The sequence below is a fragment of the Arachis ipaensis genome, chromosome B4, assembly GCF_059453495.1.
Source record: "Arachis ipaensis isolate K30076 ecotype BB chromosome B4, ASM5945349v1, whole genome shotgun sequence".
Lineage (NCBI taxonomy): Eukaryota > Viridiplantae > Streptophyta > Magnoliopsida > Fabales > Fabaceae > Arachis > Arachis ipaensis.
The window spans coordinates 17,216,631-17,286,973 of record NC_142439.1 but is presented as its reverse complement, the minus strand read 5'-3'; the positions used below and the strand labels follow the sequence as shown (position 1 = coordinate 17,286,973).

Genomic DNA, 70,343 nt, shown 5'->3' with positions numbered 1-70,343 from the left:
CTGCGTAAAAGCGCGCAGTGGAATTTTGACCGGCAGTACCGGCTGAGATCTGTCTGGTACTACAGCTGAGGAAATTGATTATGGGTAAACAAGATTAAGAAATGAGGAATTATAATTGGGGAAGGTAGAAATATTTAAAGTGCAATTTAGAGCGCTAATCTTAAAGGTTTTGGCCCAAAATTGGGCTAATGGGCAAAAATAAGTGAATCGGGCCTAAGTGGGCCCAAGACCCAACATATATAAACACTAGTTGTGAGCATTTCAGCTCATTTCAGCTCATTTCAACATATATAAACACTACTTTGTTGGGCGCTGATTTGAGAAGAGAGAAGAGAAGAGAGAAAACCTAACTCTCTTTGATCTTCAAACCACCATAACTTGAGCTACGGAGCTCCGATTGATGAGCCGTTTGCGGCCACGCGTCGCTCTTCTCATCCTCTACAATTCTATCTAAGTTTTGTGGTGAGTATTCCATTCATCTCTTCCCAGTTTTCGAAATTCTCTACTGTTACACGTTTTTGGGTAGTTGGTGTTGAAATCTTGTGGTTTTGGGTGTTTAGGGATACTCCAACATGGATTCTAAGTGGGTTCCATCCCTACTTCATATGGGCTGAGGTAAGATGTGCTCAAACCCTTGTGATTTGTCATTTTTATGAGCCCTAGGTTGATGTATGTATGTGATATTGGTTATGTTAGTGTATTTGGTGATGTTGGTGCACAATTGGGAGATTGGTATTGCTTGAGGAGCTTTGGTGAGGCTTGGAGCTAAGGTTGGTGAAGACTTCCAAAGAAGAGGCTCAATTGGTTTGGCTACAAGAGGTACGGTTTAAGTTTCATTTAAGTACCGTGTGTTGTGACGAGAATTCCTAAGCTAGATGCCCCTAGGATTAAGTTTGGATTGTGTAAATGGTTGGTGCTAATATGCATAGTTGGTATGCAATGTGAATTAATGATTGGGTTGAAAATTGTGTGGCCATGTATGCTTGGTGTATTGAGAATTTGATGTACTGGGTAATGAGTATTGATTTGTGGTTCGTGCATTTAAATTGTGAAAATTGGGCCGGAGGCCGTGAATTTTGGGCCGGAGGCCGGAAAGAAGTAAGAAAGGTAAGTCGATGTGTGCATTGTATGATGGCACAAGTGATTGGATGAATTTCAGATAATGAATATATGAATGATTAGGTTGGTTATTGAATAATAAGGTATGAGGAGTTGAAGTGCGGAATTTGGTAATTTTGGGTGAAATTATGTAGATGAGATATGTTTGGTTTGGTTGAGATATATTATGTGATCATATATGTAATTATGATTATTGATGCCTTGATGGTATGATGATGCATTAGAGATATGTATGTTGTGATATATGCTTGAGGAATGATTAAGGTTGATTTGTGGGTGAAACCACGTGATAGTGAGTATGATGTTGAATAGGTATAATGATGGTTGATTTGGAAATGGTATTATTGGAAATTGGGATGAGGAAGGATGTATGACATGATATTGTGTTTATCCTTTAGGCATTTGATTGAGAAGTGTTGAAATGGTTGGATGTGGTTTTGGAAATTTTGGTAAAGTGTCAATATATGAGTTGAGGATGGCTTGATGTTGATTTTGGTACATTTTGATTGATTTCAAAAAAGGGTTGAAATTGGCATGTTTTGGTTGATTTTGAAAATAGTTGAAAATGGCTTGTTTCGAAAATGGCACTTTGTGGTTTTGTATGAAAACATGGTTTTTGGGCATATTTTGATGGGACATAACTTGGACTACGGATCTCTGTTTTGTGCCAAATTTGTTTAGAAATGAAATTGGATCCGGGATGTCCATGCCGTTCGAAGAACGGGTGGAAAATGATTTAAAATGAGAGAGTTATGTCCGTCGGAAGATTGGGGGTTGAATTTGTAAATTCTGCAGCTTTTAACTTAGAAAATTTTTAGCAGAACGACCCTCCGCGCGTAGGCGCACTTGGCGCGTAGGCGCACTTGGCGCGTACGCGCCGTTCTTCCAGAAAGCACCATCCACGCGTGCGCGTGGTGTGCGCGGGCGCGTCGATGCGCTGCACCAAATGCCCAGCTATTTTCCAGAGAGTTGTGCCAGGGTTGTGCTAGTTTTGTGCCTGGGCGCAAGAGCACCCATGCGTACGCGTGGCTGACGCTTGCGCGTCGATGAGTTTTTGGCCATCCACGCGTGCGCGTGGAGTGCGCGTACGCGTGGCCCTGCTTTCATGCTAAAGTTGATTTTTGAGTTTTAAAAGCCAAATCTCATACTTCTAAGCCTCCGATCTCACCCCTTATGTATTAAATCATTATGATATGCCTAGCAATGAGAAAGGAGCTAGGGAATGTGGTAACTTGCGAGTGAAGCAAGGGGGAAAGGGTAAGATCAATAATGATCAAAGATGATTATATGAGATATGGAGGATGGCGGTGGAAGTACCGTGTATGCCATGAGCCGAAGGGCTATATTTATTGATAAATGGTTGGTTCTTGATTGGACCATGAGCTGGATGGCTGAGTTATTGCCGGATACGGCGGAGCCATGTTGATAAATTGGCTAGTTCTGGATTGAACTGTGAGCCGGATGGCTGAGTTATTGCCGAGTTACGGCAAAGCCATTATGGATTATGGTTGAGTATAAAGGCATATGATAAATGAATAATGATGGAAAATATTGAATGTAAGCATGTTTGTGTTTTCTCTCTGGTTGTAATGGCGACAGGGCACAGATACCCTCTAATGGCGACAGGGCACAGATACCCTCTAATGGCGACAGGGCGCAGATACCCTCTAATGGTGACAGGGCACATATTCCCTCTAATGATATTAATACGCAACAGAGAGACTGTGCCCGGGTTAGCTACCGGACATGTCGGGTTGGCTTGATAACCGACAGATGATATCATCAGCCATAGGGTAGGCATTCATCATTTGCATATGTTTGAATTGTTTGGGTTTGCCATTTGTTTTGGATTTCTACATCATATATACCATGTTACCTGACTATATGCTACTTGTTCTACTTGTACCATATTTGTGTATTACTTGCCTGTATTGCTTGTGTTTGTACAACTCAGAGGCCCCTCATGCTGGTGTCGGTGGGTGTGAGGGCTGTTCTTGATGGGATGAATTGATGATGCGATTGTATGATGATGATGATTATTGAATGAGATAATTGGAACTCCCTGGGTAGACGCAGTGATGTGGTTTCACTAGCTCCAGGCGAGGGTATGATGTATTGATATAGAATTGCTGGGGCAGAACAACTGGTGATAGTTTTGCTTATGATTCTGAGTCTGACTCGTGGAAGAGTCAGCGGGTTTGGAAACATGTGTAACAGGAACTAGATTTAGTATCCCCTTACGACAGTTGCCTATTCATGGATTAGTGAGAATTTAGGCTGGATATTTGGTGAAGAAGTTTAGGATGCTCAGTGAGTTTTTATTGCAGTGCATTGTATTTATTTGGCACTTTTACCGTACTGGGAACCCATGGGCCCGGGGTTCTCATTCCGTATATATCTCTTGTTTTTCAGATATAGGTCCAGGTGCTCAGCAGTGAGCTGTGGTTTGTCTGAGAGACGGCGAAGATATTTATTTTCTCTACTTTGTGTTTTGCTTAGAATCTCTCCACCTTTGTTTTGAAAAGATTATATTACGTATTGAACTCTTTTGGAACTTGCCTATAGAGGCTCTTATGTTTCCTTTGGGAAAGATTTGGATATACTGTTGTCATCTACTTTCATACTGTACCCTAGCCGGCCTAAACTTCGCGGGTCGCGACTAGTGGCTATTTACTTATGCTATATATATCTATCTGTTATCTATCTCTTAATCTCCTTTATGCCTTGTCCGTATATCGCGTTTGGCTTAGCAGTTTAACTTTTCGTTGTCGAAACGTGAGTGATACGTCTTCGCGATTTTGATTTTTACTCTTTTCAGGCTTCTCGATTAATACTCCTTTCGAAAATTACCTATATTTATATATGAAAAATCCACCTGAAAGTCGTACCACCGTAATATCATTGACTTATGACTCGAGCATAAGGATTTGAATATTAGGGTGTTACAGATATCACAAATAACCAAATACTCATGGGAAAAGAGCAAAAACAATATGGGAAGAGGCCTGTTACAAATTACCAAATACCTACCACATATAGTTGATTTGACAATTCACAATAAAGCAAAAACAGAATTTCATCAGTCAAGTATACCTAACACTACAGTTAACTTCAGTCCAATAGCTGAAAGAAAATTATATAAATTATAATGAGCAAACTCCCCAAGAAGAAAATTATTTCACAGAAACACCAAGAGCACAAACATAGGAGAGAACCATTTATTTAGAAAAACAAGTAACAATCACCATGATTAAATCAGAAACCAAACAACTCAAAATTAAACGATGGATCCAGAAAACAGTAACAATTAACAGAAAAAAAATTGAAACTAGAGAAGGAATCCAGAAAGAGATTGAAAAGGAGGAGAATGGAACCATAGCCCAGATATACCTCTTGAACCGCGGTGGCAACATCTACTATCCAAAACGGAGAAATCGAGATGGAGAATGAGGTATGATCGACAGAGAGAGACAGAGGAACCTTGGGGGAGAAGGAACAGACGCAACGAAGAGAACAACACCCTCATGGTGGGATCGAATGGAATCGCAGAGATACCCATACCTTCTCTGCATGTGGCCAAAACCCAGGAGAGAAGCAGAAACCTCAGCCGAGGGAGAGGGTACGGAGATGGTGCGACGGATGGAGTGAGGTTAGGGATAAAGAAGATGGGGTGAGGTCGAAAGGTCTTTTAGGGATCCTAATGAACTGAAACTGATGAATTTGGTAAAACAAAATTAGTTAAACTCACATTATTTGACTTTAATTACGTTTATTGTTAAATTGAGAGGATTATATTAATAAAAACAAAATTCTGCAATCAAGTATTTTTAGACTGATAGTAAAAAAAATATCAATCATTTTAGATATTTAATTTTTGAATTTTATGCAAATTCAATGTATTAAAAAAATTTGAATTGATTTTTTGAAGAAATAAAAATCTGGTTCATCTATTAAAAAAGATACATTTTAACTAACAAAAGAAAAAAACAAAATCAATTGAGATCTGGATAAATTAACCAAATTATGTAAAGAGGTGCCAAGAAAAAATTGATATATGACATTATAAAAAACTTACTACTAATAATATATTTATTACTTAAATATATATGTTAGAAATAACAAAAATAAAATAAAATTGTATGGATAGAGTATAATTTAGATTAAAATCAAATTTTTTTATGACAAATTAAAATCAAATTTGTACTGGTATCATGTGACTATTCTTTATATAAAAAGATAAATAATTATTTTTTATTAATAAAATCATGATATTTTATTTTTATTGATATATTAACAATATAGTTTCTTTCAATTTATTTGGAAAAAACAATATCAGATTTAAAAAAGTAAATAATCAAATTTTTTAATAAATTTTAATACTTTCAAAACCACATAATAAAGTAACTTTTTGAAATCGGATAAAATAACTGGATTTAAAAAATGGATTTTTAAACAAAAAAAAGGAATCAAAATAAAATATAAAAATATGAAGCATCAATTTTATCCACTAAAAAATAATATCATCTAATTTTTTTCTAACAAAAGATATAATCTAGATTAAAATCAAATTTTTTTTTGACAGATTAAAATCAAATTTGCATTGATATCATCTGACTTTTCTTTCTAACAAAAGATAAATAATTATTTTTATTAATAAAATGGTTATATTTTATTCTTATTAATATATTAAGGATATACTTTCTTTATCTTTTTTTGGAAAAAATAATATCAAATTAAAAAAAGTAAATAAGTAAGTTTTTTAATAAAATTGAATATTTTCAAAACCACATAGTGAAATAAATTTTTCATATCAAACAAAATAACTGTATTTAAAAAATGGCTTTTTAAACTAAAAAAATCAAAATAAAATATGAAAATATGAATCATCAAATTTATCCACTAAAGAAGAGGGTATCTTTTAAATGAGCCCAATAATTATCTGCTTATAGAATATCACATATTTATATAAACCATTTGATTATATTATATAGAAATCAAAGGTTAATATAAAATAAGAACATTGATAGACTCTAATAAATGCATAACATTTTAGTGCATAATTAAGTACTTTAAATCTCAATAGTCTAATACAAAATATTTCGTGATACAAAGAATTTGTATCAAATTTAAGAGTGAAATAATATTAAACTCGTGTAAAATTATTCTGCACTAAAATAAAATATTTAAAATATCAGACATCAAATTAGAATTTGACCTAAATATTAAAACCAAAATAATAATAAAAAATAGAAGACAGAAGGCACCAAGAAAAATTGATACATAAATCTAGATAATCATGCTAAAATAATTATGATTGATGATATTTTTTCCTAATAGGTAATTATGAAATTATTTCTTAATAAAGTTTTACCTTATTAACAATAGTATAGTATAATAATTAATTTTAATAAATGAAAAATATTTTGATATGTATTGATATGTTTTATATTCATTTTAAAGTAAAAGATTATACTTGCCATTCTTAAAATACTATGTATTAAAATATATTTATGTATATATATACAAATATACTCTACATTTATAAAGCGTATGAATACTCTTCTTTCATAACATCTTTAATATTCATTTAATAGAATCTAATCATCCATAAAATTTGGTGCATCTAGTGCACACAAAATGGTTGAGACGATTTTAGACATACCCCAAAGAAGATGTCTCTCTCTAAAGAAAACGTACACCAAAACAAAACTATAAATAACATAGAAAAGATTAGAAAATATAACAAAAAACTACATTATATCTTATCAAAAACTTCTTTAAATACAACATTTTCAGTCCTGGTAGGATCAACTAATCCTTCATCACAAAGTAAAATCTTCAGAATATTTCTATTCCTAATTCGGAAAATAGCTACATAAAGTTGACCGTGACAAAACACAGGACGACGCAAGAACAAACCAACTGTTGATAGTGTCTGACCCTGGCTTTTGTTGATTGTCATCGCAAACGACAAAGAAACTGGGAATTGATGGCATTGGAATTTAAACGGTATAACCGTATCACTGGGAATCAAATTCGTTCTGGTGATAAAAACTTTATCCCCAACATTGCTACCAGAAACAATATCTGCACCGATCACATTTGTCCCTAGATCTCGTACAACAAGTCGAGTCCCATTACACAAACCCCCAGCTGGATCAACATTCCTCAACAAAATAATAGGCACGCCTATTTTCAACTTCAACGAATGATTAGGTAGACCAGAACACCTAATCTGGTTCAAGAATTCAACATTTATCCAATTAACTTCAACATCAGAATAGGCATCACTACCATATATTGAATAAGCACTGAGATAATTTTTCTCCTCACTGGGAAACAAGTCAACTATATAATTGTTTATCTCTTCAACATTCTCGACAGTCGGAGCCAATATTGCCCTATCCTGGAAAAGGCTTGGATCACGAAAATTCTGAACCAAATTTGGATAGATTGTATTTACAATATCTTCCACTGGATTTTCCAAAACAGGAATGATTAGATCAGAAGGAATATCAACAAGAAGTTTGTCATTGACCAGAGTTCCACATAGACCTTCACCGATATGAAGTATCCAATCTGAAAACGACCTTAACTCCTGAGCAGTTGATTGTTCCAATCCACTTGCTAACCTCATATTTTTGGTCAATCGCAAAACTTCACAGTATTTCCAGAGGACAGAAGAATTTATGGACGCCATCACAATTTCAGCACGAGAACCTTTTGGAATAACTGGTAAGACTTGCCTGAAATCACCACCAAGAACGACCACCTTCCCACCAAAAGGTAAATCTTTATTCCTATCAGAGACCGAAACCATTATATCCCGCAACGTCCTATCGAGCGCTTCAAATGCTAATTTGTTAGTCATCGGTGCCTCATCCCAAATAATCAAATCGGCCAACCGGACTACCTCAGCTTTTGGACTATCCTTCTTAATCTGACAAACAGTGTCTTTAGTCAGCTCAACAGGAATATTGAACATAGAATGTGTCGTTTTACCACCAAGTAACAACAGAGAAGCAATACCACTAGAAGCAACGTTTATAACAATCTTTTTCTTAGATCACAATCTAGCTGACAAAATTCTGTATAAAAAAGTTTTTCCAGTGCCACCAAACCCGTAGACAAAAAAGAATCCGTGCCTCTTATTCGAAACACAATCAATAATTTTATCGTAGACCACCCTCTGTTCTTCATTTAACTTGGAGACATTTTCATCGTGCTCACGAGTCAAAGAAACAGTATCATACTGCAACTCACGCAACAGCATCAAATTGCTAATTTGAGAGACTAAAGAGTTATTAGGAACCGGCATCCCAGCATAATTTCTCAATGATTTTCCATTACTCTGCAATAGTTTCTCAATTTCCAACAAACAAAATGCTTGCAACTCGTCCTGACTCATCGTTAGATCTACGTTTAACGATAATTAATAAAATATTAGCACCATAATATGATTTCTGTACTATGTGCGTGCGTGTGTGCCTGCTTGTCATATAATAAATTCATGATGAACAAAATTCTTACCGGAATATTATAGCTCATATCTTCTGCGATAAAGAATATCATCAGACAAATAAGCCCAAGTTTGTTCCCAAACTGACAGAGGTCTTCCCATGGAACCAGATAGCAACAACATCACAAAAAGCCTCCTTAGCTGTGCAGCTGACGCTAACTCGATGACTTCCTTAATAGCAGAAACATACTCCTTATCATCTATCAAGAATCCCATGGCGGAACATGCCTCTTGAAATGTATCATAAGTAACACCATTCATGGTTCTTATACTTCGAAAACTGGTACAACCTCTCTGCACATTCAAAAGCATCCGCATGTAGAAAAGTTCACCAGATGAGGGATTAGCGAAACTCAATCTTCCAATTGAGAATCCCCTCTGTCTTGGCTTCCACCCCTTGCTATTCAAACAATAGACAAATTTGTCTGGATATTCAACATATGTTAAAGACCGCCCCTCCGGGAACCGCTTGTTGGCCATCATCCAACCCGTAAACATCATCAGCAAATCTTTGTTCTGCAAATAAACATGAGTAGTGATATCAGCATCATCGAATACAACATGTTGCTGGTTCGGCAAGTGAAAAGTCAACCTTTGTACTGCCGGCCATCTATGATGAATATCATAAGCAAAAATTCTCCACATGGATTCAAGCGGTGACAAATAATGACAATCGTAATACTGTTTGATCTCATCAACCACCTGAGAAGATTCACCAACATCATATGTTTCTCCAACAGTTGTAGTCACCCGATCCGGACCCTTATTGACATACTTAAAAAGATACTTAATCACATTTGACTTGTTACAGAACTCAAGATTTATGTGAGCTTGATATTTCATTAACAGTAGTGGATTATAGGGCACAACAAATCTGTTATCAATATCAACATCGTTGATTTTCACTGTGACACCCGTATTACGACGTCTATATATTGGATAGCCATCCTCATCAAAGCTCGTTTGGTCAACGAATCTTTTTGGATAAAATTTTGAGCACTTACCATCTTTCATGCAAGGAGAACTTGGTCTAAGTCGACCACAGGGACCATGGATCATGTACTTGGTGACGACCTTATAAAGAGATGGAAATTTTTGGGGATTGGGTAGCTCGGTACAGATGAATTCATCAACAATTTCAACACTTTGTAAGTTGTTTTCCACGTTAAGCCAAAGTAACATGTGTGCATGCGGTAGATCTCTTTTTTGGAACTCAATAGTATACATACCTAAAAAATACAAAAACATCCTAAAGAATCCAGACAACTACATGTCTGAAGACAACAGACAGAGATTGAGATGCTAAGTGAGAAAAGAACATACCTGCATTAAGTGAACCAAAAAACACACCTTCCTTGAGATCGCTAAGGAGGCACTTCAACTTCGCATGAAATACACGACAAGAGATATCAGGACGATCAGCGATGGGAATTCGCTCTCGCTCTGTAAATCGCTGAAATTCAGGCCAATTTGGATTACACGTAATAGTGAAGAATAAATCTGGATAGCCAAAATGTTTACAAATTGCCATGGCATCCTGACAACGGTTAAACATATAACGTCTACCACCAGTGAAGGAAGAAGGCAAAATGATTCGTGTCCCAATTGAAGAAGCTTCATCATCGCCACGATGCATAGCCTCCTCTATTCCTTGAAGGACTTCTCCTCTAGTTGTACTTTGCTTCATTCTAATCTCATGCAACCTTTGGGACTCAATCATGGTGAAACAATCAACAACAAATTGCTGAAATAACCGTCTACACTTGTGAATAATTCTATCTTCGTGTTCCCTAATCTGGAGACGAAAACATATGAATTCCCTAAGGGAAACCCTTGTTCTCCTTCCAGGAACATATCCAGGCTGTTCACCTCGATAACCAATGTTCATCTGGTAACCATCCTCACCATATGGAAACAACAAAGGATACTGTAAGGGCCAATACAGAGCATGAGTTTCATAAATACGTTGCAACTGACCACCAGTAGATCGAACAATAATGTCACGGCCATGATTCGACGAATCAAAATCTCCAACAATCAAGGCAGCAACTTCATCGCAAGAAGGAGCATTGTAAATTCTTCGATCAACCTTCCTTTGCAAATACAACTTCAAAGAGAAAATCTCAGATGGATGACACTGATAGAATTCTCTGACTCTTCGAAATGACTGTGCTATGACATTATGAGTATCGATCATTTGCAACAAATCAGCTATCAATTCTTTATCTATCTCAGATGTTTGCCTAAAAAAAATATAAATTAACCACAAAGATATATTTAAAAACCACACAGAATACAAATCTCATATATTTTGATATATCATTATTAGCAAAAAAAGACCAATAAGACTTTATAATGGGAACAAAATACAGTATAACTATCAGATCACAACTATAAACCTGTTTTTCAATACAAATAACACTAAAACATCAAGAAAATACAATAAAAAGACTGAGCAACAAAATATCAAACACACATACCCAAAGTTTTGCTGCATATGCATTATCTCGTGCTGAGTGTCGTATATATATAACTGGGCAAATTTAGGCTTCTGACCAGGATCTGGGAGCAAACTTCCAATCCGATCATAATTTTGACCACTTATTATAAACTGTGGTGGACCCCTCCCATCATTCACTGAATCCAATACCTTACCGCCAAGAGACGTGAAGACAAACATACTATTATAAGATCGAATATTTTTTTGGAAGTACAAACTCTTGCTATCATGTCCGTTAATCAAATTATATAACAAATCTGGGGGCTTTCGGAGATAAGGTAACTGAATTTTTCCTTTTGAGCAACAAACAGTAAAAACAGGACGATTAACTGTAGAGTCTCTTTCAACACGTTCTAATAACCAGAAACACACGCCACAAAGTGAACATTCATAGTTAGGATTACCAACATCAAGGCAACCTGGCAAAGATAAAGTCGAAAAAAATATGCACAACAACAAAAGAATTTCATCTCAATTATGTGGCACGAAATATATTCAACATAAAATGAACAAACCATTAGCATACAGATAAAATATAGAGTAAATACTTGACTCCTTTAAATTTTGTCAAAAAAATGTATCACAAAACACTACTTTTTTACACTGACTGAATAATATCTCATCACAGAAGCACAATAGAATCTTTTAGCACTAAGCAAATAAGAATAATATTTTACTATTCTTGAATAATAAATACTTTAATACAGAGAACGTACCTTGTATCTCACTTTGCAAGAACAGAGGATGATCAATAACAGAACCAACTTGACTGAATGAATTTATCGAAGGATCATATATTTCTGATTGGTCTATATCATCCATTTTGATTTAAAATAACACAAACTTATGTAAATATATATTCGACAACGAAAAAAAAAATTAATGATGAAATAAGAAATCAATTAATTATCTAATAATCAGCATCCAAATTGAACATTAAAAATGTAATAAACTATGAAAACCAATGAAAATTAAACATTGTTTTATCAAATAACCTATTCCAATTAAAGCTAAATGCACATTTAAGAACAATTTGATTTGTGCTAACATTAGAATAAACTTTGTTTCATTATTTGAATCACTCATACTAACTATCAAGGTTCAAATTAAATAATCTAAATTACTATTAGAATTATGTTGTATATTTTTGAGACTTTAATGACTCAATTAGTCAATAGAATGTTGTAAAATTTTGAACCAAGTGCCTATATATTTTTTTTTTACTTGAATTGAGTCATTTCACAATTTTTTTTCTGAATTGGCTCCCAAGAATTTCCTTTTCTTTTAATTGAATCCATGCACCATATTCTTTGTTGTAAACATCTCCTTATACAATTGACCGAATCACTATCAAGAGAGGCATAATTGAAAAAACTAAAAAAAAAATTTTGACGGACAGAACTAAAAGAAAAATTATTTATATGGAACTAATAGAAGATTTCCAAAAAATTAGAGGAACCCACAGAATAGTTAATTTTTTTTTTAAGATACAACTATTGATTATGACATCAAAGTAAGAAAGTTTCAACAAATACCCCTTGTCTATTATTTAGGTAGAAAAGTTAATTAATTAACTGATTACATGAATCCAATTACATAACCAAAAAACCCTTCATATTGTCCAAAACAAAAATAAACACTAATTAAACAATTTAATAACCTCTATTACTTGTGTATGTTTAAAACAACTATATAAATTAAACCTATCTACTGATCTAAATGATTTCATAAACAATTTTATAATGACATTAGTTATTTCAACAAGATAAGACAACTGGTCAGGCTTACGCTAGCTAATCTAATTACCTTCAATAATTGTGCGCTTTGAATCAATTATTAACTATTTTAATGACTTTCAGCCACGTAAACAACAAAAAAAAAAAAAACAATTTCGCGATTATGTTAGCTAATTTAATGCACAGCTTTAAAACAAGGACTTCTATAATAACTTTCCGAACACAAAATAACTTATTTAAAAGTTGTTATTAATAAAAGTCCTTATATTTTAAACCCTTTTTCTAAAAGAACTTATTTATGAAGTTTAGCCAAAGTGGCCGTAATAGTTAAAATAAACCTTTTAGGTGTAAAAGTGTAGGAAAACAATAATAAATCAATAAACCAATCTGTTATTAGATATAATTCATAAGAACTTAAAATATAATTTAACAAAAACAAAATTGGACAGGGATAAAATACTTAAAGATAATATTATACCTGACAAAATAAGATTTGAACTCTGATTAACATTCTAGGACACCTCAACTAAATTTTCTAAAAAATAAAAGCAAACAGAAACATTGGAATAATATAAGAAAAATAGATAAATTAATAAGAATACACAGAGTAACTACAAAAATATAAATAGAGCAATAAAAATTACCCAAATAATCATTCAAAGAGAGAGCAGGGATTGAGGAATCGAGGACCTCTAAAACATTACAAAACGAAAATAAATTACAAAGACTCCCATAGATATCAAATCACTGAAAGTTGGAGCAAAAAATACTAAAAGTATCACGAAGGTCAATTCAATACTGACCTCTTGCATTTCGATGGTGAGTTTGTGTTCGCTTTCTTTTCAAAGAATTACGCATATATTCTCTAGCACGAACAAAATTATGAGACATCTTTGTTACTCGTGCTAAATAAAACTAGAGGTTGAAACATAAATCGCAAGAACTACCCCTAATTGATTCCCAAAAACACATCACATTGTTAAGTTCCTATAAGCAAAAGATAAAAAAAAAAAGGTAGGGGGAAGGGGTGGCTGGGAAGAGAACCAACAAAGAACTAATATAACCATGCACACCTTTGATAACGCAGAACATAAAAAAAATAAAGTATTATAATCAACACCAATAACTAATTGAGATGAAAAGATAAAGTTGTACAACAATAAAGAAATAAAAATAAGAACTGCCGCATTTCATTAAAATACTGATAGTGATATACACAATTACATATGGCTATCTCTCCTATGATAAGGAGGATCCCAACATCTGACTACATATCCTAGTATGTAACCTAAAGAGGGTACAACATTGAAAATGTGTCCAATCCCTAGCAAAGTCACTATTACAAAAGGAGGAGTTGAGAATAGACCTAGTTGGCAGATGACCCAAGCCAACACAAAAGAAAAATCCCTATATCTGACAATCCTATTTGTTGGACACAATCTAAAAAGGTCAAATCAAAATACCATCCAGCCAGCATCATTACATTTCGATGTATTTGGAATCACAAGCCTTCCTAAACACTTGTAGATATACTATATAAACTACCTACACCTAGACACAGCAGCTCAATACCATACATTAAATCAAACTCCATTAATCTTGGCAATCTTGAACCCACGCCCATCTACATCAGCAGCCGCCTCTTCAAATTGGGGATTCAGATTTCTCTTGCCCTTGGAGGTGACAACATGATTTTCATGAATAAGCTTCTCTCTATATTGGGAAGGTGCATCAATAACATGGGACAACACCTCCTATGACAAAGAAATTAACAAAAGCTACGAAAGTCACTCAAGAAATGCAAAATCCATTTAGAAACAGCACACATAGTAAGGAGGAAAAAAACATTATATAACAGCACCTGAGTTTCTTTTTCTGGTGAGCTAAGCAATATATTCAGTTCAGCAGAAAGATCATCACTAACAGTATCATTGCTGGGTATTTTCTCATCTTTTCCATGTTCACCATTAATTAAGGAAGCAAACTCAGTCCCTCCGGAAACAGCATGCTGTTTTTCAGCCAGAAAATCAATGAGAATTGGGGATTTAGATAAAACCCCATAAGACTCACCAGCAACTTTCTCACTTTTGATAAAAGTCTTTGATGACTCCTTCTTAATACCAATATCCCTTTCTCCACAGGGAACAGATTTGTGTAAATCAGGCTCCTATTCATATGCCACAACAGTTTAAAAATACATAAGACCATAAGAAAAATTCACCACAGCACAATAAAAAAAAGAAGAAAACATGAATTCACGCAATCTAAAAATAATTATATGTATATGTAACCTTTTTTGGAGTTGACTCATCATCAGCATCATAATCCGGAAGCTCAAACATGGCAATAATGGTGGGATCATCACATATTCTCCTAACTCGAAAAGTGCCATAAAATGTATCATGTGGCATACCTTTGGTATCAACCTTCAGCAGTAACCTCTTTCCAATGAGCCCTTAGAATATGGGAAGATAAGTATCCCCACATACAAGCTATTTTGAAAGTAATACATAACAAATACAGAGTTTAAATAACAGATATCACATCCCATAAAGTGAAGAATACACAAAAGAAAACTAAGAACATACACTTGCATCTCTTTGAACCTCGGTAAACAAGTCAGCACATGATTTCTTAAGCAAATAAGATGCCTCACGATCAAAGAGAAGAAAAATACCCTCCCCACTATGATCTTCAACTGTTATTTTAATTTTAAATCTGCGGAGAGAAAAAAAAGGAACACAATGATTCAGAATAAATAATACCAAGAAACATTATTTTTATAAACAATCCACAAGACAAAATGAAAAGACATTTTGAACGAAATTTCTGACCTTGGAGTCACATTAGTTATGTGCTTCAAACAAAAATCACAGTAATATGCACCATTTTGAGGATAGATACCATTTCCACACACACAAGCAGAATACCACCAACCTCCATCCTCAACAATACCTTGGATTGTACCAAAAATGATAAAAGAACCCTCCTATGCAATGGGCATTCCAAAATTTGTTAACAATATGAATGAAAAAACAGATCTGGAAGTTGTTCTTTAATTTTCTTTTTCAGTTCATATGTGTATAAAATAAACATAAACACAACTAACTCAAAAGAAGACAACCTCATTATTATCTTGAAGCTCTTCAATAGTGCATTTTCTAGTTAAACGCATGAAATCATCTTCCAAGGAGACAACTTTACCCTCATTTGCAATAAAGAGTGGCTGGGTACCATTGACACCTTGCTCAACTATACTAAAAAAAATGATGCAAACACTTGTACTTGTTACTCCAGATTGGTTCTAAATAAAGAATACAATAAGAATGAACAAAATAAACAATGCAAACCTCTGCCTGAATTCAACAACTTCAGGAAGATCATGATTAAATAATATTTGAGTGGCATACATCACATTTTGAAGGCCTACTTGACCTACACAGCAATACAGAAAGAGTCTAGCAAAGTTTATTGGAGACAACACCTAGAGTACCAATAAGATGTACATAAAACAAATAATGTACCCCTAAAGAACTTGACTTTTGCAAGTTGAATGACTACAACAGGCTGCTCCACATAGCCAGAGGCAAGGAAATGATTTACTTGATTAACATAGTTCCCAAATAATGCACAGCGCACTGTAAGACTGAAACTCAAAACATGACAAAAAATGAAACAGAAAATAAGAAAAAAAGATGATTAAAACATAAAAAGAAACCAGGAGAAATGACTCAATCAACATACTCTTTTGGAGTTAATTCCAGCACAATAATTTTCACAATTTTTCCCTATTTTGCATATTCTTTCTCTTCTCCCACTGAAGTTAAAAGACCAATGACATCTATTCCAAATAAACACAACCTATTAAATATTCAAAGCATTTGTTAAAAAAACTTGAATAACAGCATACCAAGAAGATAGACACACCAACTAAAAAATCATAATCTTGGGTCATGTTCAGCAGCTCAGAAAAAGGTAAAATGTTGAAACAAGTCTTAGGGATAACATCTTCATCAACAGCTACAACAGTGGTTCGGTGAAGGAAAACCAATTTGAATTCATGAGAAGTTGCTCTATAACTACCATGATTTGATACAACAGTAAAGTATGCCATTCTATAAACTTGACCTTCAACTATATGATCCCTAAACATATTAAGGAGTGGTTTCTTAACTGTAGCTTGAATTTTTCCACACTGGAAATCCAACAAAAGAACAAAATCAGATTAATAAAACACATCATTTAAACTTGAAAACTTATAAAAACAACAACTAACACCATATTTAAAAGAGAAGCCAATAGGGGCTAACATGCTCATCAAGGAGAATCATCTCCATTGTGTTAGGAACCTCATGGTTACCAAAAGAGGGTACAACCCAAAGCCTTAGAACCCTAACTTTCAGCCTCCAAGCCTCTCTAGGAGGATGCATTTTGGAAATCATATCAAATGGAGGAGGCATTGCAGAGGAAAAAAAGGGGATAAACAGAATTGATGAAATAGATAAAAATGTGAACAAAAAAATTTTCTGAAATAGACAAAGTTTAGGAGGAAATAGAACACAGCAGAATGTTTGTGCATTGAATGTGGTTCACCAACCATCCTTTTATAGAAAAAATCCAGCACACAAGGCTCACCTTTTTGAATTCAAATTGAGGATGGAAATGGAGGGAAAACAAAATCTGAGTCCATATGCATCTCCATTCAATGGCATAGAGACAACTAATCATAGGACCAAAACCTGAACCAACACAAAAACAGGAAAAAAAAAGTGAAACTTTCAAGAAATCAACAAATAGAGAACAAAAATTGGGATATCACACCATACCTACTACAGTGCACCTAAATGTCATTATATGATAGGGAAGGCAGTCATCAACTACCCCCAAACAATGATTCTACTCATGACAATGAGAGTTGGTAAATGTGTTAGGTAGGGATACATTGGAAATAGCAGCTGAATGGGAAAAAAAGTATAGACAAACATCAATAAAAATATGTCAATCACATCAACATTCATGAAATGGATGAGAATGAAACCTAATACCTTGAACAGGAAGGAATGGAATTGGGAATGCAAAACTTAAATGGGAGTGGCATAAGCATGTTCCTTTATCAAAGAAACAAACAACTTCATGACAATCAGCTAGACTTCTTTGCAAGAGGTGAAATATACAGCAACTTTTACATAACCAATAAAGGATTAAAATGCAACTGAGTTGACTAACAAAAGGTTTCATCAGATGCAAATAAATCAGCAAGAAGTTATGAATCAAGTCCTATCAATCACATCACCACTCATCAAATAGATTATATAGTAGATTATATAGAAGAGAATTCCCCAGTGACACAAACAGTCCAGAAAACATTATAAAAACTCAATGGATTTGTTGAATATACACAAAGTAAAAAATTAAAAATAGATTCATCAATTTTCAAAGAATCTGACAGAAAATTCCAAAGAATGTAACCAAGAACATGAACCCAGAATCAAACCAAGTCAGATAAGAGAAGTTGATTCTGAATGCAGAAAAAATTATAAATTGCTACATTCAGCCCAAACAATTCAAAGGGATTAGTGAATGAGAATGAAAATTCAAATGCAAAACTTGATTAGGAGAGAATGAAATTCGGAAACTTTCAAGAAATCAACAAATAGAGAACAAAAATTGAGATATCACACCATACCTACTACAGTGCACCTACATGTCATTATACCATAGGGAAGGCAGTCATCAACTACCCGAAACAATGATTCTACTCATGGCAATGAGAGTTGGTAAATGTGTTAGGTAGGGATACATTGGAAACAGCAGCTGAATCAGGAAAAAAGTATAGACAAACATCAATAAAAATCTGTCAATCAAATCAACATTCACGAAACGGATGAGATTGAAACCTAATACTTTGAACAGGAAGAAATGCAATTGGGAACGAAAAACTTGAATGGGAGCGGCATAAGCATATTCCTGTATCAAAGAAGCAAACAAATTCATGACAATCACCTATACTTCTTTGCAAGAGCTGAAATATACAACAACTTTTGCATAACCAATAAAGTATTGAAATGCAACTGAGTTGACTAACAAAAGGTTTCATCATATGCAAATAACTGAGCAAGAAGCTATCAATCAAGTCCTATCAATCACATCACCACTCATCAAATAGATTATATAATAGTAGTAAATTATATAGAAGAGAATTCCCTAGTGACACAAACAGTGCAGAAAACAGTATAAAAACTCAATGGATTTGTTGAATATACACAAAGTAAAAAATTAAAAATAGATTCATCAATTTTTGAACAATCTGACAGAAACTTCCAAAGAATGTAACCAAGAACATGAACCCAGAATCAAACCAAGCCAGATAAGAGAACATGAGTCTGAATGAAGAAAAAATTATGAATTAGTACATTCAGCCCAAACAATTCAAAGGCATTAGTGAATGAGAATGAAAATTCAAATGCAAAACTTGAATAGGAGAGAATGAAATTGGGAAACTTTCAAGAAATCAACAAATAGGGACCAAAAATTGAGATATCACACCATACCTACTACACTGCACCTACATGTCATTATACCATAAGGAAGGAAGTCATCAACTATCCCAAACAATGATTCTACTCATAGTAATGAGAGTTGCTAAAATGTGTTAGGTAGGCATACATTCGAAATAGCAGCTGAATGGGAAAAAAAGTATAGACAAACATCAATAAAAATCTGTCAATCACATCAACATTCATGAAACGGATGAGATTGAAACCTAATACCTTGAACAGAAAGGAATGGAATTGGGAATGAATTGAAATGCAAGTGAGTTGACTAACAAAAGGTTTCATCAGATGCAAATAAATTAGCAAAAAGCTATGAATCAAGTCCTATCAATCACATCACCACTCATCAAATAGATTATATAGTAGATTATATAGAAGAGAATTCCCCAGTGACACAAACAGTCCAGAAAACATTATAAAAACTCAATGGATTTGTTGAATATACACAAAGTAAAAAATTAAAAATAGATTCATCAATTTTCAAAGAATCTGACAGAAAATTCCAAAGAATGTAACCAAGAACATGAACCCAGAATCAAACCAAGTCAGATAAGAGAAGTTGATTCTGAATGCAGAAAAAATTATAAATTGCTACATTCAGCCCAAACAATTCAAAGGGATTAGTGAATGAGAATGAAAATTCAAATGCAAAACTTGATTAGGAGAGAATGATATTGGAAATGCAAAACTTGAATAGGAGAAGCTGGGTCTATAAACTGACTTTGATGAAAAAACTCTGTCAATCACATCACCATGGAGAAAGTAGATTAGGTAGAAACCCCATACCTAGAAGATGATTCAGAAAACCAAACCCATGATCAATAAATATAAGAAAAGGTAAGTAAGAAGACAATCTTTATAATCATTATAAAATACCAACAATTGATGAAATACACAAACCACATGCAACAAACAATTCAACAGCTAGCAAAAGGAGAAATGATAATCATACCAACGAAATCTAAAAAACGAAATGAAGAAGAGGAAACCGATTCATAGACCATCCTCAAAATTAACAGCAACTTCCAAAGAATGTAACCAAGAACATGAACCTAGAAACAAACCAAGTCACATAGACACAATTTGTAAATTAGGAATTTCAGGAATCCTAGGCAATAGGATCTGGCTTCACCGTCGAACAGATACGAAAAATTATCACAATTTCCACAATTAGGAATTTCACAAACCCTAGAGAATAAAATCTGGGTTAACCGTGGAACAGATACCAAAATTGATTACAAAGATGTACACAATCAAGGGAAACAAAAAGCATGAAAAGGAAAATAGGTTTGGATACACCTAATTGATTCATTGGAGATCTTCAATTTGAGACTCTATCGGGAAACCCCTAACCTGCGATGAACGGCACCAAAGCAAATTACCAAGAAACAGAGGTCGTACACAGAGTTTTATAGGGCAGACGAAACGAAGGTAGGAGAAGAAAGCAAAGCCCCTAGGGTTCCAACTAATCATTACCTGTTCAAACAAATCCATCAAGAAGGCAGGTTGCGTGAGCGATTCACCGAAAGGAAATGTAGGTTGCGTGAGAGAGAAGGTGAAAGCGATGGCTGACGGCGGAAGGACACAGTAGCACATGGAGCCCTGAAGATGCAAAGCCACGCTGGAGGGGATGCCACCGTGGAGGAGAGCCTCCACCTGGGACTGGAACCGGCGTGGAGTGCGGGGAGGTCTCCAGCTCGGAGATGAAACCACGGCTATCTATAGTTATATAGATTTCACTTTATACTTACATAAATCTAGTAGCTAATAGCAAATTTTTAAATAGAGCTCAGATTTATAATAAATTAACTTTTAATCTATCGAATTAAAAAATACGGTGGGAATAAAAAATAAAAGGTGAAAATTCAAGTGAAGTCGACTTCATGTGAAGTTGATATCTGAGAGCTGTTAGATAAAAATTTAGTCAAATCAGTCAAATCATCTAACGGCTCTCAAGTATCAACTTCACGTGAAGTCGACTGCACATGAATTTCCACCAAAATAAAATTGCAAAAAGATTGTATCCCACCAATGACCAAGAAAAGAAAACGAATTGTATCCCATTATCCCACCTGAGTTATTCATAGGAACTCGAAGTTAAGTTCCAAAGTGTTGTGGCCGACACATGTGTAAAAGTGGCAAATGTATTTGGCTATTTGCCTCTTAAATTGCCACACCAAGTTTTATACCCAGCTATAGCTAGGTTGAAGTTGAAAAGAGTCATTTAGGGTGTGCGTGAGTGAGCGAAAATGCGTATGATAAATAAAAAAATTGAAGTAGTCTTTAAAATTGTTGTATTTATTTAAATAGTTTCTTAAATTTTAATTCTATCCATTATATCTTTAAAATTAACAAAAAATATATTCGATTAATCTCTAACAACGTAATGAGTCATTTGATAAAAAAATTGAAGAATTAACAAGATACACTTTTGCTAATCTTAATCTTAATTGGTATATTTGGGATAACAACTAATTTATGAAAGCACTTAGGAACTTAAACCCATAGAAATGTGTATGGTCTAAGACCAAAATAAAAAAAAAGTTACGATTATAAAATTTATTTTTAAAACATTTTTCGTGGTTAAGGCAAATCCATTCAATTGTAATGCTAATAATACACATGTACACTATATACACTACTATTCACGTAAACTGTAATTAGTATAAAGATCTCAATATCATGAGATGTGTGATGTGTCATGTATTAATCACATCACAACAAAGGAAAATGTCCTTTGGTGTTTGTAGAATTGGAGCTGTGGGCATCAATTCAGGTTACTCAGTTTTTTATTTTGTTTTACGATGAAATTAAAATAAAAGTGCATGTGAAAAATCAGCCTTTTATGCTGTTGTTTCGTTTATGTTACTTCAATTATTGGTTATTGGATTAAAATAGATGATCCCAGGCAGCGGTTGCTGACTTGTACTGTAATGGCAAATAATGGCATGTGACGAGTGGCTTATTTATTAGTTTGTTAAAAGAAAAGTCGTTGCTTCTGTGTATAATGTTCCACCATTCAGTCCATCCAATGCACAAAGCAAACAAAATCACGCAACCTAGAATTAAATTTTATGATTTAGGTTATAAGAAATTCTTATACGCTCTTAAATGACACCAACACTTTCTTATTTTTTCACTTCTATTGAATGTATTCGCATTTTATTATGAAAATGAATTAACTGATGATTCATCAACTCGTTAGAAGATTGTGATCTAGGTAACTTCATTTTTTTTTTCTAAGTAAAAGATTAAATCACCCATCAGCTTAACAAGTTTTGATTAATACACATACTTTATTAAAATTAGTTTTGGGGGGTCAAATCCATTTTAGCTGTTGTCAAAGAGAACGTAAGACAATCTACCAACTACCACGGAGTGTACGCAACGAACCCTTCAAATTTGTGAAACGCTAAAAAAATTCAACTTCTAGAATTAAGACTACCAAATTGGCTGCTAGATACGAAAACAAAATCCTTTTTCATTTTCAGGATTCTTTTTAAAAAATTTTGTAAAAAAATATGGAAATAGAAAACATAATTTTATTATTTATACAGTTTTTTTTTACAAAATTTAAAAAACAGAAAATACTAAAAATAAAAATATAAATTAAATACACATTTTTTATATTAAAATGAAAAAAAATATATTTTTAAAAAAATTAACAATAGCACCATTTCATTTTATTTTTACCTAAAATAAATGAGCAGCTATCATTTTAAAATTATTTTCATCAATTTATAATGTATTTGGCATCTACAAACTACTAATATCGTAGATTATGATCTCATCTGATTAGCATAGTTAGCGGGTAATGATCTGGAGTGAAACAATGCTTCAAAAATATAATTTAACTTATAATTAAATTCAATTAAATAAATTTAATTTGAGTATGGCTAGAAGAATTCTGAAAAGGGAAGTAGAGCCAGTGAAGAAATGAAGTTTTGTGCACTTTTTTGTGACGCTGTTCACAGTTTCAGCCTGCCATAAACTCCCATTCTCACGAAAGCCGACGCTTCCACTCTTTCTCTCTCTCGATTAGCTTCGGATCCGAAGCAACCAACGACGCCGTTTCAGCTTCTCTTCTTCTTCTTCTTCACAATTCCTATTCCGATCCCTCATCGCTTCTCTCTAATTCGCCGCCGATTATATTTTGCCGATGGCGACTGAGCAGTTAATGTCCGACGGCGGCGCCCACCGTTACTTCCCTATGAAACCGGAGCAGCCGCCGTCTCCGGCGGCGGCGGAGGAGATGTCGTCTGTTCCGTCTTTCCGACATGGAGGCGCCGGCGAGGCTACTCGGATTTTCGACGAACTTCCCAAGGCTACCATCGTCTCCGTCTCTCGCCCTGACGCCAGCGACATAAGCCCTATGCAGCTCTCTTACACCATTCGGTTTCAGTACAAACAGGTACATCGCAATTTCTCTCTCTTCGTGATTCTGCTTATGTTGTTAAATTGCACACTGAAAATTCGGTTATAGCAAGCGCTGAAGATGATTGTGTGAACTGAAAGCAAGGGAAAGTATACGGAATTAGTTCGAGTATTTCAATCTAATTGCATTTCTATGCTGGTTATCATATGTGCTTATGAATTAGGAAACTGAACAGAGGTTTTAAATTTAGCAATGGTTTGACTCTTTTGACTTCAGAGTTGACAATGCTTTGCTGCAATTTGTATATTTTGCATTGTTTTGGAATTCATTTGTTTTCTCCAAATAAATGTTACTGTTAGTTATATCTCTGGCCTTTCAGTTTTTGTTTTAGCTGAAAATAGTTTTACACCTTTGGTTTGATGATTGTGTTTTAAAGTTTGTTCGCAGTTGCCAGTACTGCCTTGTCTTTCAGTATAATGTTTGGGGGCCATCGTGTGGGAACCATAGGGAGCCATAACTTGTTTCTTTTTTTTATAGCTATTTTTAATGCATTTGTTTCTTTATTTTGTATTCCTTAATTATTGCTGAAATAAATGGATAAATAAGGTAACTTTTGTGTTATTATTTCCCTAGCATTACTCTTTCTTTCATTGTAAAAAGAATCGTGGTTTTTCTACGTATTATTATTTATTTTATTCGATCTTCCTTCCTAAAGGAGTATACTTATTTATATCTCATTTTTGTTCCAGTTCAAGTGGGAGCTAGTGAAGAAAGCTTCTCAAGTATTTTATTTGCATTTTGCATTAAAGAAGCGTGCCTTTTTTGAGGAAATTCATGAGAAGCAAGAACAGGTATTGGATCAGCAATGTTTTCTTAAGATGGATCTTTTTATTGCTTATAAATAAATGCATTTGCAGAATTTTTTTTTTATATATGCTATTTGTTTTGATGTAATGTTCACTGAAAAATTATATTAAAGGTTAAAGAATGGCTTCAAAATCTAGGAATAGGAGAGCACACTACTATGGTGCATGATGACGATGAAGCTGATGATGAAACATTTGCTTCACATGCTGATGAATATGCAAAAAACAGGTGAACCCCCACCCCACTGGCATGCAACTTTTGTTGGCGCACTTTTACAATATCAATATGCTAATTTGTCGTCATAATTTCCTGTAATATGAAATTTGGTCCAGAGATGTTCCATCTAGTGCTGCTCTACCAATTATACGACCAGCCTTAGGTAGGCAGCAGTCTGTGTCAGACAGGGCAAAGAGTGCAATGCAAGGATATCTGAATCACTTTTTGGGAAATATCAGTATTGTTAACTCTCCAGAGGTATGCTTTGCGCATGAGCCTTTAACCACTGATGTTAATCATGTCATAATCTTGTTACACTGTTATCGATTCATTGTTGAGGTTTTAGCGTATATGGCATCTATGGTCGGATGAAAGATATAAATAAATTCCTACAATTGGATTTATTGAAGGAGGGACTATGTGTTGATTTGTTAATTTAACATATGAAATGAAGTCAATTAACATCATCCTTGGGTTGATTGTGTCAGTCATAACAACTTACAATGGGGCCTTTGTGGTGAAACAAATATAAGTAGAATAATAGATATAGGGGCTATGCAAATTGTTTAAAAAGATAAAATCCAGGAGTTACAAGTGCTATAGTACTGGATACTGGGCCTATATCTTTAAAACATAATAGCCAATATTTAGTCATGCTCTTCTTGCATGCTCCTGTTTCAGTGCTCTGAAATTGGTTGACATCTAACATTCCTAAAGTAGGAATAAAAATAAAATAAAATAAAAAGGAAAATTAGAACTCTGTTTCTTTGCTACTCTACCACTGTGGAGTCTGTTGATTTCGGATAGTGCACTAGTTTCATTAACAGGTAGCCAGATGCATGATGATGATACTGTTTTTGGTTGACGATCAGATGCACTTGTCCTAAATTGTGGAACCTGTTCGCATGACCTTAGCTTTTCAGCAAAAAATTTGCAGTTTTTATTGATAAACAGAGATCATATATTTGGCAATTAGGGTTGCTTATCGTGGTTTCCTAATCCCTAGAGTCCATGATTGTGGGAACCTAGTGCATTGGGCTTTCCATTTCCTCTGCAGGAGTATTGATTATGACGTAGGAACTTATAGGACATATTTTAGTTTCATTTGAATTTTGAAGTCCATGACTATTTTCTTTCTTTCTTTCTTTTTTTTTAATAATTATTTGTTTGGTGCATTCCTCTGCTTTTGATGTCTTGTTGTATTTGCATGCTAGTTTATGATCGCTTGAAAATTGTTAAGCAGCAACTTTGTGTCATAGGTCTGCAAGTTTTTAGAGGTATCGAAGCTATCTTTTTTGCCTGAATATGGACCTAAGCTGAAAGAAGATTATGTAATGGTGAAACATCTGCCCAAAATTCCAAAGGATGATGATTCCAGAAAGTGTTGTACATCTAGCTGTTTTAGTTGTTGTAATGACAACTGGCAAAAGGTGACATTTCTTATTTTGAATTAGGTCAACATGATTTACTTGTCTTGGTTTCTCTTGATAATATGTAGAATCTAAATGTTTTGCGTGCAACATTTCATCACTTCAAAGGAAGTCAGATTTGAATATACACATAACATATGTAACCTATATAGCATGAGAAGTCAATAATACAGTAACTGTGATAACTTGCTATGTATATCAAGAATATAAATCTTTAGGTATATTCTGTCCCATTTAAAACTGAATGAGAACTTCTAACTTAACATTATACTTTTTCCCCCAATATATTAGAAGTTTCTCATAAATAAGGGGTGAGCCTCGGCCCAATAACAGAGTCAATACTTTGAGACCTGATGGTCATTGTGGTTCAAATCCTAGAATCTACTTTTTGTTGTAGAGGTAAGGTTGTGTCTATCTACCTTCCTCAAACCTTGGAGCCTCATGCATTGCGCTAACCTTTTCTTTATTATTATTATTATTTTCAGTTTCATTTTGAATTTGGGGCCAATTGAAGATGCAACATTGGTTATTTTGGAAAATAAAAGTTTAGTTCGATAGGGGAAGTCCACTTTCTTAAGGAGTATAGATTATAGATGGTCGAATCATATTTCCTTATTGTTTGGTTTCTGAGAGAAAAATGTTTAGAGCAGGGAACCCTACCCATTTCTTAGCCAAGACATACCTCAACCCTCAGATGGGGCTGGCAGTATTTCTTACTATATGCTCCCAGCCTCCCATGTCAATCCCGGATCTCGCATCCGAACATCCTCAATGTTGGGATCCTGTGATATGGGATGGCGGGGCTATTCATTGCTTACTCGTCTTTGGTTCAAAGCATTGATATATTATTATTATTATTATTATTATTATTATTATTATTATTATTATTATTATTTTGACTTTTGCAATTATCAATTTCTTGTTTTCTACAGGTATGGGCTGTATTGAAACCTGGATTCTTGGCATTGCTGGCAGATCCTTTTGATAAGCAGCCCTTAGACATTATTGTCTTTGATGTGCTGCCTCCATCGGATGGGAATGGGGATGGTCGTCTGTCACTGGCTAGTGAAATAAAGGAACGAAATCCTTTACGCCATTCATTCAAGGTGAGAAGTTCTCCTTTATATCTCTTTTTCCATCAAATTTGTCATCCTCAGATGACAATATTTGCTCATATGACATGGATTTGGCCCTAGAAAATGCTACAAATTTTTCAGTGTTTAGATGCGAAAAAGTTATCCAAGGACCAAATTTGTGGAGTAATCTACCAGGCCATTTATCCAATAAAATTTCATGGATCAAATCCTAATATTTTTACTAGTTATTAGCTGACTTTCTATGTTGCACCAATATGGATGAGTATTGGATATAGTATGATACAATATGCAAATATGACAATTTTATAGATAAAAATTGGATGTGGGTATATATATATAATCACAAATTACATCACAAATAATTATGTATAAAAAATAAAAAATGATAATATAATTAGAGAAAAATAATTGATATGAACAAATTTATCTTCAATATTTCAAAGAGTATAACTTCTAACATTTGATATTCAAAAAGGAAAACTTTAGAGATATATAAAAAATATGAATGCAAAAGAATAATACAAGTATTGATATGAGATATAGTATTGATACTGATATGTTAACAATTTTGATGTATCTGCACATCAAAGCTGACTTGTTCATGTTATCAGATATCTGGTTGTACAGAGTTACATAGTTTTTGAACACTTGGCTTAATATTGTAGGTGACGTGCGGTATCCGGAGCATTAGAATTAGAGGGAAAAGTAGCAGTAAAGTTAAAGATTGGGTTGCAGCAATTAATGATGCTGGACTTAGGCCTCCTGAAGGCTGGTGTTATCCTCACCGCTATGGGTCATTTGCTCCTCCAAGAGGCTTAATTGAAGATGGTAGTCAAGCCCAATGGTTCGTGGATGGGCAAGCAGCATTTGATGCAATTGCTTCTTCAATTGAGGATGCAAGATCAGAGGTTTGAAAAATGATTCATCATCAGCATTTCATGATATATCTTTTTTTTTTTTTTTTATCAACATGGAAAAATGATTATCTTCAAATTTCTGTTCAATGATTGAAAAATTCCAAAGATATTCATCTGTGGATGGTGGGTATGCCCAGAACTGTATCTCAGGCGACCTTTTGACATTCATGCATCATCAAGGCTTGATAATTTGTTGGAAGCAAAGGCTAAGCAAGGGGTTCAGGTAACCTTTAACGGAAACTATTTTCAGTTTCCACAATGCCTTGGCAGATTTACTTAAGAAACCATAGTTCTTAATAACCTTTTTTTATTGAGTTCTTCAAATTGTAAGAGATATTTGGACACATTGCAAGGATTTTTGCATGATGTTGGGTCTTAGATTTCGTTGGCATTCATTGTGATGAAGTGTGTCGATTGGCATGAATGCTTTTATTTGTTACTTGTTAACACAGATTTTAGATTTATATTCTTCTTTACAAAGAGTTAGCTCTTGCTTTTGAAAATCAACAATGTCTATAAATTAATTGTATTAGTTAGTTTATTGTGATTATTCTCAATTGTATTGCATGACACCTAAGATTAAATGTTTTTGAATTTCTTGGGTTTCATAGTAGTGTGAGGATTGCTTGAATGCTTTTATTTGTTAATGCAGATCTACATTCTTCTGTACAAAGAGGTGGCTCTTGCTTTGAAAATCAACAGTGTCTATAGCAAGAGAAAGCTTCTTAGCATTCATGAGAACGTGAGGGTACTACGCTATCCTGATCACTTTTCTTCTGGTGTTTATCTATGGTATGCATCTTCCCAAATACGGCTTTCTTCCTTTTGTTTCATGATTTTTGTCTTCTTCCAAGCAAGTATCAAACCATAAAGCATACTAAGGATTTTATGTTTCCTATGTTCCCATGATTATATTCAGGTCTCACCATGAAAAACTGGTCATTGTCGATAACCATATTTGCTTCATTGGAGGACTGGATTTGTGCTTTGGCCGTTATGACTCATCTGAGCATAAAGTGGGGGATTGCCCTCCTCTAATCTGGCCTGGAAAGGACTTTTATAACCCTAGGTGAGTTTTGTCAATAGAAAATAAAAATTACAAAGGAGCTCTGTAAAAGTCTATTTGACCATGCTATGTAATTGTTAGAAGCTTCATGTAGTTAAAACAGAATTACAGAAAACACTTCTGATTTTTGAAGATTGAAATGGTTTCCTGGAGACTGAAGGTTATATTTTTATATTACATTAGAAATTAGAGTAACAATCTGCTGTTAAAGAAGAAATTGGTGACTGATGCTTCTCTTAAGGAGCAAAAGCAGATACCAAAATTGATTTTTTATGACTATATTTATTATGGATTATGGAACTATTATGAAATATAGAACTTAAGATTTTGGATTATTAGTTATGATGCTCAATACATGGTTTCTCTTGATTTTCTTCTTCTTCTTCTTTTACTTATATATATATATATATGTGTGTTTCTTTGGGGGACGTCTGGGATGCGACGAGATCCGGGATTGACTACTATGATTCAAACTCATTTGGTTGCTTCATATACGTCACTCTTCTCTTTTATAATAGCATAAGAATACAATATAACTAAATTAGTATGTTTCACCATTGATATGTGTTAATATATTATTATAACTTTTTATTCATATTTTATGGGCTATCATTTTTTTGTGGGATTGAATTCACAGATTTTTTTCAATTTTCCAGGGAATCTGAACCTAATTCATGGGAAGATACAATGAAAGATGAATTGGATCGTAGAAATTATCCTCGTATGCCTTGGCATGATGTTCATTGCGCCCTTTGGGGACCACCTTGTCGTGATATTGCTCGGCACTTTGTTCAAAGATGGAATTATGCGAAGGTTAGGCTCATCTGAAATCAATTAATTCATCTTGGTCTTACATCTATTATCCTAATTGGAAATCTTGTTTCTTTTTCCCCATATCAGAGGAATAAAGCTCCGTATGAGGAAGCAATACCTTTACTTATGCCTCAGCATCATATGGTTATTCCACATTACTTGGGAAGAAGCACTGAGATGGAGATTGAAAACAATAATGCTGAGAATCATAGAGTCATCAAGAGAGAAGATTCATTTTCTTCATTATCCCAAGAACAAGATGTTCCTCTACTTTTGACTCGTGATGAGTCTGAAGGAGACCCCAAAATGAACGGGTTAAACTTCATACATCACGTTGATAAGCCAATAAAGGTTGGTGGTGGTCTTCCTTTCTCTTTTCGGAGGGTGAAAATTGAAGCTGTTGGTCAAGACACCCCAATGAAGGGCTTTGTAGATGATCTTGGATATATGCATTATGATGAGAAAAAGTCTCTGGATAGAGTGCCTCATGTTGAGCAACAAAGTACTGGTCCAGAATGGTGGGAAACACAAGAGCGTGGTGATCAGGGAGATTTTGCAGATGAATCAGGGCAAGTTGGCCCTCGTGTTTCCTGCCGTTGTCAGGTACATTGTACTCGTATTGCTGTCAGCAAGCTACTTAAATATAATAGTGTCGATAACTATCACATTTTGTTTCACCTGTTATGTAAGTCTTTGTGATTAGATTACTATAGGATATGTGTCATTTGATCTATGTAGTCTATCTCATGGAAAAAGCTTGGGGTGGCAGTTGTTATTGTATATTTTTCAGATGATAATTGACCAAAAGTGTCATTAAAATTTGGAAAATGCTTCATCATGAAAGTTGTTGACTTTGATCCTTTGTTTTCCCCCGAAGGACCAAAGCCTCCTGGTAGGTGGGTAATATTTCATATCTTACTGGATGCTCAGCTCTCATGTAGATGAACATATGATCTTTTGCATTCACTTTTTTGCTCCTCTCACTTATTATATTGTTTTATTGACACTAGTAGTTTTTTATGCCAATAAAATTGCTTTTATTGATAGGTTATTAGGAGCGTCAGTCAATGGTCTGCTGGAACAAGCCAAACGGAAGAGAGCATACACAATGCCTATTGCTCTCTTATTGAAAAAGCAGAATACTTCATCTACATTGAGGTATCAAATGCGCTTCTTCTTTTTACCATATCTCCATAGACTGTAATACTCGTTTTTGTTGATGGTTATCAAGATGATGATACAAAAGTAGTCTTGCTTTATCCATTATTGAATTTTTTTTTATAAGCTTTGATTATATTGACAATAAGAAAAGAAATGGTTAATAATTACTTGGGTTCCCATACAATTGTTTCATACAGTAACTGAAGTGCAGTTGTTTTAAACATTTGAATTACTATCCTGTTTCTATGTAATATCTAATGTCTCAGGCTCTGGCTCCAATAGCTTTCCATGCTCTTACTCATGCTTAACTTACACGTGGTTTATACCATGTTTGTTACATAGTACAGTTTCAGAAATAGAAGCCTTTTGCACTTCTTTGTTTAGGCCAAAATAGAAGCCTTCTGCACATGCAAACACATAAATGATGGTTCCTTATTTATACTATTTGGAAAAGAATTTAATTTTGATGCACTGTTTGTATAAAGAAGTTTTACACATGCATTGAATTACATATCATCATGTCAGCAAAATAACTATTTTTTCACAAGTTCCGCTTGTATGGTTATCCAAAAGATGAATGCAATTTGTGTAAAATATATTTTCACCTTCATTGTATCAAAATTAAACTCAAAAGGAAAAATGAATTCTGACGCTTGGTTTATATTTCACTTTCCCTTGAAAAACTCAGTTTGAAATTTTTTGTTAAACAGAAACTTTTGCCCCTTTTTTAATCTATAAATATGTCGGGGAACAGATAAAAAATATTGGGACTTTCTCTTTAGACTTATATTGCAGGTAACCCTTCATGTATGAAATATCATATAGTTGAACACCTTTGTTAATAACAATACTAATATTCATCAAACTTGTCAATTTAAGCAATATTATGTCTTCCCTCCCCCTCTTTCTTCAACTTTGATGAATAGCTTTGATAATTCTTGGGGAATTTTTTCCAGAATCAATTTTTTATCTCAGGTCTTTCTGGAGATGAAATGATTCGGAACCGTGTTTTGGAAGCTTTGTATCGACGGATTATGCTAGCATACAATGAAAATAAATCCTTTCGGGTTATCATTGTCATACCTCTCCTACCTGGCTTCCAGGTTATAATCAATTTTATTTTATTTTTTTCTATTTCAGCAATAAGAGAATTGTTTCTTTATGACTGTTGAACTTCTGTGTTATATAGGGGGGTCTTGATGATAGTGGTGCAGCATCTGTGAGAGCAATAATGCACTGGCAGTATCGAACCATTTGTAGAGGGCAGAATTCTATATTACATAATCTTTATGAACTTCTTGGTTCAAAAATACATGACTACATCTCTTTTTTTGGCTTGAGGTCTTATGGTAGACTTTTTGATGGTGGTCCTGTAGCAACCAGCCAGGTTGGTATTCTTTTGTTTCTATTGTCTTGTACACTAAAGTTGTTCCAGTCAGCAGTCAGCTTAATGATATGAGCATTTTGGCAGGTGTATGTTCACAGTAAAATCATGATTGTTGATGATCGCATAAGTTTGATTGGATCTGCTAATATTAATGATAGAAGCCTGCTTGGATCTAGAGATTCTGAGGTAAATTTTCATGTTTTTTTCGGTTGGGTATTGTATATGATTTTGAGTTGAGGTTAAAATTTACTCCCTGCCTTTCTTTATCCAAAAAAAAAAAAAAAAGGTTTACTACCATACTCTCACACTTCCTCTCTACCTTAGTTCGTCAACGAAAATCATCTAAAGAAACAAAAGATTTGAATGGATGGAGTAGTAATATATTCCATTTAAATGCAAATCAAATAGTTTAACTACAAAATTTGATGCTTTATAAGGGTCAACTTGTGTTTAGGTAACAGTCACTTAGGTTACAAAATTTGAAGGGATGAAGTAGTCGTATATTCCATTTAAAAGCAAATCAAATAGGTTAATTACAACAATTTGATCCTACGGTCAACTTGTGTTTAGGTACCATTTATTTAGGACACAAAAACCCAATGAGCTCTAGTAGAGCAACTCTTTAGGAGTGCCCATGCTTCAGAGGTGGGAGGACTGCAAAAATTTCACTTCCCAGTTTGAGTACATAATTAACTTAGTTTTCTTCATATCTAATTGATGAAAAGATGATTTCGCTTTTGTTGTTGTTCTTATTACCCTGCATACTTTCTATCACCATTGAACATTTTAAGTTATCTATTGATATGCACAACTGTTGCATCGCTGGATTATCCTTTAATTGTTAGACGTGGGTTTCAGATTGGAGTAGTTATAGAAGACAGAGAGCTCATTGGTTCTTATATGGATGGAAAGCCTTGGAAAGCAGGAAAGTTCTCCTTGACTCTGCGTTTGTCATTATGGTCTGAGCACTTGGGTCTACCAGCAGGAGAGGTTAGTGTCTTAACATTCTGTGACTACATAAGAGTATGTTTTGGTTGGGGATAAAGATGTCGTGCAAGTTATTATGAATGACATTTACAAATGAAATTTATCCATGTAAACTGCACCACATCTTTACCCCAGACCAAACATGCTCATGTCGTGGTGTCATGGTATGCCTGATTGTTGAATATCATTTTAATATCATTGTTTACAGGTCAATCAAATAATGGACCCGATTATTGAATCATCTTACAAAGATATTTGGATGGCAACAGCAAAGGTAAGAAGGAAATATAAAATTTTTATATAAATAGCAGTACTTTGGAATGGTATATATTATTAATTTATTATAAAGATTACTTTTGGATGGATATTTCTTTGCGTAAAATTTATTCATTTAAACATATTTTGTTGTTTTGAGAGTCTTCCAATGATGTTCTTGATTAATTGGATTAGAAATGATATTTCAATAAGAATACTGATAATTGTTCTTGGATACATTGTACAGACAAATACTGCAATTTACCAGGATGTCTTTTCTTGTGTACCTAATGATCTAATCCACACCAGGTATATTCAGTGATGGTTTTCATCTTTGGGTGAATCTTCTATTTGTTTTGTCCTAACATGAATTTGACACCTTTTATGTTTGTGCAGACTTGCTTTCAGACAGAGTGTAGCCTTTTGGAAAGAAAGAATTGGTCACACAACCATTGATTTAGGAATAGCGCCGCAAAAATTAGAATCCTATCATGATGGAGATATCAAGAACACTGATCCATTGCAGAGATTAGCATCAGTGAGGGGTCATCTTGTTTCTTTTCCTTTGGAGTTCATGTGCCAAGAAAGTCTAAGACCTGGTTTCAGTGAAAGCGAATATTACGCCGCTGCTCAAGTTTTCCACTGAGTAACACGTGTTCATATATTAAAACATCGTTGAGTACAGTTTTATTTTTCATTCGATTTTTATTTTTTTTCTCCCCGCAGGATTTGCACTATATTATTTGCAGAATGCCTTTTTTTATTCCAGTTCTGCAATGGAAGGGGGAAGATCCAACGATATATTGTAAAGAATGTAAATTGTAACTTCGCTGTAAAGAAATATTATTCAATTTTATTTTTACAGGAAAGAATATCAGAAAGAAAGAAAAAAACACCTTACTTCAAAATGTATACACAATGCCTCTGATGTTAATAAAGAACTCTAAAGAAAATCCGTTCTGCGTTTCAATGATTCTCTTATTAGGCTGGCCTCTCCAGTTTTTGATATGATTCTTCCACAATCTTGATGTTGATGAGTTTGGGAAATTCTATTTTTAATTTAAGTGATGATCAAACATTATAAATGTGATTAATTGTAAGATTATTATTTTGATTTTTATTTTCATATGTTGATTGAATAATTTTGCAATACAGGTTTATGTTGGGCCGATTTTTCAGCCTTAATATTAAATTGATGAGACCATGGTTGAAATAATTATTTGTTTCTTGGGCCGAGTAGAAAAGAAAATCCTAAGCCCAATAAAATCAAAATTCAGCCTTATGTAATTTTTGTTGGCTGAAATGTTTTATTAAATGGGCCAGTTTTACTTATTATTGATACAAGCCCAAATTGTTCTTCATGCATGATTCGAAACCAATGGAGAAGGAAAGCAAATGTTTTTATTATCTTATGTCTCCATCGGATCTCATATTTCACCATGTGATGGAATTCAAATCTCATTTAAGTGAAGTTAATAAATGCATGGGAAATATGAGAGAGATTATACAATTGATTTGATGGCTCCTTTACTGCTACACGCCACCGAGAAACAAAGGGAAATGAACATTTAATTTACTTTGTCAAAATCCATTAGTTAATGTTCAAATTTCTCTTTCCTCTCTCTCTTAACTTTCTTCATTTCTTTCGGTCATTACACAGCCAACCATGGAAGCTATAGCAAGCTACCGTAGAGAAGAAGAAGCACGCCTAAAGATCATCACAATGATGGCAAGAAAAAGAAAACTAAAAGTATGCTGTGGCTAAGATCCTCTTTCACTTGTGGTAAGATTTTGTGAAGAGATCTTGGCTCCTCCATACCAAAAATGGAAGTAAAGATCTCGGCCAGCAAGGAGAAGATCCTTGGAGAGGATGGCTTGTCTCTGATTCTGCTCAACCACCACAGGAGGTAGCTAGAGTGGCTACGTGATGGAAGAGGCAGAGATTGGAGCAGATGAAGCTATCATCATCATGAAGCATCAAGGGCCAGAAGTTCATCTTGGAGAGCAAGGCAAGGATGAAGGGCTCGGATTGATGAAGAGTAATGACCAAGGAAGAACTAGAGGTAATTGCATGTTGGGTTTTGCATGGGTTATCTCTTCTCTCTCTCTGGCCGAACCGGTTCTACTTGAAGAAGAAGAAGATTGGCTTGGTTTGTTTGGTTTCAACCTTGGAGGCTTCTCCCTATAAGTATGGGTGAACAGTTAGGGTTGATTCAAGGAGTGAGAGTGCAAGGCACAGAAGTTCTTCTCCTTCAATGTTTTCATTTTGTAATTTTTCTATTTAATTTTGTCATGTCTTGAGTCTCATGGAAAAAGGCAAACAGTGAGGTTTGTATGAAAAAGCCATAGAGCGGAAAAAGGCAGAGAGTGCAAAATTAAAAGAAAAAATCATAGATGTCCTTAGAGTTCCTTTTTACATCTGTGTTGTGTTTCATGATTCTGTGGAAATTCCCTTGTAAGTTGAGTTAGCACTTTACAGTTGAAAACTTGGCTGCGACCAAGTCAAGTTCAGTTTTGGTTTAGATTCTGGACTTGTCCCGGATAGGAAGGGTAGTTCCTAGGGAGAATTGGTGTTTGTAATCAAGGATGATTATAGTGAAATTCCATCATTATTGTGATGGAGACTGGATGTAGGCTGCCTTGCACTTAGCAGCTGAACCAGGATATATCTTGGTGTAATTCTCTCTTTCTTCTACTCCATTTCTGTTTCTGCTGCCCAGGAGATAAAACTGAAAATATCTCGTGCTAACTGACGAGACAAAAAAAAAAGTCTCGTGGCTGGGGACGAGACAAAAGAAAAAGTCTCGTGGCTAGTTACGAGATAAAAAGACAAAAAGCTTCCAGAAGTGGTTTCAAAGGCCAACAAGTATTATCAAGCAAAAAAGTGGCTAAGATTCAACCCCCCTTCTCTTAGCCACTGATAACCATCAATTGGTATCAGAGCTTGGTCTCAAAGAGATCAAGCTTTGCATCTTGGAGTAAAGATCCAGATGGCAGAAAACAGTGGCTCAAATCTAGTGTCCTACAATCTGACCGAAGGACAATCAAGCAACAGACATCCTCTTTTCAATGGGAAAAACTATACCTATTGGAAGGAGAGGATGAAGATCTTTGTGCAAGCAGTGGACTACAGACTTTGGAAGATCATCCTTGAAGGTCCTCAATATCCAACCGTCACAAGTGCCGAAGGAGTTGTCACTCCTAAACCAGAAGCAAGCTGGACCGAAGAAGATAGAAAGAAGGTTGAGCTCAATGCCAAGGCTATCAACTTGCTCAACTGTGCTATCAGCTTTGAGGAGTACCGACGGGTATCACGATACACAACAGCAAAGGAAATCTGGGACAAACTCCTAGTCACTCATGAAGGAACCACCATTGTAAAGAAGACCAGGATAGATATGTTAAATAGAGAATATGAAATGTTTGCAATGAAGGAAGGAGAATCCATTGATGAGCTATTTGAGCGCTTCAACACCATTATTGTTGGCTTGGATGCTATGGGAATCAAGTATCCTGAATCTGTGCTAGTGAGAAGAGTGTTGAGATGTCTCACAAAAGAATGGGAAACAAAAGCTTTAATTATTTCTGAGTAGTGATCTTGACTCCATAACTTATGATGATTTGAGAGGAAATTTACTTGCTTTTGAAAACACCTATTTGAAAAAAGATTCAAAAATGAAAGGAATCACTTTCTCATCTGTTACTAACCCTCTGGATGATGAATCCAGTGATAACTCATCTGAAAATGAATTTGTGTTGTTTGCAAAAAAATTCAGGAAAATGGTGAAGCTCAAGGAAAGAGGCAAAGGAGGCAGCTCAAGAAAACAGAAGAAAGATCTCAGTAAGGTGACTTGCTACAACTGTAAAGAAATGGGGAATTTCAAATCTGACTGCCCTAAGTTGAAAAGGGAAGAAAAGCCGAAGAAAGAAAAGAAAAAGGGACTGATGGCATCATGGGAAGATCTTGAAAATGATTCTGAAGACGATGAAGAATCTGAAACAAAGTCTCAACCATGCCTTATGGCTGACCACGTTGAACAGGTAATAGTTCCCAACCCTGACACTGAATCTCTTCATCTTATGATAGATCACCTTTCTGAAAAAATAAGATATTTTTTGCTAGATAATCAAGAACTTGAACAACAAATTATCATCCTTAAAGCAGAAAATGGATTTCTAAAAGAAAAGCTAAAGGAGGCCGAAACTGCTTGTGATCTTGTTGAAAAAAATAAGCTGTTAAAAGCCCAACTTAGGAGCTGTGAAAGTGACCATTCGGTTGTTGCATATGTTGATTGTTTTAGAAGGAATGAAGAGTTGGTTAAAGAGGTCAAAAGGCTTAAAGAAGACTTAGCCAAGTTCACACAAAGTTCTGAAAATTTGAATCAAATCTTGGCTAGCCAAAAATCTCTTTATGATAAAGCTGGCTTGGGGTTTTATAAATCTGTTGAAAAATCTCATTTTGAAAATATTGCTTCATCTTCCAATGATACAAGATTTCAAAACCCAAGAAGCTTTAACAAAATAGCAACTCCAAGATTCTGTAGGTTATGTAACCGAGTTGGACACTTTCCCATACAATGCTTTTTTGGTGAAAGGATGATAGGTGATAAAGTTTACAAGGTTGTTTTTTATTATAATGGCTTAGGACATAAGAGATGGTTTAACGTGAAAGGATCCAAGAAAATTTGGATACCTAAGGTCACTTGAGCTTGTTTTGTAGGTGTGCCTAGCATCCAAACGGAAGGAGAATATGTGGTATATGGACAGCGGATGCTCTAGGCATATGACCGGAAAGACAACCTTCTTCATAAAGCTTGATGAATATGATGGAGGACTTGTCACTTTTGGTGATGATGCAAAAGAAAAAATAGTGGTTGTTGGAAAAGTTGGTAAAAACTTTTCATCTTGTATAAATGATGTTCTTCTTTTAAATGGTTTGAAACATAATTTACTTAGTGTTAGCCAATTGTGTGATTTAGGTTTTGAAGTTATTTTTAGAAAGTTTGTGTGTTTGGTTGTTTGTGAGAAAACTGGAGATATTTTATTTGAAACTAAAAGGTGCAATAATGTGTATGGATTGACTCTTGAGGACTTGAAAGAACAAAATGTAATATGTTTTACTTCTCTTGAATCTGAAAAATGGCTATGGCATAGAAAGTTGGGTCATTCTAGCATGTACCAAATTTCTAAGTTAGTTAAGAAAAATTTGATTAGAGGAATTTCAAATATCAAATTTGATAAGGATCTTACTTGTGATGCTTGCCAATTGGGCAAACAAGTAAAATCCTCTTTTAAACCAAAAGATGGAATCTCAACCAAAAGGCCATTAGAGATGTTACACATTGATCTTTTCGATCCAACAAGAACTCAAAGTTTAGGAGGTAAACACTATGGTCTTGTGGTGGTAGATGATTACTCTAGATTTGGTTGGGTACTTTTTCTTACTCATAAAAATGATGCTTTTCATGCTTTTGCAACTCTTTGCAAGAAAATTCAAAATGAAAAAGATTTAAAAATTGCCAATTTAAGAAGTAATCACGGAAGAGAATTTGAAAACCAAGATTTTGAAAAATTCTGTGATGACTTTGGAATTTCTCATAACTTTTCATGCCCTAGAACCCCTCAACAAAATGGGGTGGTTGAGAGAAGGAATAGAAACCTTCAAGAGATGACTAGGGCCATGCTTTGTGAAAATGAGACTCCTAAATTCTTATGGGCTGAAGCTGTAAATACAACTTGTTACATTTTGAATAGGACAATTATTAGAAAAGGGTTGAAGAAAACCCCCTATGAGCTATGGAAAGGAACCCCTCCAAATCTTAAGTATTTTCATGTTTTTGGATGCAAATGTTTTGTACTTAACAATAAAGAAAACCTTGGAAAATTTGATCCAAAATCCTATGAAGAAATGTTTGTTGGATACTCCACTACTAGCAAGGCCTATAGAATTTATCTCAAAGAGCATAGGACCATAGAGGAATCCATACATGTTACTTTCTGTTATTCTAATTTAATTCCCAGTACTGTGATAGATAATGATTTAGATTGTGAAGAAGCTGGAACAAATAAAGAAAATCTCAAATATGCTCAAAATGAAGAATCTGCCAGTCCAGTTTTGTCTCGTTAGATTGAAGGAGACATTTCCATTTTGTCTCCTGAGCAGACACGAGAAACTGAAACAGTGAGACCAATAGAAACTCATCAAAGCTCAACACCACTCCGGAAGCCTAGAGAATGGAAGTCTATGAGGGGTTATTCTCATGACTTTATAATTGGTGATCCCTCTCAAGGAGTAACAATAAGATCCTCAACCAAAAGGCAATCCGAACCAAGCAATTTTGCCCTCTTGTCACAAATGGAGCCCAACAATGTCAAACAAGCTCTTGAGGATCCATCATGGGTCAAAGCAATGCAAGAAGAGCTTACTCAATTCGACAAGAATGAGGTTTGGACACTAGTACCTCATCCGGATGGTAAGAAAGTTACGGGTACTAAGTGGGTATTTAAAAATAAACTTGGTGAGGATGGACAAGTTGTTCGTAACAAGGCTAGATTAGTGGCCCAAGGTTACGATCAAGAAGAGGATATAGATTTTGATGAGTCTTTTGCTCCGGTAGCTAGAATGGAAGCAATTAGGTTGCTTCTTGCCTATGCTGCCCATAAGGGTTTCAAAATGTTTCAAATGGACGTTAAATGTGCTTTCCTTAATGGATTTATTAATAGAGAAGTGTATGTAGCACAACCCCCCAGTTTCGAACATAAAGATTTCCCAAATCATGTTTTTAAACTATCTAAGGCTCTTTATGGTCTTAGACAAGCTCCAAGAGCTTGGTATGAAAGGCTTAGTGCCTTCTTATTGGAAAATCAATTTCAAAGGGGTACCACCGACACTACTTTATTCATTAAAGCATCTAATGATGACATTCTCCTTGTTCAAGTTTATGTGGATGACATTGTATTTGGTTCGGCCAATGAGTCCTTGTGTGAAGAGTTTGGAAAACTCATGACTAGTGAGTTTGAGATGAGTTTAATGGAAGAGATAACTTTCTTTCTTGGCCTCCAAATTAAACAAACTCCTAGTGGTACTTTTATTCACCAAGGAAAGTATGCAAAAGAACTTATCAAAAAGTTTGGCCTAGAAAGTTCCAAACCAATGGGTACACCAATGCATCCTAACACAAAACTTGAAAAAGATGATGATGGCAAAGATGTGGATGAAACAAGGTATAGAGGAATGATAGGTTCACTTATGTACCTTACCTCCTCTAGACCGAATATTGTTCAAAGTGTGGGTATATGCTCAAGGTTTCAATCTCACCCAAAAGAATCCCATCTTTCGGCCGTTAAGCGCATCATTAGATACATTAAGGGAACTAGTGATTATGGCTTGTGGTATCCTAAATCTGATGACTTTTGTGCAGTAGGATTTTGTGATGCAGATTATGCGGGAGATAGGGTGGATAGACGGAGTACATCCGGCATGTGTTGCTTCCTTGGAAGCTCACTCAACATGTGGTCAAGCAAAAAGCAAGCCACGGTGTCTCTATCCACAGCTGAAGCTGAATATATTTCCGCATCTGCATGTTGTTCTCAATTAATTTGGTTAAAAATGTAGTTGGAAGATTACAAATTAAAGATCAATAGTATACCCTTATTTTGTGATAATATGAGTGCTATTAACATCTCAAAAAATCCTGTTTTGTACTCAAGAACCAAGCACATTGAGATAAAATATCATTTCATTAGAGAGCATGTGCAAAAGGGTACTATTGATATTCAATTTGTAAAATCTGAAGACCAACTTGCTGACATTTTTACAAAACCCCTCTGTGAAGACAAATTTTGCACTTTGAGAAAAAGTTTGGGCATGATTAATTTAAGTTCTATTGATAACTTGTGCAATTTTGATTCTGCTCAGTTTTGTCTCGTAGGAATGGACGAGATAAAAATAAGAGTGTGATGGAGGGGATGTGATCAAGGGGGAAACAGCGCCAAAAATTAATTCTCATGGGCCCCACTAAATTTCCTTGACCCCACTCTGACCGTTTTGTTAGTTTCTCTCTCTGAAAATCATAATGTCCTTTTGTTGTCTCATCAAATCTTATTGGAAGTGGTTATTGTCAAATCAAATCCTTCTCTTCACTTAATCCCTTGATTTTAGGAAACCACCTTTCAATTTATTTCAAATAAAAGAGAAACTCCTTGGATATTAACCGCCACTTAATGGACATTTAATTCCCTTAATTCTCTCTCCACTCTACATTTATTGTTTCTCTAACCTCCCTCCTCCCTCACTCCATTCGGTTTCAACTCAACCCCTTCATATCCCACTTCTCCATTTTCACTACCATGAAAAAGAAAACTGCTCCCAGGAAAAGCGAATGCATTCTCTTCTCTCAAAAACCGTCCACTCCACAATCTCATACCCACATCCATATTCACTCAACATCATCATCTTCTCCCTCACCTCCCTCAAAGCAAACCGACACCATGCGTAGGAAGGTCATAGCTACAAAAACTTCTTCAAGGAAGAAGAAAGAGAGAGTTTCCATGGAGGAAGAGGAAGAGTCTCACACATCACCCATTCCGTCTCCACCACCATCTCCACAGAAGAAAGCCACACCCGGGAAGAGTGGCCAGAAATCAAAAGGATTTGCTCTGCACAACACCAATGAACCTACAAACCTGTAATCTTTGGACTTCAAGAACAAATTCAGCAAGACACACTCTCACTATGACCCTGTCCGATTCAACTCCTGTGCTTCATATGAATTCCATAAAGAAGTCCTGGAAAAGCATCATCTCTGTGCAACCTACCTTGTCAACCTGGACTCTCTCACCAGCAAGGGGATAAATGTGTCTCCTCTTTTTGAACTGCTTCAGTGGACTCCTCTGCTTCACATCTAGAAGCCAGTTTACCCAGGTTTTGTTCGAGAGTTCTACGCCAACATGAGACTTATTGATGGTACCATATATTCATATGTGAAGAGAGTTCACATCACTCTTGACACTGCCACCATTGGGACGGCCTTGGGCTACAAGGAGGAAGGGCCGAGAGCATACATGGCCGAAAAGTGGGATTCAGAGGTCGGCATCACCTATAAAGTCGTTCTTCAACACATTTGTGAGAATCTCTCTGGTTTGGATGGCACTACTCCTACCCACAAAGCCCTCGGACCAACCAACTCCTTGCTTCACAGGATTATCACACATATTCTGACTCCTCAAAGCGGCTCCCACAATAGAGTAACACTCTCTGATTCTCTAATCATCTTTGCACTTGTTACATCTACTCCAATATCTTTTGGTTATCTTATGATCCGTCATATGTGGGATTCGGTAAAGAGCACCAAAAAGGCAAATCTGCCCTATGGTATGTTCTTAACCAGCATCTTTGAATACTTTAAAGTTGACCTTTTGAATGAGGCTATAGAGAACAAAGTGTCAATGATCAAGGGAGGTGGAGCGCTTAAGGGAACAAAGGGCAAGAAATTTGGGGCTTCGGAGAGTGACTATGAGGGTCGGCCCGAATCTTCCAAGGCAACCGAATCCATTAGGGAAATTCTCACTGAATTTTCAAATATGTCAGAACTCATGATACAATTCCATAAAGCAGGACGCAAGTTAGCGTATGAAAATGAGAAGGCTTGGGGAAGATGCAAAGATAAAGTCAGTTTGATGCTAGAAAGTCTTGATGAGGATCCGGAAAATGCAAGTGAAGAAGGGGTTGAAGCATCTGATTTTCATCTCTCTGATGATTAAACTTCTGTTCAGTGTTTGATATTGGCACACTTAGGCTCAATTTGATACTCTGTTTTGGCTTGTTACTGATAGTACTATAACTCTGTGATACTCTGTGGACACTTTTGAAAATATTTTGATATTATGTTTGCTATGTCTTATTCTTTTTGCAGGTGCCCCTTGATGCCAAAAGGGAGAGAATTGGTTCTGAAAATTGAAACTGAAAAACAGGGGATGAAATTCTTTTATGAATTCATGATCGCCCTTGTTAAAATGATACAGCTGATGCTTGATAATGCATGTTGATAATGCATTTGTTTTATCATGTGATTGCTGCTATTGATTGTTGTTTATCTTGGTAAAATGTTTGGTTGATTATAATTGTGATATATTTTGTTTTACCTTGATATAATGATGGCTGTTTTGGGTTTATTTTTGGCAGTTCCTTTAATTTGGGACATGTACATAATTGCTATGTTTTGAGATAACCTTGCCTGTTTAACAATATTTGTTGGTTATGAATAACTTGTTCTGATGTGATGATTGGAAAATATTTTTACAACAGATTTTTTGTGTGAAAGATTGAGCAGAAAATCAAATTATTAATAACAAATGAGTTTTGATTATCATTCACCTCTGCTCATAAATCAAGCCATTCAACATTGCTTACTAAATATGTTGAATAACATTGTTGCCTTAGGCTTGATAAAAATTGTTACAGGTATGAAGCTTCCCTTGGTAAAATAAGCATACATCAAGGGGGAGTCATGTGACAATTTGAAAGGGGGAGAAGTTCAAATATTCAAAGAGAGTATTCTTTACTCAAATCTTAAATTTCTTTCAATTTCAATTTTTATAATATTTGTCATCAAGGAGGAGATTGATGAGTTTGGAAAACTCCATTTTTAATTTAAGTGATGATCAAACATTATAAATGTGATTAATTGCAAGATTATTATTTTGATTTTGATTTTCATATGTTGATTGAATAATTTTGCAATACAGGTTTATATTGGGCCGGTTTTTCAGCCTTAATATTAAATTGATGAGACCATGGCTGAAATAATTATTTGTTTCTTGGGCCGAGTAGAAAAGAAAATCCTAAGCCCAATAAAATCAAAATTCAGCCTTATGTAATTTTTGTTGGCTGAAATGTTTTATTAAATGGGCCAGTTTTACTTATTATTGATACAAGCCCAAATTGTTCCTCATGCATGATCCGAAACCAATGGAGAAGGAAAGCAAATGTTTTTATTACCTTATGTCTCCAACGGATCTCATACTTCACCATGTGATGTAATTCAAATCTCATTTAAGTGAAGTTAATAAATGCATGGGAAATATGAGAGAGATTATACAATTGATTTGATGGCTTCTTTACTGCTACACGCCACCGAGAAACAAAGGGAAATGAACATTTAATTTACTTTGTCAAAATCTACTAGTTAATGTTCAAATTTCTCTTTCCTCTCTCTCTTAACTTTCTTCATCTCTTTTGGTCATTACACAGCCAACCATGGAAGCTATAGCAAGCTACCGTAGAGAAGAAGAAACACGCCTAAAGACTATCACAATGATGGCAAGAAAAAGAAAACTAAAAGTATGCTGTGGCTAAGATCCTCTTTCACTTGTGGTAAGATTTTGTGAAGAGATTTTGGCTCTTCCATACCAAAAATGGAAGTAAAGATCTCGGCCAGCAAGGAGAAGATCCTTGGAGAGGATGGCTTGTCTCTGATTCTGCTCAACCACCACAGGAGGTAGCTAGAGTGGCTACGTGATGGAAGAGGTAGAGATTGGAGCAGATGAAGCTATCATCATCATGAAGCATCAAGGGCCAGAAGTTCATCTTGGAGAGCAAGGCAAGGATGAAGGGCTCGGATTGATGAAGAGTGGTGACTAAGGAAGGACTAGAGGTAATTGCATGTTGGGTTTTGGATGGGTTATCTCTTCTCTCTCTCTGGCCGAACCGGTTCTACTTGAAGAAGAAGAAGATTGGCTTGGTTTGTTTGGTTTCAACCTTGGAGGCTTCTCCCTATAAGTATGGGTGAACAGTTATGGTTGATTCAAGGAGTGAGAGTGCAAGGCACAGAATTCTCATAGCTCTCTAAGCTGACAAAAGTTCTTTGAAGAACTGAAGATTGATGGTTTAGAAGTTATAGTAAATTCTCGTTGCAAGTATAGTTACTAAACCAAGCAATCAACCTTTCTTACAAACGTTTTGGTTGTCACAAGTAACAAACCTCTTTTTAAAATTGATAATCGAAGTATTTAAACCTCGGGTCGTCTTCTCAAGGAATTGTAGGGAGGTGTTCTTATTATAGGTTATGAGTCTTGTAAATTGGGGGTTTTGAAAGTAAGGAAGCAGTATGTTGAATGATAAGAAGAATAAAATAAATAAATAACTATAAAATAGACTCTTGGCAAGATATGAAAACTGAAAGTCCTATCCTGGTTATCCTTATCAATTGTAATGAGAATTGGATTTTTCTCCCACTTTGTTAACCTCTAACTATGAAGGTAAGTTAAGTGGATGAATTAATTTTTGAATCCTCAAGTCCTAGTCTTTCCTTGGGAAGGGCTAGAGTTATTGGATCTCGAATTAATTCTTGAAGAATTCCAATTTTCAATCAACAAGGAGTTTGATAACTCAAGTGTCTCCAATTTATCAATTCATCAATTAAAACCAAGAATATAACAAGCTAAATAAAAATCATAAATCTGAAATACCTCAATTGCATTAATAATAGAAATCAAATCTAACATGAAAATTCATAAATTAAATTAGAAAAATAAATAGAGGAACATTAAACCTGTGATTGAAGTTGTAAGTTGAAATAATAAAATTGAAATCCCAATCCCTTTAAGAGGAATCCTAATCCTAAGAGAGAGGAGAGAACCTCTCTCTCTAAAAGCTACATCTAAAACTAAAAATTATAAATTATGAGCTTATGATCATGAATGGATGCATTCCCCTACTTTATAGCCTCTAATCTATGTTTTCTGGGCCAAGAACTGGGTCAGAAACAGCCCAGAATTCGTTGGTTGCGAATTCATACACGCTGATTTTTCGTCACTGCGACGCATCCGCGTGGAGCACGCATTCATGTCGTCTAGCGTTAAAGAAACTATGGCATATTATATATTAAATCGAAGCCCCGGACGTTAGCTTTTCAACGCAACTAGAACCGCTTCGTTTGGACCTCTGTAGCTAAAGTTATAGCCGTTTGAGTGCGAAGAGGTCAGGCTGGACAGCTTAGCAATTTCTCCAACTTCTTGTATTCCTTCCACTTTTGCATGCTTCCTTTCCATCCTCTGAGCCATTCCTGCCCTGTAATCTCTGAAATCATTTAACACATATATCAAGGCATCTAATGGTAATAAGAGAGGATTAAACATAGGGAACTTAAGGCCAAAGAAGCATGTTTTCAATCAAAGCACATAATTAGGAAGGCAAATATAAAACCATGCAAATAGTATGAATAAGTGGGTAAAGAGTTGATAAAAATCACTCAATTGAGCACAAGATAAACTATGAAATAGTGATTTATCAACCTCCCCACACTTAAACATTAGCATGTCCTCATGCTAAGCTCAAGAGAAGCTATAAAGATGAAGATGAATGGTAGAATGTATGAAATGCAACCTATCTATATAAATGCAACTACATGCAAAATGTTTCTACCTACTTGGTTAAAAGTAAATAAATTCTCCAAGAATAAATATGAACTGGATTTCACTAATTCAATCATAAAATAAAGTACAAGTAAACTTGCAGAATAAAATAGCTCATGAAAGCCGGGAACAAGGAATCGAGTATCGAACCCTTACTGGAAGTGTATGCACTCTAATCGCTCAGGTGTTTAAGGTTCGACTCTCTCAATTCTCTACTAACCTTGCTTTCTAAGGCTTGCTCTTCATCTAACAATCAACATAAATTTAATGCACAGATACATATATCAAGAGGTCTTTTTAAGGGTTGTAATGGGGTTAGGGTCAAGGTAGAATTGTATTTGGCCAAGTGGACTAAAATCTGAATCCTTAATTAACTTAAATTTTCCACCTAACTTTAGACAATCCATGTAATCATAATACCACATCTAACTATCCATTAACCATGTTTTCCACATATTCATGCATTCTAATTTCAAGTACAGTACATATGCATTGCTTTCACCACTTACTTTGGGGCATTTTGTCCCCTTTTTGCTTAATTGCTCTTTTTTTCTTTTCTTTTCTTTTTCTCCTTTTTCATTTTTTATAGATATATATCTATTTTTTTTTCTTTTGTTTTTCTCAATGCATATGATTAAATTATTGAATGCATGAACATGTCCTAAGCATTTCTTTCACATTTTCAAAAAATTCTAACATACTCAATTCTAAAAACAAATGTTTTCAATCCCAATTTTCCCACACTTAATTCATGAGCACTCTCACTAGTCTAAGCTAACCAAGAATTCAAATTAAGGACATTATTGTTTTTCGCTTAGAGTTAATGATGTGCTAAAAATAAAGAACAGAGGGGTAAAAATAGGCTCAAATTGGTTTGCAAGGGATAATGAAAAGGTTAAGGCCATATGGGTATGTAAGCTTAGTGAAACAAGGGCCTCAATCATATAAGTGCATGCATACATCAAACCATAGAAATATAGATTTAAGCAAGACAAAGATTACAATTTTAGAGAGAAAAACACACACCAAAATAAAATATTGGTTGATAAAATGCAACCAATTCAAATAAGCTCAAAATCTTACAGGTTTTGTGTGTTCGAGCTCTAACTCATGTTCCAAAATAATATTTCTTCAAACAAGTGTAACAAAAAATTGTATTCAAATTAGTGAAATGCTATAAAAAGTTTCTTGAAAAAGAAAATATTACTTTAACCAAGTGGTAAAATATGCACAAAATCAAACAAACATACAAATGTAACAATGAACAAACAAAGAAAATAAAACAATGGTGTTTGAAAAGAAGGTAGCTAACCCCTGGAAGTCGGTATCGACCTCCCTACACTTAAAGATTGCACCGTCCTCGGTGCATGCTAAGATGTGCAAGTGGACGGGCTGCTCCAACTGATGCTTTTCTTTAAGGATAGTGCAGATGGACTTGTTTGTCTCCCCTGTTAGAAGTTTCTCCCTTTTTCCGTCTTCGGTGGCCAGCCTGAAAGAAGAGAAAAAGAAGAACAGTATCCTAGAAAAAAAGATAAGAAAACAAATAAAATATGGTTGGGTTAATGCCAAATAATGAGGGTCTCAATTACATGGAAGCTTCAGCATGCAAGTGAGGAAATAGTATAAGCACATGGCATATCAATAGTGCAAAATTTGCAACAATGAGGGAGAGTGTGGGTAAAGAGAGGTAATATAAATTCATGCCAATGCAAAAGTAATACAGGTATAAAAGATTTGCATTGAATTAAATAATATTACCTAACCAGAATAAAACAGGTCACTAAGGACCCAAAATAATTCAAGAGAAGATGCAACAGTTAAATAAGAAATTTCAACACCAACAGAAAAGTAATAAATTTAGAAAAGAAAGTAAAAATATGCACAAAATTAAAATGCAATGAATGAAAGTATGCAAATAAATTAAGTAAAAATAGAATGAAAGTGAAAAAGAATGAGAAGTGAAAGAGATAAAGTAAGAAAGAAAAAAGAAAGAAGGAAAGATAGAAGAAAAAATAGGATTTGGGAAGGAAAAAGATAAGATATTTTTGGCAGAGTTGGATGAGCTGTGCGGCGCGAGCGACGTGGACGCGTGGGGTACGCGTTCGCACGAGCAGCGCTTAAATGATTCAACGCAGTCGCGTCGGTCACGCGGACGCGTGACATGATCCGTGCGAGTGCGCGAAGGCAGCCTCGCACTCGCACAACTCTCTGTTCGAAACTCTTTTGACCAAAATATTGGGTGACGCGGTCGCGTGGTTGACACGATCGCATGGATGGCCAAGATCGGAGGGCGACGCGGACGCGTGGGGCACGCGGTCGCGTCGTAGGGCTTGTGCGTCTAGCACCATTCCAGCCCCATCCCAGTCCAACTTACTGCCATACACCCATTTACGTCGATTCCACAGAGCCACGCGATCGCGTGGGGACGCGGACGCGTGGGAGGCTCTTTTGCCACATGACGCGGTCGCGTCAGCGACGCGGTTGCGTGGGGTCAAATTATGCTAAAGGCGCGCCTCCAGCCACGCTCTCGCGTGACTTTCTGTTCGATTTCTTTTCTTCCCAATGCACTGGTGACGCGGACGCGTCAGCGACGCTGCTGCGTCGCGTGCGTGCTTTGCTTTTTTTTTAAATGCAGTATGCAGTACTGATGCAAATGCTATGAATAGTATTCAGGTTCAATGAAAATAATATAATATAAAAACAGACAAAACGAAATAAAACTGAAACATGAACGATCATATCATGGTGGGTTGTCTCCCCCTAGCACTTTTAGTTAGAGTCCTTAAGTTGGACATTTGGTGAGCTCCCTGTTATGGTGGCTTATGCTTGTATTCATCCATGAATCCCCACCAGTGTTTGTACTTCCAGTAACCTCCGGGATCCCAAACTAGGCATAGAAAGCCTTCAAATAAGTTAAAGCAAGTGACAAGGCCCCAAGAGTGTTGATTGCCAGAATGAATTTCGGGGTCCCAAATCTTGCTTTTGCACCCGTCGTCTTGTTGAGCAATATTGTTCCATCCGGGTAGTTCAGCTTTAGAATTCTCATTGAAGCATCCAAATAGCTTCCTAGACCCATTCAATTGAGCTCTGCACCAACCTTTGCGTTTAAACTTAAAGCTTCTAACCATAATGAACCTTGCAAGACAATTCTTACCACTGACTATCTTTCTCTTACTCTTAATGTCACAAAGAGCTCTAAGTTGACCATCCATCTCCAGTAGCCCATACTCAAGTGGGATTAGAAAGCTAAGGGATATGAATTTTATCCACTTGAATGTTGTGAAGGATGATGGCAACTTAGGGGGAGGGGTCTCCAATAACTTCGGCAAGGTAATTTCAAGCTCCACTCCCTTGTGCTCTTTGACAACTTCCACCTCTTTGCAAAATTCTCTAATTTCAACTTCTTCCTCTTGGTAGCGTTCTTCCAATTCAATCTCTTCTTCATTACTTACCAAGGGCATGGGAGGTTGTGCTTCTTCTTCTTGAATCTCCATCTCTTGATCAAACTCTTCCAAGTCTTCAACTATGATATGCTTTGGAGGTTGTACACCCTCCTCAACATCAATTTCAATCGCCTTGGAAGGAGGTTATATAACCTGACTTTCCCATGGAGGTTCAGCATCTCCTAAGTCTGTAACCACTTCTTCCTCTTCAATAATTATAGCTTCCTCCACTTGTTCCAATACAAAGTCATGCTCCGTATTGTCCACTGGAATTTCTAATGTCTCCTTCATGCTACGTTCTTCATTAGATTGTCCACATGAAGCCATGGGGGTTCTTTGAGTGTCCGAACGTCGGGAAGCTAATTGATTTATTGCTTGATTCAATTGGTGAAGGGTTGCAAGAAATTGATCCACTGTTTCCTTGTGACGATCCGTTGATTCTTGTTCTGTTTGGATATCATAAGTAGGACCATAAGGCTCTTGGATTGATGGATATGGATATGGTGCATATGGAGGTGGTGATTCTTGAGAGTAATTGGGTTGGAATTGGGGTGGTTCTATATATGGTTCATATGGTTCATAAGGTGGTTGGTATGGTGGATGTGGGTTAGGATCATATGAAGGTGAATTGTGGTAGTTGGCTTGTGAGTGTGGTGGTTCAAAGTTGTGTTGAGGAGGTTTATAGGCATATGATGAGGGTCCATCATATCTATCATCTTGGTATGCCCCCTGGAATGGCTCTTGACTATAGTAATTTGGTGGATGTTGGTTGTCACGGAAGGGTCCACCATAACTACTGTCTTGGTATGCATCGTGGAATGGTCTTTGTCTGTGGTACTGTGGAAGGTGTTGTTGCCGGAAAGGTTGATCAGATCCTCGTGGCTCCTTCCATCTCTGATTGTTTTGACCTTGATGCATGTTCCTATTATAATTTTCATTCCTTGTAACAACATTGGAACCAAACTCAAAGCGAGAGGGGTGAGAACTCATAGTTAGTTAATAAAAATTTAAAAACAAAAATAAAAGCAAATTTGAAATTTGAAGTTTAAAATTTGAAATTTTAAAATTTGAATTTTAAATTTTGAAAATTGAATTTTTAAAATTGAAAATTGAAAATTAATTTTTTTTAAAATAAGATAGGATAAGATAAAAAAAATTTTAAAATAAAAATCTGAAAATTTTTTTTCCTGAAAAAAACAATTTAAAAGTAAATATTTACAATAACCAATAATAAGGCACACGTTTGCAATTCCCCGGCAACGGCGCCATTTTGAAGAATTGAAGATTGATGGTTTAGAAGTTATAGTAAATTCTCGTTGCAAGTATAGTTACTAAACCAAGCAATCAACCTTTCTTACAAACGTTTTGGTTGTCACAAGTAACAAACCCCTTTTTAAAATTGATAACCGAAGTATTTAAACCTCGGGTCGTCTTCTCAAGGAATTGCAGGGAGGTGTTCTTATTATTGGTTATGAGTCTTGTAAATTGGGGGTTTTGAAAGTAAGGAAGCAGTATGTTGAATGATAAGAAGAATAAAATAAATAAATAACTATAAAATAGACTCTTGGCAAGATATGAAAACTGGAAGTCCTATCCTGGTTATCCTTATCAATTGTAATGAGAATTGGATTTTTCTCCCATTTTGTTAACCTCTAACTATGAAGGTAAGTTAAGTGGATGAATTAATTTTTGAATCCTCAAGTCCTAGTCTTTCCTTGGGAAGGGCTAGAGTTATTAGATCTCGAATTAATTCTTAAAGAATTCCAATTTTCAATCAACAAGGAGTTTGATAACTCAAGTGTCTCCAATTTATCAATTCATCAATTAAAACCAAGAATATAACAAGCTAAATAAAAATCATAAATTTGAAATACCTCAATTGTATTAATAATAGAAATCAAATCTAACATGAAAATTCATAAATTAAATTAGAAAAATAAATAGAGGAACATTGAACCTGTGATTGAAGTTGTAAGTTGAAATAATAAAGTTGAAATCCTAATCCCTTTAAGAGGAATCCTAATCCTAAGAGAGAGGAGAGAACCTCTCTCTCTAAAAGCTACATCTAAAACTAAAAATTATGAATTATGAGCTTATGATTATGAATGGATGCATTCCCCTACTTTATAGCCTCTAATCTGTGTTTTCTGGGTCGAGAACTGGGTCAGAAACAGCCCAGAATTCGCTGGTTGCGAATTCATACACGCGGATTTTTTGTCACTGCGCCCGCGTGGAGCACTCGTTCGCGTCGCCTAGCGTCAGAGCAACTATGGCATATTATATATTAAATCGAAGCTCCAGACGTTATCTTTCCAACGCAACTAGAACCGCTTCGTTTGGACCTCTGTAGCTAAAGTTATAGCCGTTTGAGTGTGAAGAGGTCAGGTTGGACAGCTTAGCAATTTCTCCAACTTCTTGTATTCCTTCCACTGTTGCATGCTTCCTTTCCATCCTCTGAGCCATTCCTGCCCTGTAATCTCTTAAATCACTTAACACACATATCAAGGCATCTAATGGTAATAAGAGAGGATTAAACATAGGGAACTTAAGGCCAAAAAAGCATGTTTTCAATCAAAGCACATAATTAGAAAGGCAAATGTAAAACCATGCAAATAGTATGAATAAGTGGGTAAAGAGTTGATAAAAACCACTCAATTGAACACAAGATAAGCCATGAAATAGTGATTTATCATTCTTCTCCTTCAATGTTTTCATTTTGTAATTTTTCTGTTTAATTTTGTCATGTCTTGAGTCTCATGGAAAAAGGCAAACAGTGAGGTTTGTATGAAAAAGTCATAGAGCGGAAAAAGGCAAAGAGTGAAAAATTAAAAGAAAAAACCATAGATGTCCTTAGAGTTCATTTGTACATCTGTGTTGTGTTTCATGATTCTGTGGAAATCCCCTTGTAAGTTGGGTTAGCACTTTACAGTTGAAAGCTTGGCTGCGACCAAGTCAAGTTCAGTTTTGGTTTAGATTTTGGACTTGTCCCGGATATGAAGGGTAGTTTCTAGGGAGAATTGATGTTTGTAATCAAGGATGATTATAGTGAAATTCCATCATTATTGTGATGGAGACTGGATGTAGGCTGCCTTGCACTTAGCAGCTGAACCAGGATATATCTTGGTGTAATTCTCTCTTTCTTCTACTCCATTTTTGTTTCTGCTGCCCAGGAGATAAAACTAAAAATATCTCGTGCTAACTGACGAGACAAAAAGAAAAGTCTCGTGACTGGAGACGAGACAAAAGAAAAAGTCTCGTGGCTAGTTACGAGATAAAAAGACAAAAAGTTTTCAGAAGTGGTTTCAAAGGCTAGCAAGTATTATCAAGCAAAAAGGGGACTAAGATTCAACCTCATTCTCTTAGCCACTGATAACCATCAAATGTAAATGTAATATGCAATGCTAAAGCATTGATTATTTTGATTTTACTTATATTGATTATAGTTTGTTGTTATCAACAATGGATTCAAATTGTTAATGGTATTCTTGTTAAAACATCCTACTCAAAGTATTTTTGCTTTCTTAATTAATAATACACATCCATTGATAAATTGGTTCTACTGCTTTAATTCATTTCTGCCCACACATTATCAATCCCGTCAAGGTTCGAGCGATTCTTGTCAAAATCTTTTTTGAACTATTCTGAGTAGGAATCTTAACTCTTCCAGAATACACGTGTGACCTGAAGATAAAGATACACTCATTATTATTTATTACACAATAATGATCACATAGCAATCATGCGTGTCAGCCTTCCCCATAAAGCAACCCAAGCCATGAATTCGTTCTTAGTTTGTTAACCTATTCCATTCTAAGTAATAAAAAATATGATATCATGTGGCCACTTGTTTGACCTTGACATCCTAGGGGCTTTTTTTTTTCGTTATCCATGATATTTTTCAATTTGATATGTCAAAAGACTAATCGTCGCGGATCGGAATTTCATTTAAAGATCTACTGCGGATTAATGAGATTCCTGCATGCATAAGGCGGGTTTCAGAACACGATACTTATTTAAGTGAATAAGTGAGCTGAACACTCGACCAACCCAAATTAGTTATTCTAGGGCCTTCTAAAACCATCTTGCCATGAGATAGCATTGTGTTTGGTACATATCATAAGGGATGTGTTTCTTAGAAATATTACGTGTTGTTGTCATCCGATTGAGTCTCCATATTAGAATATTTCATTCTACTCGAAATTGTACTTAATCAAAGATTGAAGATCACTTAATTTAAAGCTAACCATTAAAATACAATCTGATATCGTTCACAGATTTTTAATTTAGTCATTACTTTTCTGTCAAGTTGCGCGGTATAGCAAAATATATTTGTTAAATACCGACCTCGTACAAAACGGATTTGTAGAAACTATATATATTTATTTCAAGGAGCTGTAATTGTTTATTCTAATGCAACTTTTTATTTACAATCTCGTTACGTTACTAACAGCATTTCTGCCAACTTCTGCTAATTCTTATTTATAAGTGTGTTTAATGGAAGAGTCTTTGAAGATGTGTCTAATAAAAATGTATTTTTTATGGTTATATTTAATAGAAGTGTCTTTATAGATATATTTTCTGGATATATTTCTTTATATATGTGTTTAAAATATAATAATTAATTATTATTAATAATAAGTTGATAGATAATATGTTGATATTCTATATTTTTCTTTTTATTTATATTATGTTCAAATCACAAGAGTTGGAACTCAAATCACTACGAATAGAATAAACCAGAATTACAGGAATTTATCAATAAGGTGACATTACCATTTATCAGTTGACATGTGCCTTCTTCTAAATCGCGGTTCTTCTACGCATCAAAACACTATGAATTGCGAATTAAATCATCTTAGATATCATCAATAGAAATGGTGATAATCTGTCATTTGTGACAAAGTATGAAGCGGCAATCACGACAAATGTTAAAAAGAGGTAGAATAAACAAACAAATTCACAAGAAAATAAATACTAGTAAAGAGATGAGGTGGTGGAAGGGCAGTGTCCGATTGAAAAGAACAAAAACTTGTATTTTGAGTTATGCTAATAATGGACTTAAGTATTTTGTATAGGTATTATATATCGAAATAATATATAGAAAATATTTATTCTGACATACCATATATTTGATGAAATATCATATTGTTATCTATTCTTCTATCCGAAATATGATATACAATATAACTATGAAACAAACATGTCTACCACTCGACTAAGCTAACGTTGGTTTATACAAATTAAGTTGTGGCAATATTTAATTACTACTTTGGACCCTTAAAGTTGTTAACCTTATGTTAACCATGACGTTTGATCATCTTTATTTTGCCCAAAAAGCCCATGTGTTGTGTACTTTATGATGGCCAAAGCAAATTAAATGGTTGCTATGGTAATACGACGAACCTTACATTCACATTGTAAGTTACAAGAATTAAACGTCACGTCCGTACACCTACTTGTGCTTGCAATTTGGCTTTAATGGGGTGTTGTAAGTAACACATAACTTCACAGAATCATCTCTTAGTTCCTCAAGTTCTGGCATGTGCTAGGAATTGCTTGTGGCCAATTCCAATATCAGGCATATATATAATATAACATACCCTTTTGTTTACTACTTTTGAATGATCAAATTTCATGTCAATTCATTTTTTCATCTTAATTATTACCTCGGTTGAGTTAGGAAGCTATAGCAAATATCATATTCTCAAGGTTCTTTTCTTTTCTAAATGATATGTAACATGCTTATTTTCCTTTATTACACTTGTCATGTCACATATTTATCATGTTCATCTCTTGAATAACAAGTAAACAATTTACATACTCGCTCATCATTCTTATCTTTGTGTAGTAGATGGTTGTTTTTTGAAGCTTCAACTAACTTCTTTTCAATCTTTGCATTTCTAGCTACAACAAGATATATAGAAACATTAATAAGGATCAAATATTTTTGTTTTGGCAGTGTGTCGCAACTTTGACTGGAATGTAGCAGCAGCCATGGTTCTTTTTCCATCTCTTCTCAATGGATTTGCAAGAAAGAAAAGTTGTCCAAACGATGATGACAATGATGAAAGGAAAGCCGTGAAAGCACTCGCGAAGGAAGCAAGGAAGAATGGCTTGTTATTGAGTTCATCAGGAACTGTTAAGTCTTCCAAAGCCAACAACTTTGCCTCAATTTTCACAAAGAAGGGCCAGAAAGGAGTCAATCAAGATCGCCTTATTGTTTGGGAGGTATGAAAACATTCTTAAAGTTGAAATTTTGCCTTTACAAGCATAAATTGGACATAAACTTTTAAGAGGGTGTTTGTGACTTTTGATTTTGGAGGTGAAGTAGGGAAAGGAATGCTTTTTATGTGTAAATTAAAGTCTTGTGACTCTTATGTTCATAACAAGAAAAATAGGATTAGGATTAGGAGAGGTTGTTGCAATTCTCCTTGCTATAGACTGACAGTTCCCCAAGAAAATATTTCTGTAAAGACTTCGACGCTCAAGTTAAGAAGTGCTCGAGGTATTAGGATCAGGAGTGAGTGGTGAATTCTGTCTTGGATCTCATAGTCCATGTCCTTAACAGTTAACACAATTCCAACTTGCAAACGCACCCTAAAGAATTTGATTAGCATGGAACATGACATAATGTTTCTAAATATAATAATTTGTTCCTGTTGCTAGGAATTTGGTTGGCAAGAAGACATGATATTGTGTGGAGTTTTTGATGGACATGGCCCTTGGGGACACTATGTGTCCAAAAGTGTCATGAAACTTGTCCCTGCCTCTTTGCTATGCAATTTGAAGGAAAATCTTGCTGCAACATCTCTTGACCTGAATTACAAGATGGAAGCAGATAGGAGGAACCACCATGAATTTGACATATGGAAGCAAGCATGCATAAAGACTTGTGCTGCTGTTGATCATCATCTAAAGCAGAATACTGGGATTGATTCCTTTCAAAGTGGTACTACAGCTTTGACAGTTATCAAACAGGTTTATCTATCTTCAATTTACTTTCATTTTTTTCATAGTTACAAAACTAAAATGATCAATTTTACCTTATAGATAGGTTAATTTCTGTTTTCTACTAATAATACACTGATTGGTTACATAGTCTAAAATGTGTACACAATCTTGTTGGCCATAACCTGAAAACTTTGTACTCTCTATATCACCTCTACTTTTTATTTCTTTTATAAATTATTATTACTCTTTACATTTTCCAAAACATTTTAATGGTATAAAATTCTTGTGGAGAAAGAATTTGAGTTCCATTGGAACATATAAAAATTCTCCTTTACCTATACACATCATAACAGACCCATCTATATTGATAGTTTAATATTAATGAACATTTGAAAATATATAAATCTTGACAACATAAGTATATCTATGTCATGTCAATGTGCCTGAAGATTGTGTGACTAATGTTTCAGGGTGAAGATCTGATTATATCAAACTTAGGAGATTCAAGGGCAGTATTGGCAACAACTTCAGATGGTGGCACACTAAGTGCCCTTCAGCTTACAACTGACATGAAGCCAAATTTACCAAGTTAGTATGCTACATTCTACACTCTCATACATAATAACATAATAACAAGTGCTTATTATTATTTGGTTTTTTGGTAAATTCAGAGGAGGCAGAGAGGATAATGGAATCAAGAGGGAGGGTGTTTTGTCTAGAAGATGAGCCAGGAGTGTATAGGGTGTGGATGCCAAATGGTAAAACACCAGGACTTGCAATATCAAGAGCGTTGGGTGATTATTGTGTCAAGGATTTTGGACTAATCTCTGTGCCTGAAGTCACTCAAAGGAAGCTAAACTCTAGAGATCAATTTCTCATCTTGGCTAGTGATGGGGTATGCATGCTTGCTTTAATAATTATGCACCTTATTCTATGTCTCTCATCAATCATAAAATGCCTTTTTTTTTAATATATGTCAATATTTTAGTTATTATATTTACATAAAAACATTTTTACATGGAAAAATACTTGATACTACATATACATGTACACATGTCATATCAACTCCCGGTGGTGCTGTGTCTAGACTGTCAACAGAGAGTCAAATTTATATGAAGTGTGTAAGCTGATTAATTGTTTTTGCATAAAATTAAAGGTATGGGATGTAATTTCGAACCAAGAAGCAGTGAAGATAGTTGGTTCAAGTGAAGAGAAAGGAAAAGCTGCCGAGAGATTGGTGAAATGCGCTAAGCATGAATGGAAGAGGAAGCGAAGAGGCATTGCCATTGATGACATCTCAGCTATCTGCCTCTTCTTTCAGCCCCATAATAACTTTCTCACACCACCATCATATAATGTATAGCCATGTTAGCACACACTTTTAATAATAAGTCTCTCAATTTTGAACTGTGTTCTTCTATGTATCATGCTGTCAATGTAATATGAAGCTATTTGTCTCCGATAAAATCACAAGCTTCTCTTATCGTTTTTGCCAGAATATATTTTTATAAGAGTAGTGCTAGGGAGTCAATGGCTTAAACGTACAATGTGTACAATGGGCTAAATCTTTGGTTTATGAATAAAATGAACATCACCTATACTATCCAGAATAACCATCTGAATACTAGGGATAATAAACATCTCATGTTATAAAAACTTAATTTTGGGTTCACCAAGATTCGAACTCTTGACCTTCTGGATCTCAAACTCTAATACCATGTTCAACCACTCATCCCAAAAACATAACCTGACAAGAAAATATAACATTAATAATCATATCTCTAATACTTTCTAAACCTTCATTGTCCACATTGTACGCTTAGGTCATTAGCTCCCTATACTTTCTCTTTTTATAATACTTTTCCTTCCTTTTCTTTCACTTGCCAGCTAGAGAATATAACAAATTGCGTGAAATGACCAATACAAATCATCTGATACTGAATTGACCAAAAACACCCTAACAATATCGCGAAATGACCAATCCATCCACGAGGTATGTGGCATTGCTGCTATAGGCTTTTGACTTTTGTGTTCACTGTGAAATCGTGAACTACAAGCAGCTTTCTCTGCTGCTATGAACGCCACCACCCTCACCCTGCCACTGCCACTCCCACTCCCTCCGCTACTCGCCTCACGCGCGTTCAACCAACGCGCAACCCTCTCCTTCTCCCTCTCACACTTCTCAACTCTTCTTTCTCTTCCAAATTGCAAACCATTTATCGGCCAACTCCCTCCTTCCGCTGCCATGTCCTCCGCCGCCCTCCGTTCACACTCTCCGGCAAGCCAACAACATCCTCTCACCGAACTCAACGACGAGTCGGACTTCGAGTCTCTCGTCTCTCCAGACGGTTACATATCGATCTGCGGATTCGGTTCTCTCCTCTCTGGTACGTCCAATCATCATAACCGTTTGTTGCCTTAACCGTTTTCGTAACCGCTGTATTATGAAATGTAGAGACAAGCGCAAGAAGCACTTTCCCCGATCTGCTCAACTTCCGAGTGGCAAGGCTGAACGGATTCCGTCGCGTGTTCGCTCACGTTGCTCCGGTTTTCTTCGAGCGCGGCATCGCCAAACCAGAAACCATGGTTACTTCTCATCGCTTCTTAACTCGCCTCTTTGTTTTTCCTGAAAATTTAGAACGAAGGAAAAATGTTTGATTTCTTTTTATACTGAAAATGAAAATGCATTATTACTATGTTTTCCATTTGAACGTACATGAAAATTGGTTGCTGCGGTTTGCGTTTGGACTAAATTTGTATTTTCTGTGTTGATGAAAACTTTATTAGGAGATTTCGAGCTTGAGTGTGGAGCCATGTGAAGGAGAAACACTTATTGTGACTGTTTTTGAGATCAGAAAATCCGAGGTATGGTGCTGTGTTAAATTTTTTGTTCCTTAATCATTGAATGTTTTGTTTTGTTTTGTTTTGTTTTGTGTTTGTGCTGTTAACTGAGCAAATGGAGCTAACATTTTATAGGGATGAATTGCCAGATTCCGGATTTTATCAAGAGGGAGGTTGAGTTTCGGTTTCTCTCTGTAAGATTCTGAGCATTGTTGCTATTGATGTCTTGATTGTTCTTGACAATTGGTACTATTTTTCTGAGTAATGTGTCTTGTGATGTTCCTATACTTTGCGTCTTTAGGTTCTTCCAGAAATACTTGATGGCAAACCTTTTGATTTTCCAGCGGTATGTGGCGAAGCATAGAAATGACATTTTGTTGGTTATTTACATTTCAAAGATGATTGTATGATATGCATCGAATTTTTCTCAGGTCCTTTGTACCCGTTACAGCGACGAGGAGTTTCTTCACATTAGATGTAAAGGTGATTCCCTAATTCTCAATAACATTTTCCTTATTGAGGAATTTTGAAACTCTGGAAGGCTGGGTTTTGCTGCTGTTCGATGAATTTGTATGTTAAATCAATTTTTATAGCATACATGAAATGATCTTCTGTATGCTTTTTTTGGTTTCTTTTTCTTCAGTTGTGTATGCTTATGCTGATTCTCGCAGGAAGTAAGGAAGTATACTTTCAGCAATATGGACGATGGAATATCGATAAAATTTGGAGAGATGATGTCTTCCCTTGCCGTGTTTATCTTAGGCACTGGTATGCACTTCCTGGTCCAACTTTATTATTTATAACTCTTTGAAATTAAAGAGGAGATAATGTAAAATCAGCAGCACATGTCTGGTTTTCTGGTGGCTGGTGCTATTGTCTTCTGGTCAAATCATCCTTGTTGAGAGAATCACTGATGTATCCAATTCAAATTTATTTTTAGGTGACAATTCCATGAAATGGATTGCTCATAACAGAAACTTCAAATTCTCTTTCTAATTTGTAGTTTCCTTTTGATTTTGAGTGACCGTTTGATGCATCCCTCTTAAATAGTCGCATACCTTTTCAACTTGTTTTCGAGCTAGGAAAGCATTGCTTCTAGAATCTAGAAAATGAAATTACTACAATTGTTTGGTTACTCTCCCAAGACAATGAGATAAGAACATTAGGACAAAAATGCATTTGTAGACACATCTCTACCATTCCATTTGTCTTTGTCCATTCAGTCCCATAACACTATCAAAACTTTGTTCATTTAAACCCATTCTATTACTACATTCCCCATATTCAAACGGTAATTATGAAATGTTTCTGCAGTGTACTGGCAGCAAAGAATCTTGGTGATACTGCATACGACAACTTTTTAGATCACACTTATCTTGCTGACCGTAAAACAACCATTCGTGAGTATTTGGCAACAACAGGATCTGGCATTATGGAAGAGGAGCCCCCAGAACCCCTCAAGTACCGCTATGGTGGTTGATAATATCCATTTTTACTGCTTAGATATCTCAACCTTAAGGGATGGAAGAAAGATGGACCAAAGAATATGACACTTCTATAGAAAAGCATCACATTATTTAATAAGTCCAATTTTCTTAAGCTTGGAATAGAAAGCTGAAAGCACTGTATTATAAATGATAATTACCGCAGCATGTATGGGAAAATTAACATCATTTGGAGAAATCTGTTTCCTGTGTACTACTGTCTCTCTTCCCTTTTTTATTTAGGATTTTTCACTTGTTTAAAGAAAATAAATTAATGATTATCTGTGTCTCATTTCAAAAATTTAGTATTTGTATTGTGTTATAGGTAAATTTAACATACTATTTTATTTATGTAAATTTTGTTTGTTTGTTTGAGTGTGACGACATAAATTGCAACAACCCAATTAGATTATTAAAATTTCCCAAATCTATAGCCTCTGGGCTTTAAGGGGGGCAACACATGTTATAAATTGCAACCGCTAAGCATAAATTCGAGATGCCATTGCCACCCAAGTCTAGAAGGAAAAAAGCTGATTCAGCAATAGAGTTGCACTACGCTAGGAGTCTGAGGATTTGAAGAAAGAATTTTCTCCAGCCCCATAGATTATGAATACTGCATTATGTTCTAAAAATCTGATTTAGTGAAAAAACGGAAAAAGCTCAAAACTTCTCCGAAAGAATTCTTCTTTCTTCCTTTTTTTTTCCTTTTGGTAATTTTATATTTATAGTGATGGATTTCTAGCTTTGATAAATATTAGGTACGAGACAAATGATGCAGCAAAATATAGAGATGAAAAAAAATTAGAAATTTGTATGAAATAAATTTTTTTTAGAATTACAATTTTTCTCAATCACAAGAAGATTATAATAACATTTTCTCCTACAAAAGGAGAATATATCTCTCTCTAAATATAGGAGAAAATCTCTAAAAAAAACTCTATGTAACTCAATGTTACTATTATTCTTGTTGGATGAATTGATTGAAATGAATTAAGGAAAAACTCAATTTATAAGTGAATCTTTTCAATATGAACCATCCGTCAATTAGAGTTATATAATTTTTCTCTTTTTCAACTATTAAAATTTTATGATTATAAATTAGGATTGTTTATTACCTTTCATTTTATTTAACTATTATTTATTTATTTATTTTTTAAAATTAGCTTTACTAATTTTCACCATCTTTCACTTAAAGCTAATTTTGGTATTAAAAGTCTCATGACTTCATGTTACTCATATACTCAATAGGTCATAGGAGGATCTGCATCATTCAAACTTATCAATGTTGATTGGCTTTATCATGACATTTGCTGGGTTATCTTTAGTATGAATCTTTTGCATATCCACATTTCCTTCTTCTATTACTTTTCGAACAAAGTGATATTATACTCCAATGTGTTTTGTTCTTGAATAAAAGGCAGAATTTCTTGCAATATGTAAGGCATTCTAACTGTCACAATATACGAGAATCTTCTGTTGTTTGTGCTCGAAGTCCTCCATCAACCTGTGGATCCAAATAGCTTTCTTACATGCTTGTGTAGCTGCCATATATTCAACTTCTATAGTTGATAGAGCTACAACAGTCTGTAATTTAGCTAGCCAGTTCACAGCTCCTCTTGCAAGTATGAACACATATCCTGTAGTAGATTTTCGTTTATCAAGATCACTTGCAAAGTCTAAATCGACATATCCACTGACAACGAATTCCAATCCTCCAAAACATAATGCAACATTCGAGGTCCCTTTGATGTATTTCAGGATCTTCTTAACAACATTCAAATGCTCTTTATCCGGATCTGCCATAAATTGACTTACCACCGCAACTGCTTGAGCAATATCTGGCTTTGTACAGATTATGACATACATAAGATTTTCCACTGCTGATGCATACGGTACTCGAGATATTTTCATCCTCTCTACTTCACTACTAAGGCACAAACTTGAGGATAATTTAACATTTATAGAAAGTGGGGTTGAAATTGGCTTACATTCTTGCATGTTGAAGCGTTGCAAGATCTTCCTCAAATAATTCTTTTGCAATAGCTAAATCTTCCTATCCCTTTTGTTTTGATGGATTTGCATCTCTAAAATCTTGTTTGCTGGTCCCAAGTCTTTCATATCAAACTCCCTAGTTAATTGTGCCTTCAATTCTTGGATTTGATCTTTGCTGAGGTCTACCACTAACATGTCATCCATATACAATAGCAGAATGATGAAATCATTATCACCATATATCTTGTAATAGGTACAATTATCTAAATTGTATCCAAGGATAATAATGAAAGAATCAAATCTCTTGCACCAATATCTTAGCACCTGTTTTAGACTGTATAGAGATTTAGTTAACCTGCAAACAAAGTTTTCTTTTCCTTATTCTTCAAAATCTTCTAGTTGGAGCATATATATCTTTTCTTCAAGTTCTTCATAAAAAGTTTTCTTTACATCTAATTGCTCTATATGTAAATCAAATATAGCACACATAGCTAAAACTATTCTGACAGTAGTTAGTCTCACCATTGGAGAAAATATTTCATTGAAGTCAACACTTTCTTTCTGAGCATATTCTTTGACAACCAATCTTGCACGATATCATTCCACCTGATCATTACTATTTTGTTTGATCTTGTAAACCCATTTGTTACCAATGACTTTTTGACCCGCTGGAAGTGTAACAAGTTTCCAGGTATGATTCCTACATAATGCCTCAATTTCTTCTTACATTGTTGTCATCCATGCAGAAGCATCTGAATTGCACATAGCCTCCATAAAAGTTGTTAGCTTTCCATTTCCTATCAGAAGATAATATGCATCATGACTTGTCAAAACATAATTTGAGTGCTATAATGGTGTTTTTCTTTATCGAGTGGATCGACGAACTTCTATGTCATTGCCATCTGCTTCTTGTATTTCGTACTCTGGTTCTACTTCAGAAAAATACCTTTTCTGTATTTCTCATCTATTTGAACAGTGGTTATTTCTTTAATAGTGCTATCATTTTCTTGTTCTCTTCAAAATTCTATTTTCTGCAAATAGTACATCTCTGCTGACAATTACCTTGCGAGCAGTGGGATCCCACAGGCGAAACCCCTTAACTCCGTCAGCATAACGCAAGAATATATATTTTCTAGACTTTGTGTCCAGCTTTGTTCTTTCTTGAAAATTGCACATCACATACACATGACAACCAAATATATGTAAAGAAGAATAATTAAGTGGCTTACCTTGCCACATCTCTATTGGTGTCTTCAATTCAATTGCAGTTAATGGTAACTGATTTATCACATAATAGGCAGTTTTAACAGCTTCTGCCCGAAAAGACTTGGCTAAACCTCTCGTGCTCTTTCTAGGAGAGTCATATTCATTCGTTCTGTTACACTATTTTGCTGAAGCATATATGCAACTGTGAATTGCCATTGACTACCTTCTTGCTTGCAAAATGTTAGAAAGTCACCATCGACATATTCTCCTCCATTATCTGTCCTTAAAAACTTAATCTTCTTTCCAGATTTAAGTTCCATCTTTGCTTTGAACTCTTTAAACATCGCAAACACATCTGACTTCTTCTTGATCGGGTACACCCATCGCTTCCTAGAGTAATCATCAATAAATGATATAAGATATTTTGCTCCTCCTAGGAATATTCCGGTGATTCCCATATATAAGAATAAATCAACTCCAATATGTGCTTACTCCGAGCAGTTGATCTACCAAACGTCAATTTATGTTGCTTGCTTGTAATGCAGTACTTACAAAACGATAAGTTTATCGATTTGAGTCCAGGAATGAGATTATCTCCACAAGAATCTCCAAGTCTTGGTCTAACATGTGGCCCAATTTGCGATGTCATGTCATCATCATTTCTTCTTAGCTTGCTGAAGCAACTGATGCCTTTGCCTCTTACAAAGTATCTCTCATAAGCATGTATAAATTTGCTGCAATCTTTTCTACTTTTATTACCACAAGGGTACATTTAACAACTTTCAAGATCCCACCTTTAATATGGGTCTTGCAACCAAGTTCATCCAGTTGTCCAATCGACAACAAATTTTTTTTCAAGCCTTTTACATGTCTTACCCCTTGAAGTAAATGAATAAAACCATCAAACATTTTTATTTTGACAGTGCCCATTCCAACAATTTCTAAAGCATGATCGTTTTTCATAAATACAGATACTTCCAAGATAGGTTCATATGTACAAAATCAATCACACTGAGGAGTCATGTGCCAGGTTATTCTTGAATCAACAATCTAGACATCAGTGAGCTGTTTGCTACTTTTAGAACTAATTGTTGTTTCACTATACAGGATTTCTCCATCATCAGAGGTACTCGCAACACATCATTGAGAACTTAATCCTTTTACAATCTTCTCTATACTCTTCTTATTCCAACAATCTTTCTTGAAGTGCCATTTCTGATCTTGCCACAAGTGTAGCATTTGAATTGCTTCTTTTCTTGTGGCTTTGATCTGCATTGACTCCCACTAGAACCATGCTCTATTGATTTTCCTCTCTCTCTCTCTCGTCATCAACGGCGCCTCTGCTTACTTTGATCCCTCTAATCTATCTTCTTTATTCTTGTGCCTGGATTCTTCTCCAAGAATCGCAGTAGCCATATCATCAAAGGAAAGATATTCTGTCAAAATATTATTGGTTAAGTTAATGATGAAATGATCATATGAATCTAGTAGATTTTGAAATAGAAGTTCTGTACGTTCATTTTCTGCTATGTTGTAATCCAACGATGAGAGTTGGAAAAATAGCGTATTTAGATTGTTGATGTGATATGTAGCCGATGTAGATTTACTCATTCGAACAGTATAAAGTCTTCTCCCTAAGAATATCTTGTTATGAAATGACTTGACTTTATATAATTTAGTGAGAGTATCCCAAATTTTCTTTGCTCTCCTTTTCTTTGTTACACTTGACAAGACCGAATCATCTGGTGCCAAGTGTAAGTTTGCAACGGCATTATCATTCATCTCCTTTCATTTTTCATCTGTAATCCCAGTGGATCTACCTTCAATTGCTGCACGCAATTGTCTTTCCTTGTAATTGCTTTTATTTTCAATTTTCATAAAAAGAATTATTCTCACTGAATTTCGAAATCTCATACTTTGCTGCCATTTTTTTATATGGTAACTCGCAGTGGAAGAAAAAATTATTATTAGTAACCTTTGGTTTTGATACCACTGTTAGGTACTAGACAAATGACGCCGTAAAAAATATAGAGACGAAAGAAATTAGAAATTTGTATAAAATAACTTTCTTTAAAAATAATAACTTCTCTCTATCACAAAAAGATTACAATAATACTCTCTCTTTATAAAAGGAGAATATACCTCTCTCTAAATATAGAAGAAAATCTCTCAAAAAATTTTTTTTATGTAACTCAATGTTACTATTATTCTTGTTAGATGAATTGATTGAAATGAATTAAAAAAAAACTCAATAAAATAAATTTTTTTAATATGAACCATCTGTCAATTTAAGGTATATAATTATTTTCTTTTTCAACCATTAAAATTCTATAATTATAAATTATAATTGTTTATTATCTTTTATTTTATTTAACTATTATTTATTTTTTATTTTCTAAAATTAGTTTTACTCATTTTTACAATAAATAGAAGACAAGCATATCATTCGATGCTAATCACAAATGCTCCAAAATCAAGGTCATGGGGAGCTTTTACACAAATGCGCCTTTTATTCCTTTGAACATAAATCGAAAGAGCATCCAGAGAGTTATGCTTTTACACAAACTACAATAGCTTCCAAAGCTTTATATAAAATATAAATAATTTAGTCGCTGTGACTTGTGTTGTTTCATACTCAATCAAAAAGTATAAAGTTCGGTCTAATAAATTGTTGATACTTAAGGGTTGGCTAATCGGTGAGGTCATTCGTCAACTTAAATAAATATCGAAAATTTGAATTTTACTTATACATGCAGTAATTTATTGATCAACAATAAATTTTTAAATGGAACTCAAATTCACGATAAATTAGTCATTGATTTGTTAGGTTAAAAAATATTGTGAACAACAAAAAATAAATTGCTAATGCTTATCAATAAATAAAATAGAATCCAAATATTAATTTCTTTTAGCAAGACAGAGAGATAAATATGGGTTATCTCAAAAAACAACGTGATCTCTAAGAATTTAAAAATTTTAAATTGATTTCTGTCGTTACAAATTTTGAAACAACGCAATCTTTCTGTCAAATTTAACGTTAAAGACTAACAAAAAATGTCTGTGAATCGTGAAGTAGAAGAGATATTCGTTATGTCTTGTGCTGACAATTCCAAAATAGATGAAAACTAACACGAGACATAGTGAAAATTTGATAGACCTAATTGTCCCTAATTCGTAAATTCGAAAAGGAAAAATCTAGTGGGTCGGCAGTTTTATTAAAAAATAGCCCGCACTTAATTAGCAAAAACAAAGTGAGTAATTTTAACATATTTTGATGAAATCTCACATCATTAAAATCATCAATGATAGCACAAAATTTACTGGCCCTTAGCACTCCTCATTGAAAAATGCTTCGTAGTCAGAGGCGGAGTTTAGTTCAGACATGGGGCTATGGTCCCCCAAATTTTTATTAAAAAAATTAGTAATATTTTTTTAAAAAATAAAAAATAGTTCAGTTGGCTCAAATATTTTATTTTGACTTAAAATACCAAAGTTTAATCTTCATCTCTTGCTTTTATTACACAATAATTTTTAGTTTTAAACATTCAAAACATGTTGGATTTGGACTGAACTGAGTGTATTTGTATTTCGCAGCTCTCTATTCAATAAGTAACACTCATTCTACCTTTGAGTTCAAATATAAAAAATTAAGTATTTTTTATTTATGTAATTTAATATTATTTTATATTTTACTGTTTATTTAATTTAATTTTTATATGATAAAAAATATTAGAATATTTAATAAGTATTGATATTATTGTATTCGTATAAATTGATAAAAAATTTAATAAATATTATAAATTTTAATATTTGTCATTCTAACTTCTTTTTTACATATTTTACAAGATATATATTCAAATTTTTATATAAAATAATCATAACAAAATCAAAGAATTGATGCATTTTTTAAGAAAAATGCTAATATTTAAGAAGGAGAACATATCACTTTTACAATATTAACACCTGTAAATAGCTCTTCTATTTTAATGAATCACGAAGAAATTGAGATACAACCTTCAAAAGTTTAAAGAGTTGCATCTGATGAATTTGACCTTAATTCTTTGGAACGAAACCCTGGAAAACCGCTTTAAATTTGGCAATATTATCTAAATCAGAAAAATAAAGTTAGACAAACTTATCTTAAATGGTCCATATCAAAAGTATCTTGAAAATTATTCTATCTGCCCCCAAAGTTGTATTTCAAGTTCTGCCCACTGTTCGTAGTGGATTGAATGTTGGTATGAGAACTCTTCTTCTCCAAGTTCACTGCTCTGTTTTCATTCGGTTACTCTTCCGACAATCATTCTTCCCCCAATGGCATCTCCTCCTTTGTCGTCAGAGGCTGCAGCTCCAACTCCAACTCCTTCTCCATCGACGACCACAGCTCAAGCCCTGGGCGACGAGCCCGTAAGCAAGAAGTGAGTTTCCCAACTCGTTTCATCTCTAGTGCAATTTGCTCTTCACTTATGTTTTCAGTGCATTGAAGCGTGAATTGAAGATCAGACAGAAAGAAGAGAGAAAGCGTAAGAAGGAAGAGAAGGCCAAAAAGGTAAATTAGCCTCCTTCATTCCCATTTACTTCTCTGCATTATGTAGTAATAATATGCAATTTTAACTTTATAAATTAATAACTGTAAGCAGCAAAAGCTCAGAATGCTTAAGCTAACAAGCCTACATCAGCTAATGATAAAGATATAGACTCCACTGTAAGTTTCATAATGTTTTTCAATAGTAATTTTATTTTCTGAAATATTCCATATCTTTTTGGGTGCAACAATACCTTGAGAACAGACTCAAGTACCTTGCAGCTCAAAAGACTGAAGGGATTAACCCATACCGCACAAGTTCTCTGTGACCATGTCAATTAGTCAATAGATAGACAAACATGAGTCATTGGAAAAGGGAGAGTATCTTGACGATGTCTCTGCCTATTTGTCTCATACTACCCCACCTAATTCTTAGCATTGTGTTTTATGTGGTTTGTTTTTGTTAATTTATAACTTCTTAGTTTGTTT

The 70,343-nt window shown here is 34.9% G+C and overlaps 7 protein-coding genes and 2 long non-coding RNA genes across 16 annotated transcripts in view; 4 read left to right on the top strand and 5 right to left on the bottom strand.

The window, feature by feature from the left end:
• Positions 1 to 6,874: 6,874 nt before the first annotated feature.
• On the bottom strand, positions 6,875 to 8,104 carry LOC107636158 (uncharacterized). Its single transcript, XM_016339683.1, has one exon. It carries the CDS (start codon positions 8,102 to 8,104, stop codon positions 6,875 to 6,877), a length of 1,230 nt encoding a protein of 409 aa, XP_016195169.1.
• An 81-nt stretch (positions 8,105 to 8,185) lies between these two features.
• LOC107636157 (uncharacterized) lies at positions 8,186 to 8,527 on the bottom strand. The gene has a single exon (XM_016339682.1). The coding sequence runs from the start codon at positions 8,525 to 8,527 to the stop codon at positions 8,186 to 8,188; it is 342 nt and encodes a 113-aa protein (XP_016195168.1).
• A 129-nt stretch (positions 8,528 to 8,656) lies between these two features.
• Positions 8,657 to 11,960, bottom strand: LOC107636156 (uncharacterized). The gene is made up of 4 exons (XM_016339681.1): positions 11,855 to 11,960; positions 11,119 to 11,557; positions 9,962 to 10,881; positions 8,657 to 9,867 (listed from the first exon to the last, which is right to left on the bottom strand). The coding sequence occupies exons 1-4, from the start codon at positions 11,958 to 11,960 to the stop codon at positions 8,657 to 8,659; spliced, it is 2,676 nt and encodes an 891-aa protein (XP_016195167.1).
• Positions 11,961 to 14,100: 2,140 nt separating this feature from the next.
• Positions 14,101 to 18,976, bottom strand: LOC110270542 (replication protein A 70 kDa DNA-binding subunit B-like). 2 transcript variants are annotated; one of them, XM_088485706.1, is made up of 8 exons: positions 18,561 to 18,976; positions 17,510 to 17,613; positions 16,399 to 16,520; positions 16,225 to 16,309; positions 15,999 to 16,131; positions 15,709 to 15,863; positions 15,463 to 15,592; positions 15,205 to 15,366 (listed from the first exon to the last, which is right to left on the bottom strand). In XM_088485706.1, the coding sequence occupies exons 2-8, from the start codon at positions 17,584 to 17,586 to the stop codon at positions 15,331 to 15,333; spliced, it is 738 nt and encodes a 245-aa protein (XP_088341832.1). In that variant the 5' UTR covers positions 17,587 to 17,613; positions 18,561 to 18,976; the 3' UTR covers positions 15,205 to 15,330. The 2 variants fall into 2 exon arrangements, with proteins under 2 accessions (XP_020975810.1, XP_088341832.1); XM_021120151.2 differs by lacking the exons at positions 15,709 to 15,863; positions 15,999 to 16,131; positions 16,225 to 16,309; ... (1 more) ...; positions 17,510 to 17,613; positions 18,561 to 18,976 and adding exons at positions 14,101 to 14,628; positions 14,736 to 15,041 and having other exon boundaries at positions 15,166 to 15,366; positions 15,463 to 15,580.
• Positions 18,977 to 20,637: 1,661 nt separating this feature from the next.
• On the bottom strand, positions 20,638 to 21,577 carry LOC148566792 (uncharacterized). The gene is made up of 3 exons (XR_015880787.1): positions 21,501 to 21,577; positions 20,905 to 21,147; positions 20,638 to 20,781 (listed from the first exon to the last, which is right to left on the bottom strand). It is a non-coding gene; the product is annotated as an uncharacterized LOC148566792 (long non-coding RNA).
• Positions 21,578 to 23,202: 1,625 nt separating this feature from the next.
• Positions 23,203 to 34,911, top strand: LOC107639028 (phospholipase D zeta 1). 2 transcript variants are annotated; one of them, XM_016342437.3, is made up of 20 exons: positions 23,203 to 23,839; positions 24,553 to 24,654; positions 24,783 to 24,898; positions 25,003 to 25,144; positions 26,146 to 26,316; positions 27,249 to 27,422; positions 28,079 to 28,321; positions 28,437 to 28,553; positions 28,983 to 29,122; positions 29,250 to 29,399; positions 30,053 to 30,209; positions 30,297 to 30,812; positions 31,257 to 31,367; positions 32,327 to 32,473; positions 32,560 to 32,757; positions 32,842 to 32,943; positions 33,616 to 33,747; positions 33,953 to 34,018; positions 34,247 to 34,308; positions 34,396 to 34,911. In XM_016342437.3, exons 1-20 carry the CDS (start codon positions 23,588 to 23,590, stop codon positions 34,643 to 34,645), a joined length of 3,348 nt encoding a protein of 1,115 aa, XP_016197923.1. In that variant the 5' UTR covers positions 23,203 to 23,587; the 3' UTR covers positions 34,646 to 34,911. The 2 variants fall into 2 exon arrangements, with proteins under 2 accessions (XP_016197923.1, XP_016197924.1); XM_016342438.3 differs by having other exon boundaries at positions 23,818 to 23,839; positions 24,808 to 24,898.
• A 21,293-nt stretch (positions 34,912 to 56,204) lies between these two features.
• Positions 56,205 to 59,306, top strand: LOC107636155 (putative protein phosphatase 2C 34). Of its 3 annotated transcripts, none has more exons than XM_088485542.1 (6): positions 56,205 to 56,343; positions 56,815 to 57,083; positions 57,522 to 57,833; positions 58,277 to 58,394; positions 58,478 to 58,701; positions 58,963 to 59,306. In XM_088485542.1, exons 1-6 carry the CDS (start codon positions 56,334 to 56,336, stop codon positions 59,167 to 59,169), a joined length of 1,140 nt encoding a protein of 379 aa, XP_088341668.1. In that variant the 5' UTR covers positions 56,205 to 56,333; the 3' UTR covers positions 59,170 to 59,306. The 3 variants fall into 3 exon arrangements, with proteins under 3 accessions (XP_088341668.1, XP_088341669.1, XP_088341670.1); XM_088485543.1 differs by having other exon boundaries at positions 56,297 to 56,433; XM_088485544.1 differs by lacking the exon at positions 56,205 to 56,343 and adding an exon at positions 56,386 to 56,564.
• Positions 59,307 to 59,760: 454 nt separating this feature from the next.
• Positions 59,761 to 62,345, top strand: LOC148566791 (uncharacterized). Of its 2 annotated transcripts, none has more exons than XM_088485545.1 (8): positions 59,761 to 60,193; positions 60,262 to 60,392; positions 60,594 to 60,671; positions 60,797 to 60,841; positions 60,949 to 60,993; positions 61,079 to 61,130; positions 61,319 to 61,415; positions 61,962 to 62,345. In XM_088485545.1, the coding sequence occupies exons 1-8, from the start codon at positions 59,881 to 59,883 to the stop codon at positions 62,125 to 62,127; spliced, it is 927 nt and encodes a 308-aa protein (XP_088341671.1). In that variant the 5' UTR covers positions 59,761 to 59,880; the 3' UTR covers positions 62,128 to 62,345. The 2 variants fall into 2 exon arrangements, 1 of the variants encoding a protein (XP_088341671.1); XR_015881189.1 differs by having other exon boundaries at positions 59,789 to 60,193; positions 61,291 to 61,415.
• Positions 62,346 to 69,523: 7,178 nt separating this feature from the next.
• The window catches only part of LOC110270950 (uncharacterized), a 1,105-nt gene continuing 285 nt past the window's right edge, over positions 69,524 to 70,343 (top strand). The window contains exons 1-3 of one of the 3 annotated variants that reach the window (XR_015881279.1): positions 69,524 to 69,747; positions 69,816 to 69,878; positions 69,970 to 70,343. The exon at positions 69,970 to 70,343 is cut by the window's right edge and continues 285 nt beyond it. This is a non-coding gene — a long non-coding RNA (uncharacterized LOC110270950). Of the gene's footprint in view, positions 69,748 to 69,805; positions 69,879 to 69,969 lie in introns of all 3 variants that reach the window. The other 2 variants (XR_015881278.1, XR_015881277.1) reach the window with 2 other exon arrangements.

Coding starts and splice junctions, on each gene's coding strand:
- LOC107639028 (XM_016342437.3), top strand. CDS start 23,588: ATGGCGACTGAGCAGTTAATGTCCGACGGCGGCGCCCACCGTTACTTC. Junction 32,758..32,841: donor GTCCTGTAGCAACCAGCCAG/GTTGGTATTCTT, acceptor GCATTTTGGCAG/GTGTATGTTCACAGTAAAAT. Junction 34,019..34,246: donor TTTGGATGGCAACAGCAAAG/GTAAGAAGGAAA, acceptor TACATTGTACAG/ACAAATACTGCAATTTACCA.
- LOC148566791 (XM_088485545.1), top strand. CDS start 59,881: ATGAACGCCACCACCCTCACCCTGCCACTGCCACTCCCACTCCCTCCG. Junction 60,672..60,796: donor TTGAGATCAGAAAATCCGAG/GTATGGTGCTGT, acceptor ATGAATTGCCAG/ATTCCGGATTTTATCAAGAG. Junction 60,842..60,948: donor TTGAGTTTCGGTTTCTCTCT/GTAAGATTCTGA, acceptor TTGCGTCTTTAG/GTTCTTCCAGAAATACTTGA.
- LOC107636156 (XM_016339681.1), bottom strand. CDS start 11,960: ATGGATGATATAGACCAATCAGAAATATATGATCCTTCGATAAATTCA. Junction 11,558..11,854: donor CTTGCAAAGTGAGATACAAG/GTACGTTCTCTG, acceptor TATCTTTGCCAG/GTTGCCTTGATGTTGGTAAT. Junction 10,882..11,118: donor CATATGCAGCAAAACTTTGG/GTATGTGTGTTT, acceptor TATTTTTTTTAG/GCAAACATCTGAGATAGATA.
- LOC107636157 (XM_016339682.1), bottom strand. CDS start 8,527: ATGAGTCAGGACGAGTTGCAAGCATTTTGTTTGTTGGAAATTGAGAAA.
- LOC107636158 (XM_016339683.1), bottom strand. CDS start 8,104: ATGTTCAATATTCCTGTTGAGCTGACTAAAGACACTGTTTGTCAGATT.
- LOC107636155 (XM_088485542.1), top strand. Junction 58,395..58,477: donor CATGAAGCCAAATTTACCAA/GTTAGTATGCTA, acceptor TGGTAAATTCAG/AGGAGGCAGAGAGGATAATG. Junction 58,702..58,962: donor TCATCTTGGCTAGTGATGGG/GTATGCATGCTT, acceptor ATAAAATTAAAG/GTATGGGATGTAATTTCGAA.
- LOC110270542 (XM_088485706.1), bottom strand. CDS start 17,586: ATGCCATTGAATGGAGATGCATATGGACTCAGATTTTGTTTTCCCTCC. Junction 16,310..16,398: donor AAAAGTCAAGTTCTTTAGGG/GTACATTATTTG, acceptor ATTGCTGTGTAG/GTCAAGTAGGCCTTCAAAAT. Junction 15,367..15,462: donor AGGTTCAAAGAGATGCAAGT/GTATGTTCTTAG, acceptor CTTTCAAAATAG/CTTGTATGTGGGGATACTTA.